Genomic DNA, 72,089 nt, shown 5'->3' on the forward strand with positions numbered 1-72,089 from the left:
GCTGGTCACTGTTCTTCGGCCGTTTTGACTTCCGGATCACCTACCGTCCCGGGACCAAAAACCAAAGATCGGATGCCTTGTCCCGGGTACACGAAGATGAGGTCAAAATGGAGCCGTCGGATCCCCCGGAACCCATCATCCCGGAGTCCGCTATCGTGGCCGCCCTCACCTGGGACGTGGAGAAAACCGTCCGGGAGGCCCTGACACGAGACCCGGACCCCGGAACCGGACCGAAGAACAAACTCTACGTCCCACCAGAAGCCAGGGCTGCAGTTCTGGACTTCTGTCACGGTTCTAAGCTCTCCTGTCACCCTGGGGTGCGAAGAACCGTGGCAGTCGTCCGGCAGCGCTTCTGGTGGGCGTCCCTGGAGGCCGACGTCCGGGGTTACATCCAGGCCTGTACCACCTGTGCCAGGGGCAAGGCGGATCACCGTAAGACACCGGGATTGCTACAGCTGCTGCCCGTGCCTCATCGCCCCTGGTCCCACATCGGCCTGGATTTTGTCACGGGTCTCCCGCCGTCCCAGGGAAACACCGTCGTCCTCACGATAGTGGACCGATTCTCCAAGGCGGCCCACTTCGTGGCCCTCCCGAAGCTCCCAACGGCCCAGGAGACAGCGGACCTCCTAGTCCACCACGTCGTCCGTCTGCATGGGATACCATCAGACATCGTCTCCGATCGCGGTCCCCAGTTCTCCTCGCAGGTTTGGAGGAGCTTTTGCCGGGAACTGGGGGCCACGGTCAGTCTCTCGTCCGGGTACCACCCACAGACCAACGGACAAGCAGAACGGGCAAACCAGGAGATGGAGCAAACGTTGCGCTGTGTGACAGCCGCGCACCCGACGGCCTGGAGTACCCACCTGGCCTGGATCGAGTACGCACACAACAGTCAAGTGTCGTCCACCACCGGCCTCTCCCCCTTTGAGGTGTGTTTGGGGTATCAACCCCCGTTGTTTCCGGTGGTTGAGGGGGAGGTCGGTGTGCCCTCGGTCCAGGCCCACCTACGGAAGTGCCGTCGGGTGTGGCGTGCCACCCGTTCTGCTTTGTTGAAGGCCCGGACGAGGGCGAAGAACCATGCAGACCGGCGGCGGGCCCCGGCTCCCACGTATCGTCCAGGGCAGGAGGTCTGGTTGTCCACCAAAGACATTCCCCTTCAAGTGGACTCCCCGAAACTGCAAGAACGATACATCGGCCCCTACAAAATACTCAAGGTCATCAATCCCGCCGCAGTGAGGCTCCGGCTTCCGGCCTCACTGCGGATTCACCCGGTATTCCATGTGTCAAGGATTAAACCCCATCACACCTCACCCCTCTGCACTCCGGGTCCGGCGCCACCTCCTGCCCGGATCATCGACGGAGAGCCGGCTTGGACCGTGCGCCGGCTCCTCGACGTCCGACGAATGGGCCGGGGTTTTCAGTATCTGGTGGACTGGGAGGGGTACGGCCCCGAAGAACGCTCCTGGGTGAAGAAGGGCTTCATCCTGGACCCGGCCCTCCTGGCCGACTTCTACCGTCGCCACCCTGACAAACCCGGTCGTGCGCCAGGAGGCGCCCGTTGAGGGGGGGGGTCCTGTTGTGTGGGCCGCTGAAGAGGTGGTACTGCTGGCCCACCACCACTAGAGGGCGCCCTGCCTGGAGTGCGGGCTCCAGGCACCGGAGGGCGCTGCCGCCTTACAGGAGCAGCCAGGATGACAGCTGTCACCCATCACCGGAGACAGCTGATCCCAATCACTACGGAGGTATATCAGCAGGACGGCATCTCCACCTCATTTGCCGAGATATCGTTTCTACCAGAGAGGTAACGTATCAAAGCAAATAGAGTGCATCTTTTGGATTGAGCTAGTTTTTTGGATTACTGTTCCAACGAGAGGTGGAGGTACCTTTCCTGCTGTTCAGAGTCCTGGGTGCATACGCGCCCCCATCTAACTGTTCTTTGCTCCTCGCCAGCAGTACCAGGTCTGACACGCGGAGGCAGTGGCCACCTGGGAGTTCGGGACTTGGCGGCTCCAGTATTCCCAGGGTCCTGTGACGGAGGAAGCCGTGTGGTTCCGGTCTTACCTTGGAGAGGCGTCTCCTATCTTCGAGCCTGCCCACACGACACTTTTGTGAATTGACTGTTGTCCATTGCTGTGATTGGTTGTATTCGTTGTGCACATTCACAACAGTAAAGCGTTGTTATTTTGACTTACTCCATTGTCCGTTCATTTGCGCCCCCTGTTGTGGGTCCGTGTTCCTACACTTTCCCAACACCCCCCAGAGGAATAAATGAGCATTATGTTATGAGGGACTTTACACCTTTCATCCACTACTGAGTGTTTCTTGACATTTATGCACAGAGAGAAGGCATCTAACTGGAAATGATGAGTGAATTTATTTTCATTTATTTACATTAATAAACATTTTTTGTTCATACGTTACACAGCTTTTGTGAAGCCATTCCTAGCACCAAACCAGCTCATCCACATCAATAAAGGTGCATTTTCAATATAGACTGGAATAATTTTCTGAAAATGCTTTTAGTGTTTTTCAGATTTACAGTCTCAATATTTCTACATACAATGTTATTGAAGCTGTGATTATTGTGAACATGTTGATATGCAACATATGGGGGTTATACTAAACGTACTTAAATGAGAATTACTGAGAGTATGGTACAATCAAGAAAATACCCCATGAACCCCAAAGGGGGTTAAAGATCAATTGCAAAGGTCCATAAATATATACTTTCCTTGCAGGTTGTTCAATATAAAGTCAGAACTGTGTGTGTATTTTTCCCAAATCAATCAATTTATTTTGTGATACACGGTTCCTGAATTATTCCTGCTGGTGAGAGCAAGTGCTGCTGTGAGACGTCATGGCAGGGTCAGCCTGCTATCAAATGCTTTCATTCACAATGGCAGAGGAGACAAACGGTGCTTTGGAAAGGTTTTTGTCTGATATTTCTCTGAATGATGAAATGAACCAAACTGAGTAGATTTTTACAGAAGAGAACCCAGGTGGTGTCCAGCCTTACCGGTTTGAGCCAGAGCGGTCAGAAGCAGAAAATTCAGATGAAAAATTACAACAAAACAGCAACAATGACAGCGAGTGTGGCAGGGACACCAGGCACTTAGAAGATCAGTAAGGTGAGTAATCTGGTTGTCATCCTAATCACAGTTTTTAAATGGGTAACACTGTGCACCCCAGGGCCTTTTAAGTTTCATGCTGAAATAGCCGTATGATTACATGAAGCCTCTGACAACACTGTATGAACAATATGTGCCCAAAAAGATTTCACTGCATCATATGGAGTGTAAACTTAAAAAAAAAAGTCTTCTGGATTTACATGATTTAAATATATACATTGTTGCATGTGATCAATTGTGTCCAGTACATTTGGGGTAAATGCTACAGGGTTAGGCATCTGTCTAGAACTAGAGGAGCCCATCATCGGACTGCAGCTTGCTTATGTCAGTGAAATACAAGCTACACAGTGTATTTTATTTTATTTTATTATTTTTTTTGTGGAACCATCCCAGTCGTTTCATCCTTTCATGTATAATGAAGACATATCTTCATTATACTTTCCTTTTATTTGGGGAGTTATAAGATCTTAGTGTTTAATGTTTTAGGGTCTTGTCTTCACACATGGGCTAGGATGGTCAAACTCACTAACTCACTCATTCATTGATGTTGTTCAAGACCTGCTAGAACAGTAAGTAGGTTCTCTGCTTGTTAACCAGGTCCGGGTGGCTTTGTCATCAGACCAAGCCACTCATCCCGCACTTCTCTATCATCAGCCAAGTCCCGTAACTCTTCCCCAGGGGATCCAGAGGGGTTCTCAAATCAGCTGAGAAGTATAATCCCTCCAGCCTGTCCTCAGTCTTCCCCAGGGTCTCCTCCCAGTTGAACATGCCTGGAAGACCTCTCTAGGGAGACAAACAGGGAGCATCCTGGCCAGAAACCTGAACCTCCTCAGCTGGATCCTTTCAATGTGAAGAAGCAGCGGCTCTACTCCAAGTTCCTCCCGGATAATTGAGCCTCTCACCCTGTCCAGGAGTGTAAGCCCAGATACTCAGAGGAATCTCATTTCCACCACGTGTATCTGTGACCTTCTTTTTTAGTCATTACCCAAAGTTCATGACCATAGGTGAGGATAGGAATGGAATACTCAGCTCCTTCTTCACCATGATGGTCTTTTACAACATCCCTAAAACATCAGATGCTACCTAAGAAAGTGACCTTTACCTTCAGTAAAACTGGAACCTGAAGCCCAACATGTCAACATCCCGCTGTGCATGAGCAGTCTCTTTTTTCCCATTTAAACTTTAGAACACAAATACTGCTGTGGAAATAACAGCAGTAAGGCACTGACATGGAGTTGATCTTCTAGTTCACTCTGTTAACCCTCTGGGGTCCGAGGGCATTTTTGGACAGCTGACTCGCCTGGCATAAATGTTTTATTACTGCTGTTAAAAGCTCACCCTGCATCCCACAATCAAGTGGTATATCTCTTTTTACAGTACACCCTGTATTTTCAGAATATATATGCCATAGTAATGTTTTATGTGTAATAAAGGTTTACAATCAGAAATAAGAAAAGAAAAAAAATAAAGTGAAAAATTATTTTCACACATAATTATTCAAAACTCAAGCACTGAGAGAGTGCAAACCTCCGCCAAGGCCATGGGGTCACTGACACCATAACATCTACACACCGTGGAATCATTTAACCTAAAAAAGTCTAACAATGATGTTTGCTCAGTAGTAAAAAAAAGTTTCATCTGCTGTGACTGGATAGCATGTATCCTAAGCGCTTGGCTTCACAGTTTATTGCAACTTGCACCTTTCCATCTGAGCACTGATATTGATGTTGCATGTGCTTATAGACAAAAACAAATAAGAGACAAAATTCAATTATTCAACAAAACTGCAAATATATGAATTTTTTAACATTTATGAAACACTTCTCTAAACAAGGCCATAGGGTCACTGACCCTAAAGAGATTCCCTCCTTGGCACAGTGATCTATTTCTTTTGTTTCTTTATCTAAAATTGTATATAATAATCATTAGATTATTAATATATAAACAAAAATAAATTTAAGAAATATTACAAATGGAAAACAAATGCACCCGAATGTGATGACAGCTGCAACTGCTTAATGCTAACTTTTAACATTGAAAATGCCATAGACATGCTAATGTGTTAGCATCGGGATCCAGATCACCACTAAAATTTAATCACTTGTTCCTCTTGTCATTTCCAACCACTCCACAAAATTCTATAAACAAAAATAAATTTAAGAAATATTACAATTTGAAAACAAATGCACCCGAACATGTTGACAGCTGCAACTGCTTAATGCTAACTTTTAACATTTAAAATGCCATAGACATGCTAACGCATTAGCATTGGGATCCGGATCGTGATCCTGATCACCACTAAAATTTAATCACTTGTTCCTCTTGTCATTTCCAACCACTCCATAAAATGTCATCAAAATCCGTTCAAAACTTTTTGAGTTATCCTGCTGACAAACAGACAGACAGACAAACGAACAAACAAACAAACGCGACCGAAAACATAACCTCCTTGACGGAGGTAACAACTATTTTGACACTTTATAAAGGTAAGTTGGGGTCTTGTACAAAGAATGTACAAAAATAAACATTCTAAAATAAACTCAAATGCACATTTTGAACAATATGTACAAAATGGTCTATGCGTTTTGTCTTTATGCCACATCTCAAAGCAATTTCTGTCTGGTATTACACAAAGCTTACAACACAAACTTTTTACCTAAATGGAGTTTGACTCTCTTGAAATGTGTTTCAGCATGTAAACAACCTCTCTTCACAGTATGAGGCCCTGTTAACACCACGCGCCCCTCCTTTCATTCAAATGCGTAATTGGCACTTTACGAGTGAGAGCGAGAGAGAGCCTTAAGCCTCGGTCCCACCGAGTGAAGGAGTGAAGAAGGAGCCACGCACCCTGTTTTTTTTGTTTCGTGAGCTATCGTGGCATTATAGTGGCTCAGAGTGGCTCTTAGAGGCATTATCTTCAGTTAACGAGGCTCCTCTCTGACCGTGGTGCTAATTTCAAGATGTTCAAAATTTTGCAACAACAGCGTGGCGCAGTTTGTGTTCGAGTTACTGCGATGGCTTAGAGGCATTTGCGTGGTGCTTACGAGTCTGCAAAAAGTCCATTATCCATGCGCCTGGCACCTTCGCAGGACCTGAGAGGATATTTTTGGAGCAGCTCCTCCTCTTGCGCACACAATTGCACCTGCTCTGTGCACTGGACTCTATATATTTTGTAGTGGATTAATCATTTTCTGCCAAACCTTGGATGTTTCATCTGGACACTTTTTTTCCTCTCTTTCCTGCTCCATGTGGGATGTATTTTGAACAGCTTAAGGTAATTATTTTTAATGTTTTTTATAGCTTGATAAAACAGTTCCTAGCTGTAAAAGTATGTCTGTATGTTGATGTCTGTTGTATGTAAAAGTATGTTGATTTAATATCTTGTTAATGGATCACTGTGTGTGCGCACTGAGGCAGGACCTGAGAGGCTATTTTTGGAGCGGCTCTCCTCTTTGCGCACCAAATTCCACCTGCTCTGTGCGCTGGACTCTATATAAAATAATTATTTTGTAGCGGATTAATCATTTTCTGTCAAACCTTGGATGCCGAAAATACCTGTAATCACTTGTGGAATTAATGTATCACATGAGCTCCGCTGTGTGTGCGCACTGACGCACTGAGGCAGTGACTCATCATCATGCTTCAAACGAGCATTTAGGCAGAACGCCAGCTCACAAAAGAGTGATATTTCAGTCAATATTGGACAAACACAAAGTTAAAATTTGGGTGACTGCGTGAACGTGGATGTGTGTTTAAAGCCATGGAAGATAATAACTCCAGTGGAGCAGCTAAGAGCAGGAGCTGTGTGGCAACACAGGTGGAGAGCGCGCAAAAGACCGATTTTGAAGACATAACACAAAGTTAAAAGTTGTATCATGGTGACTTGTAAGCTGCGGAAGAAATAAAGAAATATATATATTGAAAATGATCCACGTGTTTATAATAAAACGACCACCTCATTCTGTATGCAGAACAACACCGCGCGCAAAAGAGCGCTTTTGCAGAAATAAACAGACGAACACAAAGTCAAAAGTGGAATCACATTGTAAAAATGATTGTGCTTAAAGCCAGGGAAAAAATTAAGCCAGCAAGCCATGGATGGAACGGAAGCCATAAAGAGCAGAGAGGCGGCTGTCCATGAAAGGACAACACCCTTACAAAAAAATCTATAGGAAATCTATAGGAAATTCTATAGGCATGGCCTATAGGTTGCTATAGGCTAGTCTATAGAATTTCCATAGACAAGCCTATTGAGCAACCTATAGGCTTCTACAGAAAAACCTATAAGCGCCTATAGGCAATTGGGACGTTTCACCTATAGGATCCCATAGGCCGTCCTATAGGGCCAGCTATAAGAACCTATAGGCCAACCCATAGGATCTCTATAGGAACCTATAGGCCAACCCATAGCATTTCTATTGGATCCCGTAGGGCCCCCATAAGAACCCATAGGCCAACCTATAGGAATTCTATAAGAACCTATACACCAACCCATAGAATTTCTATCAAAACCTATAGAACAACCTATAGGGCCCCTATAAGAACCTATACAATAACCTATAGGATTTCTATCTAAACCTATAGATCAAGCTATAGGAGCTTATACGATAGCCTATAGGATTTCTATGTAACCTATAGATTAACCTATAGGCTCTCTATAAGAACCTACAAGTCATTATGCCATAAAATATACAAAGGATAATAGGAACAATTAAACATTTAAATATAACATTTATTTCACAAATAAACAATACACAAACAGTGACAATTTAACTTTGTATTGGATGAAATATTGAACATTACGGGAAGGCTTTAATCAGTGGTATCACACTTCTTCAGTAAGCGTTTGCTTTCCGTGTTCAACAGGTGAGTGATGGTCGTTTTGCATCAGGAGACCGGGTCTGTTCTTTGATATAATCTGCATATGAAAAATAAATAAATAAATTAATTAAATCTGTGAATTGTGGATGCAGCATACAGATAAAACAAAACCAACCAGCATAGGGTTTAACAGCAATTAAAACGGTTATTTAAAAATAATTCTCCAAGAAATATTACTTAAAAATGATACCACCAGTTCCCAAAGCAGGGGAAAAACATTACCGTATTTCCTCTATTAGAAGCGCATGGGCTTATGTAAATAATGTTTTTTTTTTTTAATGGTCAAAATGTTTCTGTTTCGAAAGAATTTAATTTTTGGTCTAGATGTGCCTCTATTGGACGTGTGCTTCTCATAGAGGAAATATGTTATATGTAAGGCATTGCATTAATATTGTTATTGTTCTGCCAGTTAACTTACCAGTTGCGAACTCTACACCAGGCAGCTTCTTTTTGGCACTCATATCTTTAAAAGCGTTGCTTTTCTTCCCAGTGAGGGAAGATGACTGTAGTAATTCTGGTGTGTGAATCATCCGCAGCAGGGTGTTTGTGTATTCTTTAACATTTGTTTTTTTGGCATTTAGTAATCTCTTTTGCCAAACTGTTATGGCCACCCCTGGCCACAAAGTTACCTGAAATTAAAAGACACTAGGTTAGGCACAAAATAAAGCTTGAGATGATGTACAACAGTAAGAAAAGTTTCCTACAACAAACAGTATACAAAGCATTGTCTAGAATAAGAAAAACATTTTTTTTTTCCACCATGGAGGCTTGATGTGCACAAATGGAAGAAAAAATATCATTGCCTGGGTTTAATTTTGAATATTCCATTATTATTGCACCTACCATGTCCTCGCCACTTGTGTCTTCGGAATGAGCTGGTGAACAAGCAGCAGAAGATGAAGTGGACGCATGTGCAGGATGGGCATGCTGTGAAGAGCATGGTGCAGCTTTTAACTTTTTTACCACATCCAGTAAATCAGGCAAGTCTAAAAGAAAGACAGATGTGTGAGGATTAAAAATTCAAGCTAAACTACAAAAATCGCCAAAAGTTCATGACAACTGAAGATGGCCTGCTACTGCTTGTGGTAAGATTTATATATACAACTGTCATCATTTCTGTTCAAATGTGAAAATTTGTTTGTATACACAAATTATAGAAATAATTTATGGAAAATAAATGTCTACACTTCAACAAGTAATATTTGTCATCCACTTAATACTGGGGCTTAGTAAATCACTTTCTAGACTGATTCACTGTGGCCCGGTTACATGTGACACACACAAGTCATGCTATGAAATAGCTGATAGACTGGAGAAGACATAACACATGCTCATCAGTTGGACGGGGTAGTCTTCTAATAATTTTTTTGGGCCACCTTTCCTCTGTTGTGAGAAATAAATGCAAAGACACTGACATCCACGAAATTTACTTTTGATAGGAAAAAACTGACTTCACTTGCCACTTACTTTTACCCTTAATGCATCCAAAAACAAAACACAAATTTATAAGGGTAATGTCTTTATGTATAAAAATATGGCATACCTGCTGTAAATATATTTGTAGTTTTGCAGATATAGCTACTGATTCATTGTGCCCCAGTTTCCCCTATGACCAAAACTGTTAGATATCTGATTTTTTTTTTTTTTAATCTCCACGTGTGGTCTCTCAAGTTTCAGGCATACTATTGTTATTTCTACCTGGTTCTTTTTATGTAAAATTCTGCCCCTTACCAAAAACCAAACCATTGTATTCCTCATTTTGAGTTTATTCAAGGTCACGTTAGAAACCAGGCCTGGGACCCTCACAGACAGTGTCCATCTTGTGAAAGGCCCCTAAAATGAGTCATACAACACTTTTTATACCTTGTGGGTGTTAACGTAGGTGTGGTTTAGTCTAACATTTCTAATGTTACTGGCTTTCACCAACAGGGGGAGCTCTCCCTGTGTCTGAAACTTGGACAGATAGAGTAAAACTTAACATATTTCTCCGAACGTCCAAACAAATAACACAAATACTTAATAGCTAACATAAAAAAATAATTAGCATATATATATATATATATATATATATATATATATATATATATATATATATATATATATATATATATATATACATACAAAAAACTTCCATTTTGTGTGATAGAATTTAAGATCTACAGTGAAGTTTTAGGCTACAAGGTAGGCATAGTGGTTGAAGTCAGTTTGAAAAACAAGTTGTCTTTCATTTTAATTTCTCACCTAAAAAACGAACTGAACTTTGAACTAATTCAAAATTGAAATGGTGATCTATGAATGTTAACAGTTCACTTTGAACATGTGTGAACTGACCTTTGAACTAGTTCATGAAAAGTGTGAACTTGCACAACACTGATCAAGACTACACATGGACATTTTATACTTACTTCTCAGATTCTCAGGGGCCAAATGCAGCCGCTTTCAGCTGTAAATAAATGCAGATTGTTCAATAATTATACAAAGTCAAAATGATTGACACTATTGCCACTGGGTGTTTTATATGAGTTAAAAAGGACAATGGGGTGCTCACCAATGCAATCTCCATGCCCTTGTCCATTACTTCATCATCATCATCTTCACTCTGTAACAGAATAATAATCATGATTAATTTAACCCTACTGAAATTAAACAAAGAGTTGCGATTACAAATAAAGCAAGCAAAGAACAATAAGAATTGTAGATGTAGCTTACCTCAGGACTCAAAATACATTCTTCTTCTTGTGAAGCCGCTGTGGTCTGTACATGTGTGGTAAAAAGAACAGTTTAATATGATGTGTATGTAAAGCATGCCAGTTAATGTAATTTATCTCTATATACTATTATACGATTCCTTGGAAATAATCATAATGTTACTTTATACATACCTTCTCTTTCATTTCCTTCTCTATAGCTCTTGCCAGTTCTTCTTCATCATTGTTCTTTGAAACCACTTTCTTTTTCTTATTAATCTACAGAGACAAAATTATATTGCAGCATTAACAAAGTGAAATCCACACATGACAAGGACATACACAGACACTATCATAGTGCATTCATGAAGAAAACAATCCCTCAACTGCCATTAAGAGAGCAATGTTACTGGATGGCATACGCTGTCAAAATCACCATCAAATTCCAGAAGAAGTATTTCTTTTACAAAAACTGCACAAATGCTGTGAACTTATTTTCAGTTTCTCAATCGAGATAATGGTGAAATTTGCAGGACATGAAAGCATGTAAATTTAAATACCATGTTGATAAATTGCCTCAAATAGGCACAAGTATTGTTTGTTTTGTGTCAGATACAATGAGGATGTCTATTTCAGGGAGGAAATTTACAGATCACTGATGATTCAAGAAGCAAATATAGAAAACAGTACCTGCAATAATGGACGATCATCTTCATCTTCTGAGGATGAATCAAACCTTGGGTTTTTCACTCGCACCCTTTTCTGGTTTGGTGTCTGCAAACATACATTTGTATTCTTTGCATACTTATTTGTTGCTTGGCGCAAGCTTGGAAGATCATCTGAAATAGAAGGTACATGAATGTTAATTCTGTAAGGTATTAGGATGTGATATTTAATTATTTTCACCAGATGTATTATTTTGCATGTTTAAAATCTAAATATATACCTCTCAAGGGTATTTCACACTGGACACTTCATAAGCTTCAGGTAACGCCTACCAACGCTTTAACGCTTCGGAAGCGGCAAAGGGGTGGAGATTGCTACATCACACTTTGGCTGTTTCCACAACCTGAAAAAAGTTCAGCGATCACCATGTTTCTTCAGAAAACTGCTCTATAACTGAGCAGTCCTGTGACACGTTTCTGTTTTGTACAGATCAGTGGTTTCTGCGCCGATCTCTTATGTAGAGATCAGCGGTTTCTAACACTAGTCTTCCGTGTTTTGGCTATGTCACAGCTCAGTGTCAAAAAGTTGGACTGGGTTGAACTTTGACCGCGTCCGCCTGTCGACAAGCGGCAATGTGCACTCCTGTCAGAAGCGTCGCTTTAGCTTTTGGCGTGACGCTTCTTACGTCTCTAAAAAGCAACGCGTCTCATTGACAATAATGCTTTTTAGACCGATTCGTGATGCCTCTGACGTGTCCAGTGTGAAAGGCCCATTACTTCTGTGAAAATTTCAACCTAAGTGTAACATACTGAGTTGAAAATGTCAAAAATGATTCATTTTTTCAGACCAATTTGCATACTATTTGCATAAGCAATCTTTCAGGTGTGTAAATATATCTAATAGTTTACCATAATCAAAACATACACATAGCCATTTAAACATCTAAGATACACTGATTCTATATAATATGGGCATTTAAACTTGCAATAATAGTAATAAGGTCAATGACCTTGTTGATATGCAAATTAGCAATTATCTCAGTTTGACCATTTCAATTGCTCAATGGATTTGGATGGATTTTGTAGCAAAAAGATCCCTGTGTAAATGGCTTCAAAATGGTGTCTCAGAATTTCTAAGTTCGGCTTAGATAACAGTATTTTCTAATTTATAGGATAAAAATCATGATTTTTATTAATTAAAAAATAAATGTTAGCAGTCTATTTTTTAATTTTGTAATTATTTGATTTAATAGAAGAGTATTTAAGCTTTATAAAAATATATGGTTGTTGGGGGTTACTGCAGCTTTGTCATTACTGTATTATTATTTATTTTCTGTTACCATTTATTCCTGGAGCATGTTATCCCTAAATAAGGCCAAAAAGAATATGATGCCCCCTAAATAATACATAAGCTTGTAAGGAAACTAGAACCACCCATTGTGGTCATATATTGTGAAAATACTTAACTCACTGCCAGTTTTCAAAATGTATGCGCAGCAGTTTTTTGCCTGGTAACTCTTCAAGTGGATCTCTTCTTTGTCACGTTTCTTCATCAAATTCTTGTTTAAAGGCCATTTAACAATAACCTGAGGAAAAAGAAACACAATGTGACAAAATATTACATATATAATTTGGGGCATTTTAAATTAATTTATTGCTGAGGTCTGTGTAGTCACACATTGTACCTTAGGGGTAACATAATGCAATTATATTTTGTAATGGAACTCATAGGAAAGTAGAAATGAACACTATGGAATTTAATTATGCTGTAGATAAAAAGTGCCTGGTTATTACAAAACATGAATTTCATCTTTTGTGCTGTTAGCAAACAACCAATCAACAGGACAAATGAACTTGTACATGACACAATGGAGGGAGGGTGTCCTTGCATAAATAGGGCGAGCATTGCAAACAAATTGAGCATGTTTTATTCAATGGTAAAATGAGTTTCCTAGTCCAGAACTAGTGCTGAAGCAGGTCTTAGATTCACCTTCAAAATGCTGGTCGAAATAAGCGAGATTGGAGTTCCGAGTGTGCATGTGCGAGTTGAACATCTGGTAGGCAGCTCGGTATAAACAAACGCTGTTCGTCAATCATGAAGCATTGTTGAATTGATTTAAAACTGAAATCGAATATTTACACAAAAAGTATTTACGAGATGAAATGGGCAGAACACAGCAGGACCGGACTTGGGAGTCCATTGTTTCCTTTTGTTGATACTCCCATCGGTGTTTACAGCCCCCCTGACGATTGCAGCGAGCCATTTCTCACTCCTGTATTTCTCAGATGGTATAATATAGAACTGCCGTTCAGGATAACTCCTGGTTGGCTGGTACAACCCGGAGCCCAAGCGCGCACTCGGAACTCCATTCTCTTATTGTGTGATGTCCGAGGCGATCACACGTAACACACAATCCATACCTCTGTTTTACTTCCAATCGTAGACTCTGCAATCTGTTCGTGGCCAACAATCCACTTGAATTCGCCTACTTCAACGGCATCTTCCTCAAAAAACTCAAAAAGGGCGTATTTCACCATTATACAAGCGTAAATGTGAAATAAAGGAAACAGACAAAAGTGACGCGGTCTTTCTCCAAGATCGGCCTCGTTTTGAAATGGCGCAATCCTATGAGCGCGTGGCATCATGGGATATAACGACCTATGACCCGGAGACAGATTCATGACTTATACGTGTTTATTTGTTCACATTGATCTAAGTTTAGATGTTTTTATGAAGAAAACTGAAAAGTTAATTCTATTTTAAATTTTTGTTTCATTTATTTAAAAAAAATGTATGCATTTTGAATCATTGCGGGCGCTGCTCTGTTGTACGCATGCGCACCTAACCTGATGGCCCCTCCTGACCAACAGAGAGAAGAAGAAGCAGAAGAAGAAAAACACCAACAACCCGACGGCCATATTTCGGTTGACATGCTTCGACAACGTTACAGACAATATGGGATTAATCCCGATATCTCTCTTCCGAGACAAACAAAATGTAATCGACGAAAGAGAAGAAGAATTGTAGGTGGTGAAACCATTGATCTCAACTCTTCACAGTCGGTTGCTCCCGTAAGTACAAAAGAGACCCGTTGTCTTATGTTTAGACTGGGGGGGTCACTAACAATCGGGCGGGGGGATTTAAAAAAAAAAAAAAAAACGAGGCATGCGAAAATATTAAGATTTCTTTCATGAAGAAAAACACATGTAACATAATGCCACACCATTCTAATCATTGTCCACTTGATTCAAATCAAATCAAATCAATTTAATTTATATAGCGCCAAATCACAACAAACAGTTGCCCCAAGGCGCTTCATATTGCAAGGCAAAAGCCATACAATAATCACAGAAAAACCCCAACGGTCAAAACGACCCCCTATGAGCAAGCACTTGGCGACAGTGGGAAGGAAAAACTCCCTTGATTGACAATGAATTTGGCATGTATATGGTTAATTTGTAGATTCTTGAATGTTGGCTATATTATGATCTACAGCATGTATAGAATAACCAGTTGAAATTGAAACTAAATTAGTATGGCTGTTTTCACTATTTGAATTGTTTCCATTTGAACAATATTTCTGTTTGCTTGAAGATAATTTGTATACTGACTTTTTCCTTTTATTAATTTTATGAGAAATTGTAAATTTTGATAAACATCAATCAAGATTAAAAATATGAAATGCCACTTCTCTGCATACTTGAAATTCATGTTGCTAAAGGTGCATGTATCCTATATTTTTTTCCTAGGAGCATTCAAAGACTGACGAAGGGATTGATTGTAACCACTGTGGCACTGATGTTGAACAACCTGAAACTGACTTACCAATGAATGATCGAATGGACATCAGAAATAGAGCTGTGTTTCAACATAGTAGTTCTCAAGAAGGTGGGGTGGTTTTAGAACAGGATGATCTAGTGGACAATGGAAGCAAGGATGATGTTCTCAATGAAGTAGACCAAGCAGATTCAGCAGACATGTGGTATGGTGATGTTGGATGTGATCATAATGTTGAAGATAACACTTGGCATATTGATGGCAACAAGGAAGGCGAGGATGATTTGGGGCAAGACATGGGTGGAGACTCAGTACAAAATGAAGAAATGGATCAGGGGGATGATGAGGACTGGCATGACAATGGAGTTGACTCTGGAGGAGATGATGAAGATGATGATTTTCAGCATGGTGATGGGGAGGAAGGAAATGAACCAGATGATAATTACCAGGTAAATAAGCATCATGACTGATACCAATTTATGTACCATATTTCCTCTATTATAGAAATAAATAGAAGCACACCTAAACCAAACATTGCATTTATTGCATATAGAAATGTTAACATATGACTTATTTTGAACATAAAATTGCTTCTGTCATTTAAGCACATGCCATTCTAATAGAACAAATATGGTGTTTGGTTTTTCTATGCACTGTAACCGTATGAATTAGGGCATTGTCTATGACCTTAACCTTAACAAAAGAAAAACAAATTAAAATATTTTCTTACTTCAAACACACATGTACCATATTTCCTCTATTAGAAGTGCATCTTGGGCCAAAAATTTCATTCTTTTTGTATACAGGAATTTTAAATTATTTATACTTATTTTATTTTAACCATATACAAGATAAATGGCATAGGTAACCTAATTATGCAGTTCAAACAATATACTTTAGGTGTTTTAAATAAATACTGTCATTATTGATTTAGAGTAATTATATTTTATTAATACTAAATACATAAAGCTGAGGATTATGCATTTCAAATAAATAGGAATTATTACAGTAATGAATATGAATCATGTAAGGTCTATTTGGTAGGTTTGTATTAAAACTATCTAAAAAAAAAAAGTAAATGGGAATTAGTCATGTAATAAAATTCTGTGAGTGTAATAGTGTCGCAATTAATGTTTGTATAATAAAAAATTAAGGCTCAACCAACTATAAACAGTCCATGTCTGATGAGTGCAGCCACGTTTATCTAAGGCTCTTTCTGATATCAGCCCCGTGACTAATGTTACACCTTTCTGATGCTCACTGTTTTGTTTTGTTTTTTTGGGGGTTTTTTTTGCCTTTTTTAGGGATTCAGCCTTGAAGATGGAAATCTTCCAATTTATCCAGATGCACCCATCACCAAGTCACAGAGTCTACTGCTGATAGTGTCCTATGTCTTGTGGGATGGTCTTTCTGATAGTGCTTTGGATGATCTTCTTTCTTTGATGAATATACACTGTCCAAACAGTGTTCCTACATCAAAGTATTTGCTGTACAAGAGTGTTGAATATTCAGTGTACGAGGTATGTTTATTTTTTATTAAATCATCATCTGTACTGACCAATGTGTTTCATATAAAGGGAGTTATGCTGCATTTACACATAGGCAGAATGCATTACGAACATCATATTTGCTTCATTCTTGGCACATTCCTGACATTCTTAACATGATCAGCGGCCAAGAATGTATACTTTGTGGCATTCATTTCTTGTCATTGTTATGTGTAAATGCAGCATTAGTCTGTGCTGTTATCATTTGCCATGGTATGCTAGTAAATCATGTTCTTGTTGGTGTATGGTGTTTTTTTGTTGCTATACAGATTGCTTATCATTGATAATCAATATGCTCAAGCTTCTGTTGTGCATTAAAAAACGACCATGCTCTCGCAGGTTTCAATGTTCTTATATTCATACCATTCTTCTATTTCAATTTCAGGTTCACTATTATTGCATGGCGTGCACTGCATATCTTGGCCCCGAGAAACTGACAAGGAATTGTACAAACTGCGGCAATGAATTCAGTGCAGACATCTCAACTGCAGAGGGTAGTTTTTTTTCTCAGGATGCCCGTCAAAACACAGCTGCAAAGAATGATGAAAGTACCAGAAGTGGCAGCTGCCCTTGAAAATCGAAATATTGATGAAATCTTGAGAGAAACTAACATAAATGACATTGTTCATGGTAAACTTTATAAAAACCTTCTTCATGATGGCATAATAGGTCCCAATGACTTGTCATTATTGTTCAATACTGATGGAGTTTCTATTTTTAAATCCTCCAATTTTTCTGTTTGGCCTTTGTTTGCCACAGTAAATGAAATTCCACCACATATGCACAGGAAACATATGATTATGGCAGGCTTGTGGTTTGGAGAATGTAAACCCAAAATGAATACTTTCTTAAAACCATTTGTGGATGAACTTAGAGATTTGGGTGCAGATGGTTTGCACTCACCTCTTGGCCAAACCAGGATTTTTGCTCTTTGCCTGTCAGCGGATGCACCTGCCAGGTCTTTAGTGAGGAATTCCAAACAGTTCAATGGGAAGTATGGATGCGACTGGTGTAAGCAGGAAGGCACACCAATACCAAATGGAAATTTGTCCTCCCATTCGTACTTACCCATACAGTGGTGAAGCACTCCCAAGAACTGACGATGATCAGAGGAGATTGTCAATAGAGTCACAGAGAACAGGGATGTGTCAGCAAGGTGTGAAGGGGCCTTCAGTTGTCATGCAGTTACCACATTATGACTCTGTGAAAGGCATTTGTTCTGAATCACAACACACAGCTTTCTTAGGAGTTACTAGACATTTTGTGGGGACTCTTGGCTGGATTCAGCAAACAGAGCAGAGGCATATTACATTGGGGACCAAGTGAAGAAATTAGATGAGAGACTGCAGGATATAGCACCTCCAAGTGAAATAACCAGATGCCCCAGGTCTCTCAAAACGCGGAAGTATTGGAAGGCATCTGAATGGCGAGCTCTCCTGTTCTATTCTTTGGTGGTATTTCAGGGAATTTGACCTGCTGTGTATATGAAACACTGGTTCCTATTTGTATTTGGTATTTATTACCTCATGAGTGAGAGTGTTTCTGAAAGAAAGGTTCGTGAGAGCAATGCTTGCCTCAGGATGTTTGTTCTGATGACTGAGCGTTTATATGGAATAAGACATTGCACTTTCAATGTCCACTCATTGATTCATTTTGTCCAGTCAGTTATCAACACTGGCCCTTTATGGGCAACTTCCACCTTTGTTTTTGAGGGTTACAACAGGACTTTGATTAGGTGTTTCCACGGTACCCAGAAAGTTGGTTTTCAGATTTGTGAGACATTCTCTCTCATGAAGGTGATGACAAGAGTTAGCAGTTAGTTGCATGGAGGAGAACACTGATGTGTCTGTCCTGTATACCTCATTGGCCAGCAGACACACTAAATCAAAATGTACAAACGTACTTTCAAATAATTTGTGTGCTCTTGGCAAAGGAGAGCAAGTTATTCTGCCTCCATCAAAGTTACTGGCTGCAAGCAGACTGACAGGGAACCAAGTGCACACTTCCGCCATTGTACATAAGAGATTTATTTTTCACCACCAGCTGTATGCCAGCAGTGACTATTTTCAATCTGCTCGGCATTGCAACTGCTATGTTGCATTTACTCATGGTGTGTATAAATATGGAAGAATTGAAACTTTTCTCTGTGTTAAATTGGGACCAGACTGCATGAATGATAATGGTTTTTGTTTGTGTGATAAAGCAAATATCATACTAGTAAAGCCATTCAGCATTACACGAAGACCATTATTTGTTGATGCAAGGCTCGGCTGTTCATCTGACTTTCTTGTAAATATTGACCAACATGCAGATAACCCAAATATTTGTATTTATCCAGGAGACATCCTGCAAAAATGTATTTTTATGAAAACTGATGTTTCATCTTACCTGTGCCCACTGCCTTCTCGGTTTTACTGGGATTAAGTTGTGAATTGATGGTTACACATGAATGTTTTACATGTTAGCAGAACTTGGCCCTCTATAGAATTCTATAGGGCAGCCTATAGAATTCTCTCAAAGTCCCCGTCAAGTCACTCTCAAGTCATGAATCGGCCACCAATTGTTTGCAAGCTCACTTGAGATTTGACTTGAGACTTGCCGATTCATGACTTGAGAATGATTTGACAGTAACTTAGTCCCACCTCTGGCATAGGATATAGACGGTCCTACAGGATTGTATACACTGGCGTATGGGTTGAACTGATATAACATATGCATGTGTAGTTTCAGTTACAGATGTTATAGTAACCATTTGAAGCAAACTGTCTGCATTAATGCTGACCTGTTTGGATGTTTACATCTATACTTGTGTTTGATGATACTGCAGTTTCCAAGTTCCATGGTTCGACAAAGAAAATGATATATGTGATTATGTATATACGTGTAATAATTTTTAACTTGTAATAAAAGATATTGTTGAATTTGTAATGTTGTGTAACTTTTTTATACTTTGCCTTTATCTGCTTGTGTATAATAAGCGTGATGTGTATATACACACTTCTCAAATATATTATAGTTACAAGTGAACAAAAATTAATATCTCCTTGCTAGTACAGTGGCAACGTTATCTTGCATAAAAATATGCAGACAAAATAAAACAATCTGTTTTTTCATCCAAATTCCACATTTTTTTCTATCAGATAATTTATCGGCTACATTTGAGCCAGAATTGATTAATATGGTGTTTCTATATACTGGCATGTCTATAGAAACCTATAGGTTTCTATACGCAATGGCGCCTATAGGTCCTTATGTCTGTAGAATGCTATCGGTCTCTATAGGCCAAGACCCCTGTAGGTCGCGTGTCTATAGGTGTTCTATAGAAAGCTATATGACCTCTATAGAATCCTATAGAAACCTATTGAACTTTTTCGTAAGGGCCGCAGCGATTTTGCAGAAATAAATGGACAAACATAAAGTTTTGTGTGTTTAAAGCCGCAAAAAAAAAAAAACAGAGCCACGGAGCCAGCGAGGAGCACAGAGGCGGCTCTCCAGGAACCCGTGGTTTGGGTCTAGCTGGTCTGGTGCATTACAGGTGGACTGCAGCCTGGCGCACAGCGCACAACTGCGGAACTGTGATGGAGTGTCTATTTTTGGACTGCATTAAAAAAAAAACAAAAAAAAGAAGGGACATCTTTAAATGCTGCTGTGAATCTGTGAATTGAAGACCCACACTTTAAAGGGACCAGGTGTGGGAGGGCTGGAGGTTTGGACCAAACTCATGCCTAAACGTGTGCCAACATGGAGTTATCATGGCGCTATCATGGCACTACGTGGCTTAGTGTGGCTGATGCGAGCCATTCGAGGCTGTAATGACAGGTTGGTTGTGGCTCACTAGAGGCTGCTACACGGCACATGCGGGGTACAGAGAGGCACATAGTGGCACCTTCATAGTGGATACGTGTTAAAATGAAAACGTGGGTCATTCTTCAAATAATCACCCCACACCCATGCGTGGCTCCTTCTTCAGCCTTCATTATTCGGTGGGACCGAGGCTTTATTCAACAATATTCCCTGGCCAACTAAGTGAATCATTTCTCTCAGTGACAATCTTCGTTCGACCACGTGATGTTGTAAGAGACCCTCTTACGCTGATCTCCTTCATTCATATGTGCAACGCTGCACTTTTACGCATGGAGCCAGCAGCCAGGGGGTATTCAGACAGCATTCACATGCTACAGAGTAAAGCCCTGTTTACACATAGACGGTAAACTCTCCCGGAAGCGTCCCGGCAGAGATTTTGCCCCCTCCGGCCCATTTTAGGGATCAAACGCCGTAGTTAACGCCGGCACATGGGGGCGTGGTTTGGTTCCGGCTTCACCGGGAATCGTCGGAAAAATTATTCAATATGTCAAATAATTCCGGGAGCGCTCCCAGAGAAGTGGCGTGACGACGGAGACAACGCGAACAACAGCGTTTGATACTTTTAATCACCGTGTCATCCCGCCCCTTCCTGTAGTGCCGCAGTTTACACCACCGTAATTGGAGGCCAGCATTGTATCCCTAATCAACGGCGTGTAAAACGGTGATAGAGCCCACATCGGCATCCTCAAAGGCATTTTAACCGGCGACAGAGGCAGACAAAACGGTGGCGCTAGCGGACAGTACGCTGTTCTAAATGCCACCTCCCGGTTAACGGTGTTCCAAATGGCCGATAGGCGGCAGTCAGTATAAAAACGCTAGTGCGCTGCATGCAGGTCTCTCACTCGCGGCCAGCTCCAGATATTTTTGCAGAGAAGCTTCATTATGCCTCCTAAAATAAAATTGGCAGCGGCAAGGACTTACCAAGAGGTCTGGTTCAGAAGCAGAGGGTAGCCCTGTGGTGGAGACGGAGCAACACGTTGAGGAGGGGAAAAGGAGAGAAAAGAAAAGGCTGAGAGATGAGCTCCCTCCCCCTGCACTGACAGCTGCTTCAGCCTATTATACTCTGGGGGCGGTGCCTATATGCAAAAGTTCCTGGAGTAATGCAGGATTTGCCTGGATAAATCCAGCGGTACACAGGGCATTATCGGCGGCAGCAGAACACCGCCGTTCTCACGCGCGTCTTAACCTGCGATTGTAAAGGATAGAACTGGGTATTAACCCCCGTTGCCTGACATGTGCCGGTTGCTACGGCGTCAAAACTCTGCTTTATTCAGTGGATTTAGCGGCGTTTTATCCGCGTATTTGCGGCTAGTACGGCGCTCAAAATGCGAAATGCTCTGCCCCTTTCCACCGCGAAAACAGCCGGAACTACTGCGAACTTCGTTCTACGTACTACCCGCCGACAAAACCGTCTATGTGTAACCTGGGTTTAACACATTACACCTAGAAATGATCTTTGGGATACCATGTGAGACTGTTCTGCCCTACAATTGGATATTGGAAAACCACGTGACGGTGAACCAATTCTGATTGGACACTCACATTGCGCATGTCATCACACAGCTTCTATGAGGAGTACAAAGATGGTGGATGGCTGGATGAAAGTCCACGGAGTTAACTTTTCAGCAAAAAAAAAGTAAGTTTCTATCTTATATCATTAAAAAGTTCGAAGCGAAACGTCCTCGCGTCAAGCAACCCAGTCCAGTCAAAGATTCAAGCTTCTCTACCTCCACACTTTAGCTGTTTGTACTTCCTGTGAGGACATCAGAACAATCCAGCAGCCACTCAGGGGGACTGTAGTATTTCTACATTACTGTACCACCAGCAGCTTCACGGTATTACAGATACAAGAAGAAGTACACCTCGCCAGCAGCACTCGGCTTTATGCTGCAACCTCCAGACACAGCCTGAGGCAAAAAAACAAAACAAAACACAGAGCCAAAGGCAGCAAACCCACTCCTGTCATATTTCAGGTTAGAACGCTGAAGCACATAAGGAGCACGACTGGACACCAAAACCAGAGTCAAACTTCAACACAAAGTCACTGAAAATAAGAGGTCTGAAATAATGGAAATAACAACAAAGAAACATCTTATTTCAGACAGCACTGCTTCCATCAAGACCACTGATGTTACTGAAGAAAACATCACAGACAAAACAACAAACTACAAAGCGAGGTGACACTCAACCATCTGAACTGAAAATACTCTGGAAGGTCACCATCAGAATGTTTCAGAAAGAGCTAGCTAGCTGAAGTTCTGCTGATTAATTAGCTTTACGTAAGATGTCCTTCCTCCACATTCCATGGAGAAGGGGCACGGGCAACCTGTGCATTCTCTCTGACACAATATGACATCATGAAATTTTAAAGCAAGTAGGAATATATTCAGGTGTGGACTGTGTGTGTAAACTGCCAAATGTAGTGTCGGTTAGCGGTTAGCATACAAGACCACGGATTTAAGTGGTGGAAGTGAGATTCCTCCGTCGGGTATCTGGGTTTCCACTCCTGGACAGAGTGAGGAGCTCGACTTTCTGTGATTGGAGTTGCTGCTTCTTCACATTGAAAGGATCCAGATGAGATGGTTTGGGTATCTTGTGAGGATGCACCCTGGTCATCTCCTTTGACCAGGGTGAGCCAGGACCTCCTGAAGGAATTCTATTTCTCAGCTGGCTTGGGAACACCTCCCAGAGGAACAATTAGAAGACTTGGCCAAGGGCAGGGAAGTGTAAGATCGCAACGACAAGCTTAATTGATTATTAACAAAGTTCACATTCACACTTATGTTACCTCAAACAACCAGCACAATTAGCTTCTGGCCTTCTGTGGATTGAAGTCTCAGGAAATCCACCAGTTTAATGGCATCATCCAGGATCTTTATCCTGGATCAAGTAGCAGATCAATTTGATTCTGTTTGTTTTGGTCCAGATGAGTTTGTGACCTGCCTCCTGCACACAGCTGCAGGCTGCAGCACATAAACACTTTTATCGACTGTTAGCTTGATTTAACTGTTGCAGCACTCTGCTCATGTGCTGCTGTGATATAATACTGCAGTTATCTTACTGGTGATTAAATCCCATTGAAAATAAAGCAGTATGAAGTCCAGTGTGATGGCACTGCATCACTGAGGTGGTTGATGTTTAGGTGCTGACTGTTGTACTAGATAATTCTTCTATGGACAAATACATCAGTATCATGAACAGCCAAAAAAAAACCCATAAGACCAATAGTAGTATTGAGGGGTTACCAGGCACTGTGGCAGGCAGGTAACCATCAACATCATCATCATCAACCACTCTGCATTTAATCATTAGTGATTGAACTCTGCTCCCCTCCACAGCATGTCTTTTTCCTGGTTCTCTCCCTCAGCCCCAACCAGTCCCAGCAGAAGACTGCCCCTCCCTGAGCCTGGTTCTGCTGGAGGTTTCTTCCTGTTAAAAGGGAGTTTTTCCTTCCCACTGTAGCCAAGTGCTTGCTCACAGGGGGTCGTTTTGACCGTTGGGGTTTTACATAATTATTGTATGGCCTTGCCTTACAATATAAAGCGCCTTGGGGCAACTGTTTGTTGTGATTTGGCGCTATATATAAAAAAATTGATTGATTGATTGATTGATCTCCTTGGCCATTCACACATACGAGGATGACATTCCCTCACAAAGAACGTAATACTTTTTATTTTAGGCTCCCGTAGACACCATTCTTTGGACACAAAGTCCTTCCAGCAGTGTCCAAGGATTCTCCAAAGAGACCTTATACCACATACATCTAGTTACCACCTCAGATCACTGGTTAGTGTCCAAATAGAAATGTCCCACAACACCTCTATATACACCATTGGTCTGATAGAAGAAAGTCGCTGAGGGAACAGAGGCGGGACTTCTCATCTTTTGGTGAACTGAATCCTCATGCTGATGATAAAGTAAATTCAAGTTCAGGAGGTTGAAGAAAAAAATCCACCATCACTCTGCTGCTCACATTATCTCCTGAATAAATACAAATTTGACTTCTGAAGTATTTTATTACAACATGTGCACAACCATTCAGCCCAGTTTTAATGAATGAAAAAAAGGTGTCGATTACCAATCGATTTACGCTCCTCTTCTCACATACGATCATGAACTTTGGGTAATGAACCAAAAAAAACAAGTTCATGGATGCAAGTGGTGGAAATGAGAATCCTCTGTCTGGTATCTGGGCTTGCACTCTGGGACACGATGAGAAGATTAAACATCCGGGAGGAACTTGGAATCCAGCAGCTGTTTCTTCACATCAAAAGAAGTCAGTGGAGGTGAATCAGGCGATCAGGATCAGGTGAGGATGCCCCTTGGTTGTCGAGTATGGGGGGTCTTCCAGGCATGATTGAATGGGAGGAGGCCCCAAGGAACACCCAGGACACTCTAGAGAGACTATATTTCTCAGATGGCTTGGGAAAGTCTCAGAATCCACCAAGAAGGGCTGAGATGCTTGGCCTCAGGTCATTCATTTTCTATACCCCCTTATTCCAGTTACGGGTTGAGGGGGTGGGGCCTATCTCAGCAGTCATAAGGTGAGAAGCAGGGTTCACCCTGGACAGGACACTAGACTATTGCAGAGCTCCACACAGACAGAGAAATTCGTTCACACACCTACGGTCAACATTTCCATTTCATGTCATGTGCTTGTCTTTGTAAGTGAGATGAAGCCGGAGCACCTGGACAACATGCAAAGTCCACACAGGAAGGACAAAATGATCCCTGAACCTTTTCACTGTGAGACAACAGTACTACCCACTAATCCACCGTGGAGAAAAAAAATGTAAACATTTTTTGAGATTTCTTCAAGTTTTCTTTTCCTATTTTGTGGTCTGTGCTATTTTCAATTTGGTCAAATACTGTTCATCATTTTATCTTCTTTTTTCACCTTCAGGTATACTTTGCCAGATTTTGTACAGTGATTATGTTCTTACATCCCTAAAGGTGTTGGTGCTGAGTCATGGTCCAGCTGTTCTGAGCACTGCGCCACTTAATGCCCCGTGATTTCCACACGGCTCCCCGGCACTGATTAGAGCTTCCAGCACAGCTCACGCCAGAAGCAGCTTTGAAGGGTCTGAGCCAGCTCGCTGAGAATGTGTGCGTGAACATGAAGGAAGACTGACAGCGAGAAACAAATGAGATGGTGGAAAAGAGAAGCAGCTGTCTGGCTGAGAGTAATGAAGGAGAACCGGTGGAGTCTGATTGGAGTGTGTATTGTGTGCGAGCAAGTCTCTCTCTATTGATTTCACAGTGTAATTGTGGAGGCACGACACCTGTATTGCTACAAAGTGAAGCTCTGAATTTCCAAATTTAAACCACCACAGCTAATAACGTGAAAGAGCAGCAGGCTAGCGGCTTATATGCTGGGTCTTCTATGGTTTATCAGGCCGATATTATCGGAAGCATGTGATGACAAAAGCTTAGAAATGAGAAACATTACAAATCAGCAGCAAATTTTTGATTGGTAAATTATTTGTCATTGATCAGATGTGGGCAGCACAGTGGCTTAATGGTTAGCACTGTTCCCTCACAGCGAGAAGGTCATGGGTTCAATTCCCACCTGTGGCCTTTCTGTGTGGAGTTTGCATGTTCCCCCTGTGTGTGCATGGATTTCCTCCTCCGGTTTCCTCCCACAATCAAAGACATGCGGGTTCGGTGGATTGGGATCTTTAAATTGTCCGTAGGTGTGCGAGAATGTGTTTATTTGTCTGTTTGTGGCCCTGTGACAGACTGGTGACCTGTCCAGGGTGTACCCCTCGCACTCTATGACTGCTGAGATAGGCTCCAGACCTCCGCGACCCTTAATTGGACTAAGCGGTGGAAGATGAGCTTGTGTGTGTGTGTGTGTGTGTGATCAGATGTGATGCTTGTAGGAGTGCAGGAGAGCTTTGAGTCTGCAGTGAACTCAGTGGGTGAAACAAGGCGATGCAGTTTGATGCATTGATTAGTGGTCCAAACTCGAACCACATCCAAAACTGGTTGAACGTAATAATTTTTAACTCATATTAATGGCTGTTCAAACCTTTCACCCTCTGGGGTCTAAGGGCATTTTCTCTATTTTAGCCTACCTTTATTAACTACCCATTAAAGGGACTTTCTTTTACTATAACACCTATATGTTGCACATCAAAATCTTCAGAACAGTCTCAGCTTTCTGACATATTAATATATTATAACTGATTTACCAAAGTCTTCAGGTCAGAAAAAGTTTAATGTTTAAACATTATATGAAATCAAAGAACAATAAAAATTCTAAAATATGTGTGGTGCAGTGCAACAGTGCAACCTGCTGGAAACTATACGGCAGAGCTCTGGAACATTCCAAAAGAATGAATTTGAAAACAATTTCACTTACTTATCTCCTGCATGTTAAATAATTCCTTTTTTGGATTAATCAAATCCATTACTGAAAACTGAGGATAAATTTGCTACATTGTTCCTAGAGGGAAAAAAAATCTTTCCATGTATTTTTCCATAACAATTTTCTTTGACTATGACTAATTCAAAATAAAAAATGTGTCTTCAAGCTGACAGGACCATTCTCACAGAGTTTATGAGTGTCTGGTGGCCGATTTCAATGAGAATCTCCAATTAAAGGTCCTGTCACACCTTGAGGATTTAGCCAGTGTATGCCAAGCATATTAAAACACGCTGGCATAAGTTCAATAAGTTAAGGGTACGTTTTTTATAAGTTAAAAGGAAGTTGAAGCACGTTAAAAAACACTTGTTGATGTACATTCCTGATAAGCTGAGCTCCTGAAAAACTTTTGGACATGCTGAAAATTTTCAGCATGTGCCAGCGTGTGACTCATATGTCCTATACATGCAGGGCATAAGTTGTAGGTAAGTTATGTGATTGTTGGCACACGTGTCTTGTAATTTACTCATAAGACGGTTCACTCGCCTGACATAAATGTTTTATTATTGCTGTTAAAAGCTCACCCTGCATCTCACCATCAAGTATGTCTCTTTTTTTCAGGACAACGTGTACTTTCAGAATATATATGCTATAGAGGTGTTTTATAAACAATTATGTTGACACTTTATAAAGGCAGTTTGGGATCTTGCACAAAGGAATGTACAACATAAAGGTTCTAACAATAAACACAAATGCACATTTTGAACAATATATACAAAATGGTTTATGCATTTTGTTGGTCTTCATGCCACATTTCAAAGCAATTTCTGTCTGCTATTATACAAAGGGCCACATCACAAACTTTGTACTTCCATGGAGTTGACTGTTCTTTTTGGAATGTTTCCGTGCACTGAAAATTATGTCTCCTCACAGCCCCCCCCCCCCCCCATTCATATGCGTAAATAGTACTTTACGCATCAATTGCTGGAGTGAGAGAGCTTGGCATAGCCTTATTCAATAACATTCACAGGCCAAGTAGTGAAGCATCCCTTATACGCACGCTCTTTGGCGCACCACGTGAGATTGTATGAGGGCCTGTTACTCTGATCACTTGCTTTACGCGTTGGAGCGAGAGAGGCTTATTTCAACAACATTCACGGCCCAACTAGTAACACATCTCTTCTACTGACACTCTTTTGTGCACCAAGTGAGATTGCTTTGCCCTACGACTGGATATTGGACAACCATGTGATGTGAACCAATTCCTAATTGGACACTCACATTGCGCATGTCATCACAGAGCTTCTGTGAGAACTACAAGCATGGTGGAGGGCTGCTTCGAAAGTCTGCAGAGTGTATTTTTCTGCAAAAAAATTAATTTTCTATCTAACATCATTAGAAAGCTGTGTATCATTAAATAAAACTTGTATTCCACCGTCATACCTCGGAAAATCCTTTAATTTACGGCTGGAAATGCAATGTTTTAAAACATGTCCCTTGTTTTTCCTGTCCCAAGTGTGTTTCTTATGCTGGTGCTGCACTCTGATCAAACAGAAGTGCTGTGGTGATTTAAATTTTTAAAGTGCCATCGCTGATCATCAGATGACCTGATCATTGATCAGGGGAATCACGCCAGATTAACGTGCTGTTGAAACATTTAGCATTGTCGCTGTCTGTGATCATCACACTGACAGATCAAAAAGTTTAAATCATCACAGCGTTTCATTATTCAGGTCTGTGATGACATGATGAGAGGATCATCAGACCTGATCGTCCGCTGATCAGGAAGCAGCTGGCGCTTTCAACATTTAAAGAGACAGTCCTCCATTCATTCACGGCAGCATTTCCCACAGCCAGTGCACTCATCAGCATTCTGTACACAATGAAAATGGTCCACTAAGATAAAAAATTTAAATAAAAAAAACAAAAATAATTGTTGTGTGGGCCGCTGAAGAGGAGGTACTGCTGGCCCACCACCACCAGAGGGCGCCCTGCCTGGAGTGCGGGCTCCAGGCACCAGAGGGCGCTGCCGCATCATGGGAGTAATCTGGGTGACAGCTGTCACCCATCACCAAACACAGCTGTTTCCACTCAGCACCGAGGTATATCAGGAGGACGGCGTCTCCACCTCAGTGCCGAGATATCACCTAAGACCAAGGTAGTATTCTCTGCAGGTATACTTTGCATTATTCACTAAGACTGTCAAAACCGTTTTTCAGGACTGGTGACTACTAAGAACCTTATTCCTTGGATAAGTACTCACCTTCCTGCTGAACTTTGTCAAGAGGTGGAGGCGGCTTCTCCCCTCTCTGTAACTGGGTGCGTTCATCCACTCCTGTGTGTTGTTGCTCTCTCCTGCCAGCAGTACCGGATCCGACGAGCGGAGGCAGTGGCCACCTGGGAAGTCGGGACTTGGCGGTTCCAGTATTTCCAGGGTTCGGTGGCAGAGGAGATCTGGGTGGTTCCGGTTCGACTGAGACGGACGTCTCCTACCTTCGAGCCTGCCCACACGACACCAGCGGATTCGACCCTAAATTGTGTTTGTTATATTACTCTTGCTTGTTCAGTAGTAAATCTGTTATTTACTTTCTCCATTGTCCGTTCATTGCGCCCCCTGTTGTGGGTCCGTGTTCCAACACTTTCACAACAGGATATCTCGGCCAGCGTCATGGACCCCGAGGGGCGTCAACCGGCTGTTGAACGGCCAATGGAAGACCAAGACGCGGCGGAGGCTTCGGGAGGGGTAATCGGCGAGTTGCAGCGGATCCTCACCGCTTTCACCTCTCGGATCGATTCAATGACCGAGCAATACGTTCTCCTAAACCGCAGGGTGGAGGCTCTCGCCGCACAAGTGGAGGCGCGCCCTTCGGGCGCCGCTGCGGCTCTCCCTCCCGAGGACCCTGCGCGTGAAAGTGACGTTCCACTGGTCGTTCAACGGTCCCTTCCTCCGTCCCCAGAAGCATACATAAGCCCTCCAGAACCGTACGGAGGCTGTGTGGAGACGTGCGCGGATTTTCTGATGCAGTGTTCGCTCGTCTTCGCACAGCGTCCCGTAATGTACGCGACTGATGCTAGCAAAGTAGCTTATGTAATAAATCTGCTTCGCGGGGAGGCACGCGCTTGGGCTACAGCGCTCTGGGAGCAGAACTCACGGCTCCTTCATACGTACGTTGGGTTTGTACGGGAGCTCAGAACGGTGTTCGACCATCCCAACAGAGGAGAGTCCGCTTCAACCGCGCTACTGTCAATGAGACAGGGGCGTCGGAGCGCAGCTGCCTATGCAGTCGCCTTCCGCATCGCGGCGGCGAGATCCGGCTGGAATAGCACTGCCCTCCGCGCCGCCTTTGTAAACGGACTGTCATTGGTCCTAAAAGAGCATCTGGTGGCGAAGGACGAACCGCGGGACTTAGACGGGCTCATCGATCTAGTCATACGACTCGACAACCGGTTAGAAGAACGCCGTCGGGAACGAGGCGAAGGGCGTGGCCAGGCACGCGTCGTCCCTCTCCCTTCCGGTTCCGATCGAGCACCGCCTTCCCCACGCTCCACAGCCCCTGCGCTCCGTGGGGTCACAGCTCCCCCTACTGACGAAGCTAGGGACACGAGTAGGGCAACATTTAGGGCACCAGATGCACAGAGGAGATGGACCCACGGAGCGTGTCTTGTTTGTGGTTCAATAGAGCACCATGTGAGAGACTGTCCCGAGCGGTCAAACGCCAAATGCCCGCCCCTAGAGACTGGGCCAGGGGTGGGTCAAAACATTCACGTGGGACACACCCACATTGCTACACGACTCCCAGTCACGATCCTGTTTGAGGATTCAACCCTGAAGGCCCCAGCACTGGTGGACACGGGCTCTGAGGGGAATCTGCTTGACAGTAGATGGGCCAGGGAGATAGGGCTCCCTCTGGTGGCTCTTACCTCGCCTGTGCAGGTTCGGGCACTAGATGGCTCCCTACTCCCACCAATTACGCACAAGACACCTCCAGTAACTCTGGTGGTGTCAGGTAACCACCGGGAGGTGATCGAGTTCTTCGTGACTAAGGCCACCTCCCGTGTGGTTTTAGGGTTTCCATGGATGCTTAAACACAATCCCCGGATTGATTGGCCGTCCGGGGTAGTGGTTCAGTGGAGCGAAACCTGCCATCGGGAGTGTCTCGGTTCCTCGGTTCCTCCCGGCTCCCAAGCTAAAGAGGTGGTCCGAGTCCCGCCCAATCTGAAGGCGGTGCCAGCGGAGTACCATGACCTCGCTGACGTGTTCAGCAAGGATCTGGCTCTCACGCTTCCTCCCCACCGCCCGTATGATTGTGCCATCGATTTGGTTCCAGGCAGTGAGTTCCCGTCCAGTAGGCTGTACAACCTCTCACGGCCGGAACGCGAATCAATGGAGACCTACATCCGGGACTCATTAGCTGCCGGATTGATCCGGAATTCCACCTCACCGATGGGCGCAGGTTTCTTTTTTGTGGGTAAAAAAGATGGCGGGCTTCGTCCATGCATTGATTACAGGGGGTTGAACGAGATCACGGTTCGCAACCGATACCCGTTGCCCTTGTTGGATTCAGTGTTCACTCCCTTGCATGGAGCCAAAATGTTCACCAAGCTGGATCTTAGGAATGCGTATCATTTGGTTCGGATTCGGAAGGGAGACGAATGGAAGACGGCATTTAACACCCCCTTAGGTCATTTTGAGTACCTGGTCATGCCGTTCGGTCTCACTAACGCTCCCGCGACTTTCCAAGCGTTGGTAAACGATGTCTTGCGGGACTTCCTGCACCGGTTCGTCTTCGTATATCTGGACGATATACTCATCTTTTCCCCGGATCCTGAGACTCATGTCCGGCATGTCCGTCAGGTTCTGCAGCGGTTGTTGGAGAACCGGCTGTTTGTGAAGGGCGAGAAGTGTGAGTTCCACCGCACTTCTTTGTCCTTCCTGGGGTTTATCATCTCCTCTAACTCCGTCGCCCCGGACCCGGCCAAGGTTGCGGCGGTGAGAGATTGGCCCCAACCTACAAGCCGTAGGAAGCTGCAACAGTTCCTCGGCTTTGCAAATTTCTACAGGAGGTTTATTAAGGGCTACAGTCAGGTAGTTAGCCCCCTGACAGCCCTGACCTCTCCAAAAGTTCCCTTCACCTGGTCGGACCGGTGCGAGGCCGCGTTCAAGGAGTTGAAACGGCGCTTCTCGTCTGCACCAGTTCTGGTGCAGCCCGATCCTAGCCGCCAGTTGGTGGTTGAAGTGGATGCCTCGGACTCAGGGATAGGAGCGGTGCTCTCCCAGAGCGGGAAGACCGATAAGGTCCTTCACCCGTGTGCCTATTTTTCTCGCAGGTTGACCCCCGCTGAGCGGAATTATGACGTCGGCAATCGGGAACTCCTTGCTGTGAAAGAGGCCCTCGAAGAGTGGAGACATCTGTTGGAGGGAACAGCCGTGCCATTCACGGTTTTCACTGACCATCGGAACCTGGAGTACATCAGAACCGCCAAGCGTCTGAACCCCAGGCAAGCCCGCTGGTCACTGTTCTTTGGCCGTTTTGACTTCCGGATTACCTACCGCCCCGGGACCAAGAATCAGAGATCGGATGCATTGTCCCGGGTGCACGAAGATGAGGTCAAAACGGAACCGTCGGATCCCCCGGATCCCATCATCCCGGAGTCCGCTATCGTGGCCGCCCTCACCTGGGACGTGGAGAAGACCGTCCGGGAGGCCCTGACCCGTGTCCCGGACCCCGGAAACGGACCAAAAAACAGACTATACGTCCCACCAGAAGCTAGGGCTGCAGTCCTGGACTTCTGTCACGGTTCTAAGCTCTCCTGTCACCCAGGGGTGCGAAGGACCGTGGCAGTCGTCCGGCAACGCTTCTGGTGGGCATCCCTGGAGACCGACGTCCGGGACTACATCCAGGCCTGTACCACCTGTGCCAGGGGCAAGGCAGATCATAGAAAAACCTCAGGGCAACTACAGCCATTGCCCGTGCCTCATCGCCCCTGGTCCCACATCAGCCTGGACTTCGTCACGGGTCTCCCGCCGTCCCAGGGAAACACTGTCATCTTCACGATAGTGGACCGTTTCTCCAAGGCGGCCCACTTCGTGGCCCTCCCGAAGCTCCCTACGGCCCAGGAGACAGCGGACCTCCTGGTCCACCACGTCGTCCGTCTGCATGGCATACCATCAGACATCGTCTCCGATCGCGGTCCCCAGTTCACCTCACATGTCTGGAGGAGTTTCTGCCGGGAACTGGGGGCCACGGTCAGCCTCTCGTCTGGGTACCACCCCCAGACCAACGGGCAGGCAGAGCGGGCGAATCAAGAACTGGAGCAGACACTTCGCTGTGTGACAGCCGCGCACCCGACGGCCTGGAGTACCCATCTGGCCTGGATCGAGTACGCCCACAACAGCCAAGTGTCATCAGCCACCGGCCTCTCCCCGTTTGAGGCGTGCTTGGGGTATCAGCCCCCCTTGTTTCCGGTGGTTGAGGGAGAGGTCGGTGTGCCCTCGGTCCAGGCCCACCTACGGAAGTGCCGTCGGGTGTGGCGGGCCGCCCGCTCTGCTTTGTTGCAGGCCCAGACGTGGGCGAAGAAACATGCAGACCGGCGACGGGCCCCGGCTCCCAAGTATCGTCCTGGGCAGGAGGTCTGGTTATCCACCAAGGACATTCCCCTACAGGTTACCTCTCCTAAACTGCAAGAACGATACATCGGACCATATAAAATCCTCAAAGTCATCAACCCCGCCGCAGTGAGGCTCCAGCTTCCGGCCTCACTGCGGATCCATCCAGTTTTCCATGTTTCCCGGATCAAGCCTCTTCGCACCTCACCCCTCTGCACCCCGGGTCCGGCACCGCCTCCTGCCCGGATCATCGACGGAGCACCGGCTTGGACTGTCCGCCGGCTCCTTGACGTCCGTCGAATGGGCCGGGGTTTTCAGTATCTGGTGGACTGGGAGGGGTACGGCCCCGAGGAGCGCTCCTGGATGAAGAAGGGCTTCATCCTGGACCCGGCCCTCCTGGCCGACTTCTACCGTCGCCATCCGGATAAGCCCGGTTGTGCGCCAGGAGGCGCCCGTTGAGGGGGGGGTCCTGTTGTGTGGGCCGCTGAAGAGGAGGTACTGCTGGCCCACCACCACCAGAGGGCGCCCTGCCTGGAGTGCGGGCTCCAGGCACCAGAGGGCGCTGCCGCATCATGGGAGTAATCTGGGTGACAGCTGTCACCCATCACCAAACACAGCTGTTTCCACTCAGCACCGAGGTATATCAGGAGGACGGCGTCTCCACCTCAGTGCCGAGATATCACCTAAGACCAAGGTAGTATTCTCTGCAGGTATACTTTGCATTATTCACTAAGACTGTCAAAACCGTTTTTTCAGGACTGGTGACTACTAAGAACCTTATTCCTTGGATAAGTACTCACCTTCCTGCTGAACTTTGTCAAGAGGTGGAGGCGGCTTCTCCCCTCTCTGTAACTGGGTGCGTTCATCCACTCCTGTGTGTTGTTGCTCTCTCCTGCCAGCAGTACCGGATCCGACGAGCGGAGGCAGTGGCCACCTGGGAAGTCGGGACTTGGCGGTTCCAGTATTTCCAGGGTTCGGTGGCAGAGGAGATCTGGGTGGTTCCGGTTCGACTGAGACGGACGTCTCCTACCTTCGAGCCTGCCCACACGACACCAGCGGATTCGACCCTAAATTGTGTTTGTTATATTACTCTTGCTTGTTCAGTAGTAAATCTTGTTATTTACTTTCTCCATTGTCCGTTCATTGCGCCCCCTGTTGTGGGTCCGTGTTCCAACACTTTCACAACAATAATGTTAAATTACTCTGTTTCTGACGTGCACCACACGGTGCAGTACCGACCAGAACCACTGGGTGGAAATGGGGCTGTTGGCATACGCTGGTTAATTGTCAAGGTGTGACAGCTGCATTAATTTATTAGACGTACGACAGTGTGTGCCATTGTTTTTAATATGGCCTGCATATGCAGGCTAAATTGTCACGGTGTGACAGGGCCTTAAGAGATGCTGCAGCCTCTTGCAAGGACAGAGAGGAGACATACCCATGTGACCTTCCCGAGCTTCCAGGATTGCTGTGAGTCAAAGAGGAGAGATGAATTTTACAGCTGAGACTTTGTAGTTTCAGAAAGTGAAATATGATGAAAAGCACACTTAAATATGAAAGCACATCAATGGAGCCCAGAAGGAGGTGAACCAGTTGTGCCTGAACACAAACCATACTGATGTTCTCCACCTAGGGTTATGAGTCTTGGATGCTCAGCAGTGACCGAAGGTGAATATTGGATGTCGCAGGTACCAGGTCTCTTTGGAGCATCCTGGAGAGGGTAGGGATGTTCCTGAGTAAAAATGCCAATGGGCCAAAGGTCCACTCATCACAAACACAATGGGCCTTTTCCACCAGCGCATGGGCCAACAGTGTATGCACAGTGAGTCTGTCACAAATAATGACTGATTACAATATTTGTCTATTATTGTTTTTAATAAGGTGTAATTTCTGTTTTCAAGTGCATGCCTCTGCTGTATAGCTACCAGCTGAATAAGAAGAAATAAAAATATATCTCCACCATAATTACTCAATTTTTACATTTCTAGGGTGAACAAAAAATCACTGAAAACCAAAATCACCATGGTTCAAAATACACTAATTAAGTATTGCAACTACAAAGTCAAAGACTCACAATAACTACTATGGTCAACATTCTACAAAAATAAATCAAATTTATCAACCATGCAGAATGCAGATTATTTCTTAATATTAGCAAAAAACAAATTGGTTTTAAAAGGTCTTGAAAGCGCATGTTTGTATATGTTTGTTCATGTTCTGAGGGGATTGGATGGGAGGACATTCAAAACCTCAACCATCCAACTCTGCGCCTGCCAGTCTGTGACAGCAGAAGGACAACATGGGGAGAAAACGGCTGTGCCAGCTGTTTTTAATTGCAGGCATGGGCGTCGTGCTGTGTGTTCAAGTGCTTTCAAAACAGGTGCAGTGTTCTGTGCTCCACCAGCAGCAAATACAGGCCGCGCACTTGCAAATGAAGCAAGATGTGGACTGGTCTGTGTGAATAAAATTGACATTGTACATTTAAAGCAAAGCAGTGTGTAAATGCACATTCTAATCCAATTACATTTTTCCACTAATTTGACTGGTTAAAGCGTGTGAGATTTCACACCATATAATATCGGGGTAACATCTGAATGTTTCACATTCAGATGTATTATTCCGCGCCCTGACTGGTGTTCTGACAAGATGTCATTCCTGTTGAATGTCATTCCTGTCCTCCGCGCAACTGTGCATGCGCACACATGCACAATATTGTTGGGACTCGGAACTGTCGATTTATGTGACGAGACGCACAATTCAACAGAACACTGGCTGCGCGTACTTCTAGCTGTTAGCACTGTTAGTTGAGAGCGAAAGAAAGTCGCATACTGCCGCTGCCGCCGAAATGGTTGAATTTAAGCTGCGTAAAGTATTGATGTGGATTCTGATACAGAATTACCGTTTCACATTTGATGTATTTTCACATTTGATGGATTACTTCGCGCCCTGACCGCTGTTGGAGCGATGCTGTCTCACGGTAAGCCTCGCCTACAGAATTACCTACAGACAAATAAACGTTGCAAACGATGGAATTAAATTAGAATGGGAAGAACCTCTTTGTGTCTGATGATTTGCTGATGTTCATGCTGTTATACGGTTGCAAATATCCATTTTACTGGCTCTGCCAACGCGTCGCCGTAAAACTCCTTTTAGCTCAAAGCTCAATTTGCGACCGTATAACCAGCATGAACGTCCGCAAATCATCAGACACAACAGGGTTATTCCCTGATTATAACGTTGTGCACTCTGTGCTGACCTCTCAGTCTGACACTTCACAAACAAAACCAATGGAAACGATTTTCTTCTTTTTATCGTGGGTCAGGTTTAATGTGTCCCACAATGACCAACCAAACAATGCGTTTATCGGGCTGATTATGAAGACATTTGATCAGAACGGGACATCCTGAGTTTAATTATATGCCCAATTCTGATCTACACAGGAAATTGTGCTGAGTAAAATTTACTCTGCTGGGATAACATTTGGTTTCAGCCTAAACAGAGTAAAATATACTCTACCACAGGGCTAAATCAACTCAACATACTGTAAAATCAACTCTTAATGCACTGACGAGACAGTGTCGCAGCTTGAACGGTCGGCCGTAGCACTCAACCCGCCCTGCATTCACTGTGTATCCATCATCAGCTGCGGTTCACCGATTATTATCACCTTGTTTCTGCTTCAAACTGCCTCCAGTCATCATCTGTCTCAGTGACAGATATCTGAAGCTTTTGTACAACAATCATTTCCACATAAATTCAGCATTGTTTAATTTAATTAAATTAAACTAATTAATTAAGCGAAGTCAAATACCGGTAGGCTGAATACAGGGCAAAACAAGGCAAGGACAGGAGAGCTGTAAAGTGAAAACATTCAACAATCAAGCGACTGGTGATGTAATTAGTGCAACAAGACACAGGTGTCAGTGAAGGTTCTGGAAGGGGGTGTGACAAGGGAAGACAAGGGTAAGTGCAAGAGAATGAAGGCAGGAAGACACAGAGTGAAGTGATGAAAGAAACAAAGACACGTGAGCAAGTGCAAGAGCGGGAATGAATGAAAATACAAAGCAGACAAAGTGTGAGATAAGACACAATAGCTGGTGCAGTGATATGGAGTGGGAACATACTTGGGCAGGTGTGAAGGACACATAGAACAGTGAACAGAGCTAAAAACAGAATCATATATAAACCAGACCTGACAGAACTAAGTAGATGAAACAAAGAAATCAATGATCTTAAACAAAACTATAACTGGAGTGAGATGGATAAAGATCTAAAAGTGAATGCAATAACCAGTGATGAGATGACAGCATGAACTAAGACTAAATAATGAACAGAATGACAACAACCAGTGACTACAGAATCGTGCAATAAATAAAAGGACTTAACTGATAAACAATAAATAACAAACGGAACATAATCAGAGGAGACACTTGAAGATAAATAATGACCAATACCTGTGACAAAAGCATAATACCAAAAATGTGATAAACCAAACTAAGCAAAGAATATAAGATGTTCAAAAGAAAAGCAAACTGTTGACCAAAGCATAACACAAGAAATGAACTGAACAGAATCAAACCAAGACTGGAGTGACTAAGTGAACATGAATGACAAATACAAGGATAACAGGAACAAGACTAATGATAACAAGAACATGACCAGACATGGATAAAAACACAGAAAGGCACAGAATACGGACAAAGATACGAGGCATAATAATAACAGATAACCCTAAAGGGCCGGATCGTGACAAAGAGGATGGAAGGCTGAAGAAAGCTTTTGCTTTAAACACAACCTGAGGCCTCAGTTACAAAGTAAAGGTATCAGATGACTGATGCACAACCTGCACACGCCGCACAATGGTATAAATGCACAAGTAACAATGTGTTTGTCTGTAGTGGTGTTTTGACAATGTACGACTTCATGATATGACCTCAGAGTGTCTTCATATGTCCTGTTTGAACACCAGGGGGGAGCTGTAAAGCAGTCGTCTTAATATGGTAGCCCTGAGACCTCAGAGATCAGCAGACAGTCATAAGAGGGAGGACAGCTCCAGAGGTAATACAAACCAGAGTCTAAAAAATCAAAATCCAAAATCCCCACAAAAAAAAAGAATGAAGGAGGGTCCAAAAGTCCACTTTCAATAATTATTCTTCTTTGTCTCAGGAAAACTCAATTACACACAAAGCATGAGGTGTAAAAACTAAGGAAGACGAGCAGCAGGATAACTATTCTTTCACAATAATAACTGCAGCAAAAAGAAACAAAAAGAAACAAAAAAAAAAAAACAGACTTTGGACTTAAATAATAACTCAATAACTCTGACTGGAGAAAGCAGGCCGGTTTTCACAAGAACAAAGACTACATAGAGCAAAGTCACAGCTTGAGAAAAATAACAGGAAGACTAATCATCAGTAATGCAAAAGTCATTGAGAATAACAACAAATGATAAAACAGTAAACTTTGAATGGAAGAATAATCACAAAAATGACAGGGGAAAACACACCACCCAGATGATAGAGTCAGGAGAGTCACCTGACTGAAGCACACAAGGAACCTGACATGAAGCACCAGGAATGAAGGAGACACAAGAAATGTGGAAATCACAAGCAGTATCGTCTGACAAGACTTCAGCAAGAGGTGTGAATTAATGTGCATCTTTGTACATTAATGAGGGTGCTGGAAAATCATGAGGGTGCTGAGAAGTCAGTGCCAGTGTGCACAAAGAAACTGTGGAACCAGAAGAGAAGGCAAACAATACAACCAGAAAGGAACCCAAAATAACAATAAATGGGCAGTGACTGCAATTACATGAGCAACTCATGGAGTCAGCCGGATAAAAAACAAATTTTTATTTTATTTTTTTACATAAGAATACAATAAAATTTAATATGTGCCATGCACTGCAGCAGCACCATCCACTGAGAACTACACAGTAAAGATCTCCACGTGTTTTCCACAATGACTTCCTTTACCTGGAAAACAAAATTCCAGTGTTCTTTTTTTTTCTACTTTAGCAGTGACTGCAAATACAAAAAAAATATATGAGCAATGCATAGAGTCAACCCAGTGGTGGATGCAGAGATTTTTTTTTTTTCTGCAGGTGCAATGGGGGAGCTTGGCATTTTTATCAGGGTGCTATGAAATAATGACTCATGTGTCACGATGACTTTCTGCTACACCTCCGCCACGTTCATGGGTCTGTGCACACATAGCCACATTCTCATCTGCGACAGTCACTGACAACATGCAGAATGAACAAAATCACACACAAAACTAGGCTAATATCCACAGACCAACAGATGTAGCCGACAGTCCTGGGAAAAAATACCAGTAGCAGGCAGAGGAGAAAATGTTTGATTTTTGGTAATCAGAGAGAGTGATGATGTGAAAATGACCACTGATGGAGTTATTATTGAAAGAGTAAATAAAGTTAAGTTTCTTGTTGTTTTGAAGCAAATATAATTTGAAAGCCCATGTAGATTATATAAAAGGAGCGTAGGTAAAAGTATTAGCATTTTATTTCAAGTAAAAGATTTCTTTGACTGTAACTCGTTGTGTATGCTGCACTGCCCAATGATTCTCCCATACTTCGGTTATTGTACTGAAATCTGTGGTACCACATAGCAGTACTACTAAGTGCTTGTAGCTGTTACAAAAAGAGCCAATGGAATTATCAATAGAAAAACTTACAGAGAGCATACCAATAATTTATTGCTTTGTGAAAAATGCCAAAGAAATAGATCATATAGGGAAAGTTCAGTTTCAGTTTGGACAAGGCCTTAAAAACATGGAATGAAATTACAGTATGAGGGTGATTCTTAGACTACGGGCACTTATTATGTCGTTTGACCATATTGTATAAAAACAGAAAAAAGGGGAAATTTCACACTTTTATAGTTGTCTTTACAATGATTACAAGTGTGTTAAGAAATTTGTTCTAGTAGTCTATGATGACTTTTTCACCTTTTTTCAGCATCATTATATGCAAATATTGCCGTTTTGTGCTTGTCCCACACCCAGACTTTTGATCTTCAATGATAAAAATGAATGGTAAAGAAACGTTTTTTCTAATGTTTTAAAATATCTCTGAATAAAATATCAGTAAAATAATCAAAACATAATTGGGGTATTCAATGTCATACAACTGTTGTGATTTTTTTAAACAAAATGTAGTTGTCCCACACTATTGCCGTAATTTCCACCACAACACTGTAATGTCCCTAAACAGTTTGTATGAAAGATTGTTTGGGTAGTTTCTATGGAGATAAACAGTGACATCAGAGCACATGTATATAGCGCCAAATCACAACAAACAGTTGCCACAAGGCGCTTTATATTGTAAGGCAATGGTGTGGTGGAAATTACATTTACAAGGTCAATAGTGCCCGTAGTTAAAGAATCACCCATGAGTGTTTAGGGGTATACTGCAGTGAGAATCTCCCATTACACCAGAGTGCAGCCTCTCACAGGGACAGAGACATACCCATATGACCTTCTTGAACCTCTAGGACTGGCTGTGATTGAAAGATCGTCTACATGAGAGAGCCATTTTACAGCTGATAATTTGTAGCTTCAAGAAGTAGTTAAATGACGTCTCTGATAATCTCCTGCTGATTGATTAATAGAAACATGAAGTAAAGTGCACTTAGTCATGCCAGTGTGTTCCTGGACCCCAGACGGTTCTGGTGCTGTTAGATCTTAGTGCTGAGTTTGATACCATGAATCATCATATTCTACTCAATAGGCTGGAAAATCATTTTGGGATTACTGGGAGTGCCTTTGCATGGTTGAGATCATTCCTGACCAGTCATTCTCACTGTGTTTTGTACAGTAACACTAACTATAACCTTAGTGACATGACATTTGGTGTTCCACAGGGGTCCGTCTTAGGTGCCCTGCTTTTCTCCCTTTATATAGCACCCCTTGGGCACATATTGCAGTGTTTTAGGATTACCTTTCATTGCTATGCTGATAATACTCAGTTATACATGCCGATCACTGCTAGTAATCTCATCCACATGAAATCCTTAGAAGATTGCCTTGCATCAGTGAGAAGCTGGATATACAGCAATTTCCTACTTTTAAACTCTGATAAGACTGAAATGATGGTTCTTGGTCCAGTGAGACATTGGCATCAAGCATCAATTTGACCAGCTAAGGTCCAGGACCAGCTTAGCCTAGGCTCATGTGTCATACATCACACTGACAAACTGACGAAACTTTGGGTAAGTTTGATCTTGCATCGTCCTTTGACCTCCACATTAGAGATATTACGAGGACTGCTTTCTGCCACCAATATAGCGAAGATTCGTCCCATGCTGTCTATGGCTGATGCTGAGACCCTGATTCATGCTTTTGTCTCTTCTAGATTGGACTACTGCAATGTTCTATTTTCTGATTTACCGCAGTTCAGCATTAGGTGTCACCAGTTGGTTCAAACTGCTGCTGCCAGACTTTTGACAGAAAGCAGAAAGTTGGACCACATTACACCAATTTTGATGTCTCTTCACTGCCTTCTTGTCCCATTCTGTTACTAACCTATAAAACTGTTCATGGACTGGCACCTCCCTACTTAGCTGGCTGAATGAAACACTACGTACTGGCCTGGGCTCTGCATTTTCAGGGTGCAGGACTACTTTGTGTCCCTAAGGGTGAATTAAAAAGTCTGGGGGTCACAGAGCATTCTCTTATTGTGCCCCTGTTCTATGGAATGATCTCCCTGCATCAGTAAAACAGTCAGATTCTGTAGAGACCTTCAAGTCCAGACTTAAGATCCACTTTTTTCCCTTTTGTATGGCTAGCATACTGGCATAGTATGTTACTATGCTTTTTACCCTTTTAATTTCATTTTATTAGTAAATGGATTGGGCAGCGGCCTCAACTTTAATTAAATTCTGGGTCTTTCAGTGTAGCTTATGGTTAGTGGCTGGCGATCACCTTAGTATTTCTTCTGTTTTTCTTGTTGTTTAATGTTGACAAATTATACTGTATTTGTTGTCTTTCTGATGCTTTATTGTGTTTTTTTCTCTCTCTCTCTATTTGAGATGCGACTCCATCTAGAGATGGGAGTGGTGTCGACTTCTGCAACCCTCCCATCCTGTACACCGGCAAATTTAACTGTATATTCCTTTTGTAAATTGTTTTGTAAATTGTGTCGGTAGCATGGCCCAAGCAGAGGGTCACCCCTTTGAGTCTGGTCTGCTAGAGGTTTCTTCCTCAAAATATCAGAGGGGATTTTTCCTTACCACTGTCGCCTGTGTGCTTGCTCGAGGGCAGGGATGGGCAACTTGTTCCAGAAAGTGCCAAGAGGGTGCAAGTTTTGTTTGCAGCCACTGACTCCACCAGGTGATTTCACTGATTAACTGATTCCATCTGCGCAAAGTGATATTAATCAGTGAAATCACCTGGTGGAGTCAGTGGCTGCAAACAAAACCTGCACCCTCTTGGCCCTTTCTGGAACAAGTTGCCTACCCCTTCGGGTTGGTAAGGTTAGACCTTACTTGTGTGAAGCGCCTTTGAGGCAACTTTGCTGTGATTTGGTGCTATATAAATGAAAATAAATTAAATTAAATTAAATTGGAAAAAACAAGAAATCAAGAATCACTTCAAACTGTCAACAATGTATTGCAGCAAAAATGCAAATTAACATATGGAGAACAGTTTCAGACTGAATGCTCATGTAGTACCCCCCCCAAAAAATAAAAAAGTTTTCTTTTTTTTTTTAGGGGGTTATCTTTTGTTTCAACACAGATTGTAGGTTGACATTATGACTGTGATGTCTCTTATCAAGCACTGTGGAGTTGTAGCTGCCAGAATGATTTAAATAAGTACCTTTATTAACACATGGGTATACAGTATGTTACCATATTTACTGTCATATTTACACTTCCTAAATATAAAATTATTTTCTTCAGACATTTCTCAGTAACAGTTCTTTGAAAAATGTTGCATTATCGTCATTAATATGCAAATATTGATATGTAAATATGCAATCCAAAAAACACATTGACTTCTCAGGAGATAACAAAGGTGTAAGTGTGAAACACCAACTGTGTACTGTTAATTAACTATTGTGTTCACAAACAGATGAATCACAGAAAGACAACAGGACAGAATCAAACAATCTGTGGGGATTGCGGCCTCAAATTTAAACTTCCGTAGGTATAAGCTTGTTATTGACTATCTGCCAAAAATAAAGGAACAAACATAGCTGGAGTGAAAACCGTGTTTCAGAATAAACTCAAAGCTGACAATAATCAACAATCCTTTCAACCTATTTGTCTTTCAAAAGCATTTTAAACAGCATTCTGATCAAGGATTGTCGGCAGCGTGTGCGATACACAAGCAGCTGATTCCACTGATTACATTCCAAACAGACAAGAGGTAAAAGTAATCAGTGAAATAAGCCTCTGTGGCTTTTGGCTGGAATGAAAATCAGCAGAGCGTGAGTGGCCATCATGTTCTGCATGACTGATGAGGGAACAACTGGAGGTATCAGAGTTTACAGCATCACAAACCCATGCAACAGGAACGCTGTGTCAATGTACTGTTGGAATTATGCAGGTTATCCACATAACCCATGTGGAAGCGTGTACACTTGGGACATGCAAGATGAACATGTGTTTGTGTGTGTGTGTGTTGATATGCAGCAGGTAAAATAAATATTGAACACACCTTGATTTTTTGGAATAAATATTTCTAAATATGACCTTGACATGAAATTTTTCACCAGACGCCACCAACAACTCAAGTAGTCCAAACATACAAAGAAACAAAAAAAAAAAAAAAAAAGAAGTACAGAAATTAAGTTATGTGTAATAAATTGGAATGACAGGGAAAAAATATTGAACATGTGGGGAGGTGATGGTCCAGTGATTAAAGTGTTGGGCTTGAGACCAGAGGATCCTCGGTTCAAATCCCAGCCTGACCAGAAAATCACTAAGGGCCCTTGGGCAAGATCCTTAATCCCCTAGTTGTTCCCGGTGTGTAGTGAGTACCTTGTATGGCAACACCCTCACATTGGGGTGAATGTGAGGCATTATTGCAAAGCGCTTTGAGCGTCTGATGCATATGGAAAAGCACTATAAAAATGCAGTCCATTTACCATTCTTTTTAACATGTACTGAAATTTATTTAATACTTTCTACTAGGGTTGAGCCGGATACTCATTTCAGAGAAGTATCCGGTACAGATAACGCATTTTTGACAAGCTGTGCTTGTGGTGAAGGAAAATCCTGATTGGCTAACTGACTGCCTTCACACTCTGTGATTGGCCAATCACACACAGCGCCTGCCCCTCCCTACACAGACACGTCTCTGCAGCTTCTTGCACACACACAGATATAATAGGATCTGCTCTCTCTCCCTGTGCTTGGCTTGACTCTACCTCACGTTGCTGTGTCAGTACTCTAATTCTTTCTTAGGGCGCCTCTATTTTGGTTTGTATGGTATTTAAAGTTACTTGCTGAACTTGTTTTGGAATGTATGAGGTGCATTTGACAAGACAGAGCTGAAAACAGCTCACGTTGTGTCGGTCACTGCCTCCACTCTGGTCTTTGTTTTTTTTTTAACCGTTTGTTTGCTGGCTGGTGATATAAAGTCAGTTGGAAAACTTTGCTCGTACTGAACACGGTGCTTTTGAGAAGAATACAGTGAACAAGGCTGACATATTATTTCTCTGTTTGCCATCACTGGATGTTTGCATGAATCACCAAGTTCACACAGATCGTTAAAAAATAAACAGTCTTACAACAACCTCTCTCTCTCCCTCTCACTCAGTCACACACACATGTACACACAAACACACCTTAATCAAAATGGCAAGAACGTTAGGTAGTAAAAAATAAATAAATAATTGAAAAAAAAATCACAGTTTGCTCATAAAATTCAAAAAAATTATAATAAAAAAGAAAGTTATGTTGAGTATGACAAATCTTGTTCATGCATACTCAGTAGTTCATAATTTCCTACTACATTGAATGTCAATTATGAGGTTGTTCTGTAACTCATTCATACACGTAAGAATATTCCTTTTCTGAGTTTATAAAAAACTTGTTCTGTCAAATAGGTTCCTTTTACTATTGTGATCAAAAACACTGAATCTCAATTCTGAGGCTGCTCTGTAAATATTCATTCATACACAAGAAAATTCATGTTCTGAGTTCATAAAAAACTTGTTCTGTCAATAGTTCTCTTACTTTTGTGATCAAATTCATTGATTTAAATCTGAATTTTGAGGCTGTTCTGTAAATAATTTTCAAATAAACAATATATATAGCAACTTCTGATCAATCCATATCAATTTCAGACTTAAAATAATGTACAGATATAAGCCCCATCAATTTCCGGTTAAACCATGCCCACTTCTGGTTTACGCCCCGCCAACTCCAAGTACAGATACACAGATGGTTAAACAAATACAGATACAGATAGTGGTGTATTTGCTCATCCCTACATTCTACAAACGCCTTTGTTGGTAATGAAGCTTCAAGGATTTAAGTATGCCTCCTATATGGAGAAACTAGTCTAATGCAAGGCTCAGGTGTGATTTTGCTTCATTCTTCCACACAAACAGTCTTCAAATCTTGAAGGTTCTGTGGACCTCTTCTATTTACTTGGATCTTTAGTTTTTCCACAGATTTTCTGTTGGATTCCAGTTAGCTGATTGGCTGGACCATTCTAGCAGCTTTATTTGATTCTCTGAAACCAACTGAGAGTTTTCTTAGCTGTGTGTTTGCAATGGTGGGCACAGCGAACCAAAAAGTTAGCTTTGATAACGGCTAATCAGCTAACTGAAAAGTTATCTTTTACAACCCCAATTTCAATGAAGTTGGGACATTGTGTAAAATGCAAATAAAAAGAGAATACAATGATTTGCAAATCCTTTTCAACCTATATTCAATTGAATACACCACAATGACAAGATATTTAACGTTCAAACTGATAAACATGATTGTTTTTGTGTAAATATTTGCTCATTTTGAAATGGGTGCCTGCAACACATTTCAAAAAAGTTGGCACGGGGCAACAAAAGACTGGGAAAGTTGATGAATGTTCAAAGAAAATCTAATTGAAAACAGGTGAGTGTCATGATTTGGTATAAAATCAGCATCCCCTAAAGTCTCAGCCATTCACAAGCAAAGATGGGGTGAGGATCACCACTTTGTGAACAACTGCGTGAAAAAATACTCCAACAGTTTAAGAAGGATGTTTCTCAGCGTTCAACTGCAAGGAATATAGGGATTCCATCATCTACAGTCCATAATATCAGAAGATTCAGAGAATCTGGAGAACTTTCTACACATAAGCGGCAAGGCTGGAAACCAACAATGAATGCACATGACCTTTGATCCCTCAGATGGCACTGCATTAAAAACCAACATCATTGTGTAAAGGATCTTACTACGTCGGCTCAGGAACACTTCAGAAAACCATTGTCAGTTAACACAGTTCGTCGCTACATCTACAAGTGCAAGTTAAAACTCCACCATGCAAAGCAAAAGACATACATCAACAACATCCAGAAACACCACCGCCATCTCTGGGTCAGAGCTCATTTGAAATGGACAGATGCAAAGTGGTTAAAAAAGTGTCGGGACAAAAGAAGAAAAAGACGATCCAGATTATTACCAGCGCAAAGTTCAAAAGCCAGCATCTGTGATGGTTTGGGGGTGTGTTAAGTGCCCATAGCATGGGCAGCTTACACATCTGTGATGGCACCATCCATGCTGAAAGGTACATCCACGATTTGGAGCAACACATGCTGCCATCCAACCAATGTGTTTTTCAGGGACATCAAGGTTCAATTTATTTTCATTTATATAGCGCCAAATCACAACAGAGTTGCCTCAAGGCGCTTCACACAAGTAAGGTCTAACCTTACTAACCCCCAGAGCAGCAGTGGTAAGGAAAAACTCCCTCTGAGGAAGAAACCTCAAGCAGACCAGACTCAAAGAGGTGACCCTCTGCTTGGGCCATGCTACAGACATAAATTACAGAACAATTCACAAAATGAATATATAGGAAATGCTGTTGGTGCACAGCACAAGAGGGTCTCCAGCACAAATACCCCACCCATCTCTGGATGGAGCTGCACCTTAAACAGAGAAAAAAACAGAATCAAGCATCAGAAAGACAAGAAATACAGTATAATTTGCCAGCATTAAACAACAAGAAAAACAGGAAATACTAAGGTGAGCACCAGCCACTAGCCCTAAGCTTCACTAAAAGACCCAGAATTTAGGTAAAGTTGAGGGTGTGGCACGCTCCGTTTTCTAATAAAAGGAATTAAAATTGGCATGATAAGAGAAAGCTCTATTACCTGCAGACTTCTTATTCACCCTAGGGACACAAAGTCGTCCTGCACCCTGAGAATGCAACGCCCGGGCCGGTACGTAAGGTTTAATTAGATCTGCTCGATAAGGGGGTGCCAGTCCGTGAACAATTTTATAGACGAGTAGCAGAACCTTAAAATCTGATCTCACTGGGATAGGAAGCCAGTGAAGGGATGCCAAAATGGGTGCAATGTGTCGAACTTTCTGATTCGTGTCAAAAGTTTGGCTGCAGCATTTTGAACCAATTGGAGAGCCCTAATGCTGTACTACAAGAAAATAATACACAAAAAAGTAATACTAAAGCAAACTGAGAACAAAAACAAACCAAAAACCCAGCAACCAGCAGATAAACCATCAGACCTGACAGTACCGACGCCCAGGAGAGGTAGGGTGAGCAGCATGAAAGTCCCGAAAGAGACCTGGGTCCAAAATAAACCAGGAGGGAATCCACGACTGCTCCTCAGGGCAATAACCCTCCCAATCAACCAGATATTGGATCCTGCGCCCGCAACGGCCAGATACCAAGAGCCGGCGCACAGCAAAAACAGGACCACCATCCACATGCTTGGCGGGAGGCGGGGTAATGGCAGGAAGGCACAACGTACTAGAGCGGACAGGTTTGACCTGACTGACATGAAAAGTGGTGTGGACACGCATGGAATGGGGGAGGCGGAGATGGGCGGAAACAGGATTAATGATCTTGGACACCAGAAAGGGACCAACGAACCATGGAGTCAGTTTCCTAGGAACCCCCCGAAGGGTCAGGTGATGCATGGACAGCCAGACCTTCTGCCCGAGGGCGTACTGTGGTGCGGCCGATCTCCTACAATCCGTGGCAGTTTTATAAACTGCGGACGAGCATAACAAAGTGCGCCTAGCCCACTCCCAGGTTCATTGCAATGGAGGATGAGACTGAGGGCCAAGGGAACAGACGAGTTATTGGTAACCAATGGAAAAACTGAAGGCTGGTGACCAAAAACAACATGGAAAGGGGAGTAATCGGAGGACGCCGAAGGCAAACTATTGTGAGCGAATTCTATCCAGGGGAGTTGTGAAGACCATGATGCCGGATGCTGGGTACGAGGATTCGGAGACCTTTTTTCCAATTCCTGGTTAAATCGTTCCATCTGCCCATTGGCCTGTGAATGGTAGCCCGAGGTTAGACTTGACATGACAAAAGGAGATGGCAGAACTCCCTCGAAAAATGGGACACAAACTGTGGACCTTGGTCGGACACAACATCCTGTGGTAACCCATGTAGCTTGAAAATATGAGACAGCATGACCTCCGCCGTCTCCTTAGCAGAAGGGAGGTGCTGGCAAAGGGATAAACTGCACCATCTTAGACAAGCAATCGACAACAGATAAAATGACAGTGTGACCCTTACAAGATGGAAGATCAGTAACAAAAGTCTATGATAATGTGCGACCATGGACGAGTACAAACTGGGAGCAGTAACATGGCTCCCACAGGTGGGCAGTTGGTTGACCTCTGCATTGTGCATACTTGACAGGCATTGACATATTCTGCCACATCCTTAGTAAGCCCCGGTCACCAATATCGCTGTCGTATCATTGATATTGTTTTCTTGATTCCCAGATGGCAGAACAGACAGCTGTCATGGCACCATTGAATTGCATCCCCCCGAGCATTTTGGGGACGTAAAGGTGTGATCATTAGTGACAAATTTCTAAATGCTGATGGTAAACATAAAGGTGAGAATATGTTGTTGTAAATAAACACACACATCTCATGAATATTTATATTGTATACTGTGAGAATGTTCAGTTTTGTAAAAAAGTGGTGCAGAAGCTTCTGTTGATTAGGGAGAAGGACAGAAATACCAAAGTACTTTACAGTAAAAAAGACTGCTTTCACAGATGGATAGATGAACATAAACTCATGTCAGCTTGCGCTGCTCAAACTCTATACTAGAGTTTCAATTGAGGGAAATTTAATTTATCCCATGTATCGCATGACAAATTTTTAGGCATTGTAGTGGATGAGAATCTGAACAAGAAACAACACGTTAGTTTTATCCACAAAACAAACAAACAAAAAAGCAGTTAGATCATTTGGATTCATCTGCAAACTCAGACATTTTGTAGATAAGGCTTGTCCATTGACCCTGTATTATTCTTTGATTTATCCATATTGATTTACTGCAATATAATTGAGCAAACACATACCTGGCCAACCTCCTTAAAATTGACACACTTTTTTTTTAAGACTGGCAACTTTTTCTAATTCAACAGAAGCTTCTGCACCACTTTGTAAAAAACTGAACTTTCTCACAGGCTCAAACTGCTGGTTACTCTGGTACTGCCACATTTCTGATCTAATGGCGCACTTACATAAGAAAAGGTGGCCAAATGAGCTGCAAATTATCCCAGGAGTGCAATTTGGCACCACCTTGGTCATGAAAGGAAGAAGTGCCATTTGGCACCACACTGGTAGTTCTAGGGAATGCTAGGATATGTTTAACCTAATGTATTCTATTTTCTTCTCAAAGTAATTCAGGAAATCTTGTGCTGTAAAAGGAGAGCAACTTACAGGTGAATGTCCATGAATAAGTGTTGCCACCATGTCAAACAAGAACTTTGGGTTATGCTTGTTTTTGCTGATCAAATCAGAGTAATTGGTCCGCTTTGTAGCCAGTAATGCATGTTTATTGTCTAAGGTAGCATCACACCACACAAGGTGAAAATACTTCTAATTTTGAACTATGCCATTTCCATTCTAGACCTCGAGTGCGTTTTAACACGTGGTGCAATCATGTCGAGTGGAGTTTTGAGCACTGAGATTAAACTATCCACAAGAGTGTTTACTGAGTGGGTATTTGCCAAATGTGAAGCTAAGACATCAGGCAGTCTAGGTTCGAGTTTAGTCTCAGTTGAGGAGTTGATGCATCATCATAGTGATATATAAGGTTGTTGTTTCACTAAACATGGCAGTGAAACTGTAAACTTAATAACTGAGTGATCGGAGACCACTGATGTAAGAGGCATGATGTCAATATTCGTGACAGCAATACACCTGCGAGAACCAAAATCCAGGGTATTTCGACTAATGTGCGTAGAATCCCGAATGCATTGCCGAAATCCTAATGCATCCACAATTTCCATAAATGATTTGCATAGGGGATCAGAAGGCTTATTTATCTGAATGTTAAAGTCACTAATGATCAGAATGTTATCTGCACTAGTTGACAAGTTAGAGATGAACACACCAAATTCATCTAAGAATTCAGAATATGGGCCAGGAGGCCTATATACAGTGACAAAGGAATACAGCTGATTTTTATTCTTCTGACCTTGGCAATATGTAATATCCTGAGCAGAGCGGAGAATCAGATGCTCAAATGAGTTATATTTGTGACCCCCAACAGCTAATAAGCTAAACCTAGATTTATAAATACGAGCAACACCTCCGCCTTGCTTTCCATCACGAGGGACATGACTAAATGTATATGCTGGTGGGCAGGTCTCATTTAAGGGGAGGACAGCTGTAGGTTTAAGCCAGGTTTTACATAATCCAGTCATATCTAAATGATGATCACTAATTAGATCATTAATCAACAGTGATTTTGAAGATAGCGATCTTATGTGAATGAGACCCAGACTAAGGACTTCAATGGGGTTGACAGTTGAACTGTTTGGGTTTAGGGGTGGTTCCAGAGTAGCATATATAAGATGCCTAGAAGTAGGTTTAGGTTTGAGACATTCCACGTGCGTTGTAGGTGCACCATAGGAACAACTATTGAGCCATCCTCAATTTCAACATCATCCAATGTAGTAATGGGTATTAAGCTTGCAAAGCATATCCCTCTATGATTTTTATGGACACATCTGTGGACAGCAGGCCACAGAATTTCCCTCCCTGGCAGATCAACTGCACTGTCACCAGAGTGAATTTTCTGCACTAATTTCCACGCTAAGTTAATGGATTCCACACCCACATTTGTCATAAGCCTTGCAGGGTCTCTAATCACCTGCTCCGTGGCCTGCTGTTAATTCCTAATGTTACCCTCCCTGTTACATCCCTGCTTATTTCAGCAACACAATGCCAAGCCACAATTCTCCACGTGTTACAACAGTGTGGCTTCATAGTAAAAGAGACCAGACCTGTCGTCCACTGAAAATGTGTGGTGCATTATGAATTGCAAAATACGACAACGGAGACCCCAAACTGTTGAACAACTGAAGTCGTACATCAAGCAAGAATGGGAAAGAATTCCACTTACAAAGCTTCAACAATTAGTGTCCTCAGTTCCCAAACACTTACTGAGTGTCATTAGAAGGAAAGGTGATGTAACACAGAGGTAAACATACCACTATCCCAGCTTTTTTGAAAAGTGCCACAGGCATCCATTTCAAAATGAGCAAATATTTGCACAAAAACAATAAAGTTTATCAGTTTGAACATTAAATATCTTGTCTTTGTGGTGTATTCATTTGAATATAGGTTGAACAGGATTTGCATATCATTGTATTCTGTTTTTATTTACATTTAACACAACGTCCCAACTTCATTGGAAATGGAGTTGCATAACGCTTAACCGATAAACCACCAAAAGATTATAGGAAGCTTCAGCTAACTGCTAACTTTCAGTGTTGTCTCCAGTACACTCTCAGATTACTGACAAGGCGATTTTGAGTTTAAACACCGCAGATGCTTCTGATAGAATCAAAGGCGATCACAAACCCAAACGTAGCCAATCAGTCAGCACTTTTGTCTTTGTGCGCCCTGGCCACTGCTGTTGGGAAGCGTCATTTACCTTGACAGGATACAGTGGTCCAGCCGTGAGGCAGAGGTCTTGAAAAGGAAAGTAGATTTTACTTATGGTTTTGATTTATAAACCAAATTAATTTGGACAGTTTAACTACATTAATGCCAAGTCTGTAATTTGTACAAAGTGAAAATGTAACACAACATCATTAAATTTTAAAATAATACACTATTCTGAAGTTTTGAACATATTAACACACAGATGCCAAATGCATTATGGGTAAACTACGCCTTAATTTCAATTCCATTTATTCGCTTTATATTGTGCCATACACAACAGAGTCACCTCAAGGCGCTTCACACAAAAACAATTCAGAAATTGTTGACTACGGCCAATGCCAGGCCAGGCCCTTCTGCTTGGGAGAGTTGAGCTCAGATCCTCTTAAGTGCCTCACTGCTGCAAATACATAGCAGACAGGAGCCAATATGTTTTAAATGTTTTCACCATTACTCACTATGTAAAAGTGTTAGCGGTTGTACAAAGTATCTGAACTAAATTTAGCAGAAGCTAATTGGTCCACTGATGGTTTTTTGAAGTGAGCTGAAAAAGCTAATCCATGAACAAAAAAGTTAGCTTTGATATTAGCGGTTAGCAGATTAGTGAAACTGTGCCCATCACTGTGTGTTTGGGATCATTGTCTTACTGAAATGTCCACCCTTGTTTCATCTTCATCATCCGGTACATTTTTAATAATTATGTCTTGGTATTTTTTTTTCAATTCATCCTTCCTTCAATTATGTGAAGTCTGTCGTACTGATGGCTTAAAACAGCCCACACCTTCATGTTCCACCTCCAAACTTACTGTTGTTATGTTGGAGTGTATTTTAGGTATGTAGCTTTAACATCTGTTATGAAATGCTTAGAAAATATATTGTGTCTATTTAAAGTCAGAGATAAATTCAGATCTAGATCCTCTGCAGTTTGCTTATAGGATGAGGGTGGGGCACAGACGATGCCATTAATGGCATCACTCACCTGTCACTAAACACCTTGAAGACCCAAAGGCTGATGCCTCTTTGATTTCGTGATTTTAGTTCTGCTTTTAACACATTACAGGCCTCATTTACTGATCCAAAAACTAATTCACCTGTCAGTAAACCCTGTAATTACAAAATGGTTCTATTCTTTTTTAACAGACATAATTCAAAATGTCAGAGTTAATAATACTATCTCTGATCCAAAAAACATCAGTACTGGCGTACCTCGGCTGTGTTCAGTTTGCCTGTGCTTTTACTCTTTATACTAATAATGCATTAGCCATTTTCATGGAAATCATGTTTTTACGTTTTTTGATGATACTGCCATGCTCAGTCTGCTTTACAAAGACTAGATCCATCACTGTACTTTAATGAGTGCAGTCTTTTGTCCACTGGTGTGAAGCTAACTTCTTACCATAAAGGTAAAGAAACTGAGTAGATGATTATTGGCCCTCGTTCTATGGTGATCATACCCTCTGGTAATCCATGATGAAGAAATCAATCAAGTCAGCTTTTACAGGTATCTTGGCATTTACATAGATAAGCAATTTAGCTGGGAAATACATGTCAATAATTTATGCTCCTGTTTACAGCAGAGGTTATATTTTCTGCGCAGACTCAGAAAACATGCAGTCCATGTATGAACAGTCTGTTTTCAAACAAGCACAGCGAGCTTTGTCGGGTCCTTCCCACATCCTCTATCCTCAGTATGAACTCCTCCTGTCTGGTAGGTGATACAGAGTCCCTCAGTGCAGACTGAAACACTTTAAAAACTCATTCATGCCCAGCTCAATTAGTCTTAAATAATGGTTCCTGGGATAGGTAGTAGGATTGTGCATTAATGACAATGACGGCCATTGCTATTCCGTGTTATTTATTCACTGTCAGCATTTTCCTTTTAACTATATGTGTGAGACTGCTGTGCAATAGGGGTATGGGCAATTTGGATATGTGTATTGGGGATATGTGCAATATGTATGAGCCACCTGTGCAAAACGGGTATGTGCAATATTGGTGTGTGTATCAAGTTATGTGCAATATGCACGAGTTATGTAATTATGTCATGGCAGTTTTATTTGTGCAGCTCTTGGAGTCCAAGACAAATTTCCCGTAAGGGACAATAAAGTGTATCGTATCGTATCGTATTCTGGCACCCAAAGACTTCAGTTTTGGTCTCATCTGACTCCACTATATTCTCCCAGTATTTTACAGGGTTGTCTAAATGTTGTGCAGCAAACTTTAAAGGAGCTTCAACATGATTTTTCTTCAGCAGTGGAGTCTTGTGTGGTGAGCCTGAATACAGGCCATGGTGGTTGAGTGTATTACTTATTGTTTTCTTTGAAACAATTGTAACAATTGTTTCAAAGCAATTGCACTAGCAATTGTTTTCTTTGAAACACTTGCTAGTGCCAGGTCTTTCTGAAACTCTCCACAAGTGGTCATTGGTTCTTGGAGAACTCTTCTGATAATTCCTTTCACTCCTTTCACTTTTACCCATCATGAGATGTTTTTTTGTGTGACACCTTGGCAATGACACACCTTTCATAGGCACCAGAATGATGGAGTCCCCCACTGGAGCCCCATAAAGGACTTCATTCAGGAGCAGACTGAATGAAGCCGAATACTCCAAAATGCTGTTTGGTGCATATGCACAACAACAGTCAGAGTTTTTCCTCGCCACCGGCAGGCGCAGGGAGGCGGGCCTCTCGTCGACTGGGGTAAACTCCAACGTAGCGGTGCTCAGCCGGGGACTCGTGAGTATTCCCACACCCGCCCGGCGCCTTATCCCCTGGGCAAGTCCAGAGAAGAATAAGGTCCAACCCCTATCAAGGAGAGTGGTTCTGGAGCCGAGGCTGTACGTGGAGGCAAGGCCCACCAGATCTAACTGGTATCGCTCCACCTCCTGCACCAGCTTCCACCAAAGTGAGGTGACATTCCACACCCCCAGAGCCAGCCCCTGCCGCCTGGGTCTGGTCCGTTGACACCCTCGACTTTCACTGCCACCCATGGGACAGTGCACCGACACCAGCAGTTCCCCCTGCGGGTGGTGAGCCCACAGGGTGGAGGTGGAAGGTCTATGTTGCCTTTTTGGGCTGTGCCCGACTGAGCTCCGTGGCAAGCCCAGCCACCAGGCGCTCACTGACGGGCCTTACATCAAGGCCTGGGCCTGGGTCACATTTCCTCGACCTTGTTTTGTCATGGTGTCTTGTGAACCATTCTTAGTCTGGCCTCTCATCTGACACCAATTTGCTGTGGGAGACCCTACCAGGAGCACAAAGGCTCCAGACAACATAGCTCTCAGGTTCATAGCGGCACACAAACTTCTCCACCACAATAAGGTGATGGTTCCCGGAGAACCTGTTGTGTGGGCCGCTGAAGAGGAGGTACTGCTGGCCCACCACCACCAGATGGCGCCCTGCGTGGAGTGCGGGCTTCAAGCACGAGAGGGCGTCGGAGCAACGGAGAGTGATGCTGTCATTCATCATCTGCAACAGCTGTCACTCATTTTCCACATCACCATAAAAGCTGGACTACAACTCCACCTCCCCGCCGAGAAATCAGCAACCAAGAGGTAATCTTCTCTGCGGCAATTTCTCTGCTAACTGAACTCTTCTTTGCAGCCGTTTGCCCTGTGGTTCCTTATCAGAGCTGGAGTACAGGGCGTGACCGCGACGACTTCGCATCACGCTCCATATCAGCTAAGTGGTTACACAGGAGCTGCACGATTGTGTGATTGGAGGTGGAGGTTGCTCCCTCCTTGGAGAACATTGACTGTGAGTGGACTACTGAGTGTGCGGATTCACACTCACCTGGATTTTCCCTCTGTTCTCTGCCAGCAGTACCAGGTTCGAAAGCCGAAGGGCAGAGGCCACCTGGGGACTCGGGACTTGGCGGCTCCAGTGTTCTTCAGGGCCCGTTGGTGGTGGAAGCTGTTGTGGGAATCACTCTTCTCTCGCCAGAGGTCGTCTATCGTCGACCTGCCCACACGTCACCTGGTGTATAATTGGCAATCCATATTTCTGTCTGTATTCCGTTGTGTGTTTCCACAACATTAAATTGTTACTCGTGGCTTATCCATTGTCCGTTCCTTAGCGCCCCCTGTTGTGGGTCCGTGGTCACAGACACCTTCCCAACAGAACCTTTAGAATATATTTACTGAGAAATATGGTGACATGTTTAATTATTATTATTATTATTATTTATTTATTTATTTTTTTACCCGCTGTACATCTATATAGTTGATATATCAAATCACTGTTTATTGTCACATCATGTTACTAGTATATGTCACAGTCCACAACAAAACTGCCACAGAAACTGGTTGACAATGAAATTAATTAAACAAAAATATCAAAACTCTGTATAAGACACCAAATACATTCACAACTGCAAATTGTGCTTGTCAGGAGAAATTCCATTCTTCCATACACCAACTATCGAAACTCAAACCTCAAGAACCATAAAACCTCTCAAAATCAAAATTTTTCTAGATTAATATTATGAGGTCAAAGCTCTGCATGTCAAAAAAATCATGCATTTCTGTGATTTCTAATGCCTTTTTTTTCCTGAATTTTAGGTTTCAATCAGCAAATGTACCAGAAGCCCTGACATTTTCACATCACCCAGTAGATGGAGATAAAAGCTGCCCATATGTGTGGAAAGGCCTCAGCCTTTCATTAATCAGAGAAGTTAACTTTTTGGTGAAAATAAGATGTGATGGCAGCCAAAAATCATCTTACAATTTACTACTTACTACAACATATAACAGGTGCCCTGGTGGGCAACTTACTTGTTATCATCACTCAGAACACTATGGCTTTATTCCCTTTGTGTTGCAATGTTTTACTAAAAAAATGTGTAAAGCCTGTTTCAACTGAGATATATTATTAAATTTATGGCGTTGATACTCAAAAATAAATAAATAACACACAATGTCAGGGAGGTTAAACACTAAAATTGTTATATGGCTGGGGGGGGCCTGGCTGCCGGTTGTTTGTCTTTTTGTTTTCCTCCCAGGTGGCGTGCATTTGGGACTGAGTGGCTGTGTTGCTGAGGCTGTTCATGACCCCCACCCTGATCACCTGCGACTCGTCAGGACTCCCAGCTGAGGTGCATCTGGATGGATTGGAGCATGTTGGCATTTAAGACTGGAGTGCACAGTGTGTATTTGCCCAGAGACTCGACCTTGTGACCAGACGGTGAGATCGTCGTCTTGGGAGCCATCTCATCAGCAGCGGACGCTGAGAATGTCCAGGTTTGATGCACAGTCTGTGAAAGAGGAGGGGGTGAGTCTCACGCTCGTCAGCACACTTCCTGAGGTACGTTGGATTTTGTGACTAACGTTTATACAGTCAGTAATGTGGTGTCCCTCACACCTTATTGTATTGAGCTGTTTGTTAGTCATGTATCAGCTTCCACTGCGGTGGAGTTTTGTGAACGGGATGTTCCATGCCTGCAGGTTGGGAAGCTGATCAGTAATCAAGCCAGGAAGTGTTTGCTGTTTGTACACCTTTAAGTGTTCTGTGTGTAGAGTGTGGACTCACATAATGGTTCCTTCTTTCACAGACTCGGTTGTTGCGGCCACCTGGGGGGTGTCGGCGGGGTCCTTGGGTCCGAAACAGCTTCTGGCTCCGGACCGTTAGCGCTGCTGGGAGCGCACCACGCCAGGCCGCACCCTTTCTGTTATTGCATTTTCACTGTTATGTATTAAATTCAGTTAGCCTTTGTACCGTGCTCTGCTTATTTCATACTGGGTCCTTCAAACGCTGGTCGGTTCTCCGAGCTGCGTCCGACACATAACAAAAATGCTAGCTCACTGTAACCACCTTCTGGTGGTGGTCTGTTCATTGACCCAATAAATGCAAAAAAAAAAAAAAAACTGAACACATAACTATGAATACACAGATAAATGAGCCCTCCCTTCCTGGATCATATTTATTTGACATATGAAAGGTTCTGCTTCTGTGGTCTGACAGACAAGGACTCTGTGATCTAATTATGTCTCCTAATGAGTGTGGGTATTGACAGATTTTAGGAGTGGAACAGGTGTGGATGAACTCATAGCTGTGAGCAGGTGTGAAACTGCAAAGATTGTGCATGTTGTCTATATTAAACTTTTGGAACTCAGGGAACTTGCCATCCTGGATGATAGGGCATCTTGGGGAGGGTTGAGATGGGCTGGTGGGGAAATAACCGGCCCCAAGAGTGTCCAGAACCATCCTCACTGAATTACTGATACAGTCTGTTCCTCTGGAGCTCCATTTTCACCTGGTTGTTTCTTTCCTCACATTCGTCATTCTGACCACTGGACTACATGAATTTAATTTAATTTAACCTTATTTAACCAGGTTAGTCCCATTGAGATCGAGATCTCGTTTACAAGGGAGACCTGGGTAATGGATAAAGTTATCAATCACCCAACACCATGTATTTAAATGTGGGAGGAACCAGAGCACCTGGAGGAAACCCACGCAAACACGGGGAGAACATGCAAACTCCACACAGAAAGGCCACAGTGGGAATCGTACCAATGACCTTCTTGCTGGTAAGGCAACATTGCTAACCACTAAGCCACTGTGCTGCCAGTATATTGGTGTTTTAGCTGTAACATTTTGCTACTTTATGTTTTGGCAATCTCGTCTTACACTTTTGGTTGTCTTGTAAAAAAAACAAAAAAATTAATAATTCAAAAATGAAAACAAAGTATCTTGTATTATTTTGACAAGAAACAGGGATCAGAGAGGAAACTCTTTCATCAAACTTCACTCAGAGTGAAAGGACCTGAGCAATTAAGTCAGTCTTCATGGAGTACAGAAACCAATATTTACTGATTTTGATACCGTCTCACTTGAATAAGTTGTCTAAAAATTGTGGAGGATGAAAACAGCACAATTTGATCCACAGCCAGCTCATATGCAAGGACTTGTGGTGGTAAATACAAGCACGCTTTTAAACCTGTTCTTCAGAAACTCAGGCTGTTCTTCACGGTTATCTAACTGAAATGAAATCCAAACACTCAAAATGATTAAATAAGGTACTGCCAAACATAATTTGAAATAGCATGTTGACTAACTTAAATATACACTCAACAAAATATAAATGCAAACACTTTTGGTTTGCTCCCATTTTGTATAGATGAAATCAAAGATATAAAACTTTTTCCACATACACAATATCACCATTTCCCTCAAATATTGTTCACAAACCAGTCTAAATCTGTGATAGTGAGCACTTCTCCTTGCTGAGATAATCCATCCCACCTCACAGTGTGCCATATCAAGATGCTGATTAGACACCATAATTAGTGCACAGTGGTGCCTTAGACTGCCCACAATAAAGGCCACTCTGAAAGGTGCAGTTTTATCACACAGCACAATGCCACAGATGTCACAAGATTTGAGGGAGCGGGTAATTGGGCATGCTGATAGCAGGAATTTCAACCAGAGCTGTTGCTCGTGTATTGGAATGTTCATTTCTCTACCATAAGCCGTCTCCAAAGGCGTTTCAAAGAATTGGCAGTACATCCAACCAGCCTCACAACCGCAGACCACGTGTAACCACACCAGCCCAGGACCTCCACATCCAGCATGATCACCTCCAAGATCGTCTGAGACCAGCCACTCGGACAGCTGCTGAAACAATCGGTTTGCATAACCAAAGAATTTCTGCACAAACTGCCAGAAACCGTCTCAGGGAAGCTCATCTGCATGCTCGTCGTCCTCATCGGGGTCTCAGCCTGACTCCAGTTGTCGTTGCAACTTCGCACAGCCATTGAAGAGGAGTGGACCAACATTCCACAGGCCACAATTGACAACCTGATCAACTCTATGCGAAGGAGATGTGTTGCACTGCATGAGGCCAAATGGTGGTCACACCAGATACTGACTGGTATCCCCCCCAGTAAAACAAACTGCACCTTTCAGAGTGGCCTTTTATTGTGGGCAGTCTAAGGCACACCTGTGCACTAATCATGGTGTCCTAATCAGCATCTTGGTATGGCACACCTGTGAGGTGGATGGATTATCTCAGCAAAGAGAAGTGCTCACTATCACAGATTTAGACTGGTTTGTGAACCATATTTGAGGGAAATGGTGATATTGTGTATGTGGAAAAGGGTTTAGATCTTTGAGTTCATCTCATACAAAATGGGAGCAAAACCAAAAGTTTTGCGTTTATATTTTTGTTAGTATATTATGGTTACCTGTGATCCTCTGCACAAAAACGTTTATCAGTTTGAACATTAAAGATCTTGTCTTTGTGGTGTATTCATTGAATATAGGTTGAAGAGGATTTGCAGATCATTGTATTCTGTTTTTATTTTCATTTCACACAACGTCCCAACTTCATTGGAATTGGGTTGTAGGACCCAAGTGTGTACAACCCATGGAAATGTAACAAAACCAGAGTTTCACTTTTTTTTAATGTTGGGGTCCCTTTAGGAAAAGTCATAAAAAGTTTCAAGTTGAATAAAGAGTGTTATAGGACTTTTTTGCAGCTAAACAGTGGTGGGGGTCATTTTGACTGCAGAGACAACATGGGGGTTAAGTATGTGTTTCACCACAGCCCTTTCCATCCTTTTTGCAAAATGAACTACCATCTGTCCATCCACATTCATCACCCTGACACCAAATCTACTCATATCTTACTCATCACCTCTGTTCCCTTTACCAACATGCCCACCGAAGTCCGCTCTTATCACCACTTTTGGGGTTCACTCTCCACCACCTCATCACCACTCTAGCAGTCTTCTTTTCTTCCTTTAGCTTTATCTCAACCTACCTCCAACCACTCTTACATCTCTTCCCTCAATATGACCCCAGCACCACTTTCTCCTCCCATCCACACATGACACAACAAGTTCAACCCACCACCGATGCTCCTGCTCTTCTTCCACTCAGTCTCTTGCACACACAATATGTATACCTTTCTCTCTCCATCACATCAGTCAGCTCTGTCCCTTTACCAGTCATACTGCCAACATTCAAAGTCTTGACTCACTTCCACCCTTCTAGGTTTGCTCATTTACCACTGTACCTGGACATGTTCCAGGTACTCCTCTTCTTTGCCCAGCAGTAGCCTGATTTCCAAAGGCACCCCGTTGGGCAACATCATGGAGGTGGTCATTGTTAAAATAAAATAAATTAAACTGAAATTGAATTGAAATAAATTGAAGTCAACTATCTGTGACAGACAATAGAATAGTCCAACTGCCCAACTGCATGAAGAAATGTATCTATTTCAGCTACAAAAAAACAAACAAACAAAAAAAACAGTTAACACAAAATTTTGGTATGAATGCAGTGCTTCTATTGATTTTGGCGTGGGGAATGATGGCGCCAGCTACCAGGTGTCTGTTTGCACAAGCTGTGCAGTAAATAATTTCTATTAATGTCAAAAAATGTGATCATGTAACCAAAGTAAGAATTGTGCAGTGATTTCCGTTGGATTATACAATGAAACAATTCTTTGAGCACTCCACCCATCCTTCAATCAAACATGCACTGTAACATCAGCGGAGTATTGCTGGGTGTGTCATCCAAGAGTTGTGAATTTCAGAGTAAAAACAGTCATGTTCATTGTCTATGCATTTCATTGACATCATTAAATTGCTGATGCAATTTTGTAGACAGCAAGGTTTTAGTTTTATTGATAACTGGCCTTTGTTTTGGGGCCGCCATGGCTTACAGATGCCAGATGGCCTTCACCCTACTGGGGAAGGCACCGCCATCTTGTCTGCGAACACAGATAGAGCTCTCCAAGGAGGGTAGCGTTAGATCTATACAGCAGGCCACGGAGCAGGTGATTAGAGACCCTGCAATGCTTATGACAAATATGGGTGTGGAATCCATTAGTAAGTTAGTGTAGAAAATCCACTATGGTGATAGCGCAGTTTATGTGGCAGGGAGGGAAATTCCTCCAGTTGAGACTGTGGCCTATTTCTGTAGACATGTCCATAATAATCATAGAGTGATATGTTTTGCAAACTTAATACCTATTAATACATTCGATGGCATTGAAATTGAGGATGGCCCAGTGGCTGTTCTAGCAATATGAAATACTTTGTGTCTGTGTATAATAAATGTTATTGTGCTGTTTTGCACCTGTCTTAACGTAACCCTGAGAATGTATTTGTTGTTTAATTTTGTTTTAGCACTCTGGGGTCAGTCTGAACTGGGAGCGAAGAGCTGGATGTACTTGTTATTATTACACTGATAGCACGCTTTTGTTTTCGTAGCCACTAACGACTGGGAGTGGAAGGCATGCTGGGATCATTCTGAACTGGGAGGTGAAGAACTGCTTTTATTATAATCTTGAAATAACTTTCAGATGCCTGTTGATTAAGAAATTATGGCGCCAGGGAGGTTGAGTTGGCCACTCACCCTCCCTTCGCAGGACACACTAGAAAAGAGGGAGTAGAACCATGCTTCAACAGAGTCTGCTGCGGGTTAACGTAACGAACGCCCAGCCGGTTGACAGGCGCACTCTGCTGAAGGTGTTGGCTCTCCACCTTAAAGGCGTCACGGTAAGAGAGAAAATGCGCTGCAACCACTTGTGTGTTGATGTAACTGCTTTTTGGGGAATAAATATATGCCTTTTATTCTAGCAAAATGCAGTCTGTGTGATCAGTTCTGTGTGCCGATTCTGACCGAACCTTGTGTTTCAAAACATTTTTTGGCGTTGTCCGTCAGGATACGGTTTACGCTCAGACTACACACAGAAATGTCATTGCTTTAGATTGGGAAAGAGAGATGCGGAGGTGGGCATCTCAGCAGGAAGAAGTTGGTCCCGGGGGTGGGATTGGATCACTGTTTAAGGAAATAGGCCAGATTCTACGGCGACGTGGGGGGACGCCCTGGGCCGTGGACTGGAGCGATTCCCACCGTGGACTCCGCCAATTTTATGTGAAATGTTAAAACGGGTGGAGTTAAAGAGAAAGCTCCGTTGGGAGGTATTCATGAAATGATTTGGATTTGTGCAGAAGCCTGGAAAGAGCGGGTTTTAACTTTAGATACAGTCCGCTCATCAGAATGTGTTAAGTCACAAAAAGTGACAAAATTGGAGCAACAAGTAAAGCATTGGAAATTCAGGTTAAAGAATTGGGAGGATCATCTAACAACTGCTAAACAGTTGTTAGGACAATCAGTGACTATATATCAAAAGCTACCAGAGCTAGGAGAAAATAAGCAGCCACGTAATGTAAATACCAAACAGGTATGTTCATATGTAGCCGGGATGCCCCAGGATTGGGATCCTGATTGCTGGGATGGTGATATTTGGGGGGATGAGGGAGAAAATGAAGGCGGGTGGTATGATGGGGGCATAAGACCTGACCCACCACCTGGTCCGCTTTATCCCTCATTAGAAAATTTGCAGATACAGCCAATCATGCGACGACGACAAGAACAACAGGTGGTGCCACCTGTATTAGGTCCTTTAATGGACAATCACGGACATGTTAGACTGGGAGCAGATGGGCAGCCCATTCAGGGACCCATACCGCAACCTCAACCCGCTCCCAGATTAACAAATGTAACAGAAGATTATTCACAAGATGAGATTTCTCATATTACAAGTAAATTGAGACAGAAATCTGGGGAGCCACTGGATGCCTGGCTTAATCGCCTGGCAGAGGAGGGAGGTGACGCAGTGACATTGGATAATGGAGATTACAACAGATTTTCAGGTTTAAGTGCAGACAGTCGAGTAAATGCGGAGTTTCGAGCTGTAGGGAGAGGAATGGGGGAAGTAGATGCATTCCCGTTGGTTGATATGTACGCGGTAGCAGCTCAGGGGGTGTTCCCCAATTTTCATGATTGGCCTGAAATTAAAGGGCAGTGGGTGACATTAAAGGACGCCGTTAATCGGCTAACCAGATTGTGTACTCGGGAGTCAGTTTCCCGAGCAGCTAATGTTAACATACATGATGGAGAAGTACCCAAAATCATACGGGATGCTATAATACGTGATGCGCCGCCCCATTATCGGGCTGCGGTATTGACAATACTGTTGGGAGCAGCAGAATTGACATTTATCGCTATTAGGACTCGTCTTTTGGAATTGGCAACGTTGGGAGACTGGACAGATGTAAGTCGTAATCAGGAGGGGGCTCGACCCAAACAATACAAGAGCGATGGACCTCCTCGACCTCGTGGTCAGCCTGGAGGGAGTAGTAGAAATGACATGTGGAAAGCACTGTTACGAGCGGGAGTTTCGGCTGAGGAGATTGATGGGCTTCCAACTTCAGTTTTGGCCGAGAAATGTAAACAAAAGGGGCTGAAAATAAATTGTGTGTCAGGGATGCGCCCTGATATGTTTGAATTGGCTTCATTGTTGAAAGAAATTGTGCAGGGAGAAAAGAAAGGAGTGAAACCTAGTGCCCCTCCCCTACAGGAGGAGGAGGAGGAGGACTTTGATGATGATCTGGTGCAAATAGCTGCAGTCCGGAAAGGAAAGAAAGACAAAAAGAAGGGGAAAAATAAAGAAAGGCGTTCTTGGAGCTTTGACCCTTGCGAGGAAGATTAGGATGATGGTCAAACTCTTGTGGCCCGCCGAGAATTAAAACAATGGTTCACAAGTGATATCAGACCTCATGTGCGATTGGAAATATTTTGGAAAAAATCAGTTCAAGTCACCTCGGCTTTAGTGGACACAGGAGCGGAGGCCTCACTAATTCACGGTAATCCAGAGAAAATGAAGGGACCGGTGGTTCCTTTAACTGGATTAGGTGGACAATTGGTGTATGGAAAAAATATATCGATACCGCTTAAAATTGGAAATATGCCAATTAAAGTGTACACTGTAATAGTGACTCCAATTAATGAATGGATAATTGGCATGGATATTTTAGCTGGAATGACTTTGCATTTAGAACAGGGTAAATTTCAATTTGGGATAGCAAACGTAAGAATGATTCTGGTGGGAAAAGTAAAATGAAACCTTTTCCCATTCCAGAGGCTACATGTGTGATTAATCAGAAACAATATCGTATTCCTGGAGGACAAGCAGAAATTACTGCAACCATAAAAGACTACTTGGAGGCAGGAGTTTTGAAACCAGTGACAACAAAATGGAATAATCCATTGTGGCCAGTCCGTAAATCGGATGGTACATGGAGAATGACTGTAGACTTTAGAGGTCTAAATAAACATACACCGGCTTTGACTTCAGCTGTACCTGATGCTGTGAGTATAATTGAACGAGTGCAACATCATAGTGGTACGTGGTATGCTGTTATAGATTTGGCCAATGCATTCTTTACCATACCAATCCCAGAGGATAGGATGGAACAGTTTGCATTTACGTGGGAAGGACGGCAATATACATTCACAAGATTGCCACAAGGATATTTACACAGTCCCACTATTTGTCATAGAGTGGTGGCGGAGCATTTGGAACAGTTCCAGGTTCCAATGAGAATGATGATCTCACATTACATTGATGACATTATGCTTCAAGGAGATACAGAAGCAGAAGTAGTGGAATATCTACCGAAATTAGTGACTCATATGAAATCATTTGGCTGGGAAATTAATCCAGCAAAGATTCAGGGACCAGCTCAAACAGTGAAATTCTTAGGAATAGTTTGGAATAAAGGAGAGAGGGAAATCACACAAAAAGCTAAAGAGAAAATAGCTAACTTTCCAGTACCTCACAGTAAGACAGATGCACAACGATATATTGGTTTATTTGGATTTTGGAGACATCATATTCCACATTTAGGACAGATTTTGCAGCCTTTATATCGATGCACTAGAAAAAAAGAAGAGTTTGGATGGAGAGTGGTTAGAACCAAAAACTAATACGACTTTTGATACCAAAATGTGTGACAAAACAGATAAAGGTATGGCCTGTGTGCTGCAAACGGGATATGCCAATCCATGTCTAACCGACTCAGAGGTTGTACTTTGTGACTGGACTAGGGAAACACCAAGAGAAATGTTGTGGCAGATCGGCCCACATACTCTGTGTGTTGCAACAATGAAAAATAATTCACAAGTACCTTCGGTTCCGTTTACTGGCTGCCTGAACAATGTGCACTTATGGCATTGGGGAGACCGGACGTATCGTTTGACTAATTATTCTGTATCAAGTCGGCTGACTTCGGTACAATGGGATGTATTGCATTCCCCATGGAGTCTTTCCCTGGAGCGTTTCAAATGCGCATTGGAACAATCTACGGAAATTCAGCAATTAATAGAGTCACATACGTCCAACATCTCCAGTCTCATGGTGTCTACATTGATAGCTAGTGACCGGGTAAAACATGTGGCAAAATTAGTACAGCAAGCATCAGCACATCATTGGTGGGATATTCTTTTCAGGGATGTCTGTCACTGCCAGGAGTACCTTAGTGCCACCTTTGATACTATTAATTAGAGCAATATGTGTGATGACTTTTTGTAACACTTTTACATGTATCTATGTTATAACGTTTAAGGCGAGAGGTGGAATGGGTAATATTTCAACGAATGCGATGAAACTGACACTGTTAATTCATGATCCTTTTGGAGTAAACCAATATAATGTTACATTAGACCCCACAACATCGGGTTTTGTATATGAGTATATTGTTTGGGACAGGTATAATCACGAGCTATATTACTCAAAAATTTTGTTGTGAATCACTAGAAGAAATGTGGGAAATGCTATGACAGACATAATCGTTGGAATAGCTGGAGCCCAGCTTACTGAATCTGTTGCTGGTTACATAAATTGACTGGTGCAAAACACCAAGAGTGGAATGTATAATAAATGTTATTGTGCTGTTTGCACCTGTCTTACGTAACCCTGAGAATGATTTGGTTGTTTAATTTTGTTTTAGCACTCTGGGGGTCAGTCTGAACTGGGAGCGAAGAGCTGGATGTACTTGTTATTATTACACTGATAGCACGACTTTGTTTTCGGTACCACTAACGACTGGAGTGAAGCATGCGGGGATCATTCTGAACTGGGAGTGAAGACTGCTTTTTATTATATCTTTGAAATAACTTTCAGATGCCTGTTTGATTAAAGAAATTATGTGCGCCAGGGAGGTTGAGTTGGCCACTCACCCTCCCTTCGCCGGACACACTAGAAAGAGGGAGTAGAACCATGCTTCAACAGAGTCTGCTGCGGGTTAACGTAAACGAACGCCCAGCCGGTTGACAGGCGCACTCTGCTGAAGGTGTTGCGCTCTCCACCTTAAAGGCGTCACGGTAAGAGAGAAAAATGCGCTGCAACCACTTGTGTTTGATGTAACTGCTTTTGTGGGGAATAAATATACGCCTTTTTATTCTAGCAAAATGCAGTCTGTGTGATCATTTCTGTGTGCCGATCTGACCGAACCTTGTGTTTCAAAACAGTCTGCTACCTAAAATCCAGGTGGAATGTCTCAAACCTAAATCTACTTCCAGGCATCTAACATATGCTACTCTGGAACCACCCCTAAATCCAAACAGTTCAACTTTCAATCCCACGGAGGTCCTTAGTCTGGGTCTCATTAACCCTCTGCATGGGGCCGACACCGTCATATACAACGGCTAAGACCAAGCTTTACTAAATTATAAATAACTTTTGAATGATATGAGATAGAAACTTACTTTTTTTTTTTGCTGAAAAGTTAACTCCGCGGACTTTCGAGCCAGCCATCGGCCATCTTTGTACTCCTCATAGTAGCTGTGTGATGATGTGCGCAATGTGAGTGTCTAATTGGAATTGGTTCACCGTCACATGGTTTTCCAAAATCCAATCATAGGGCAGCTTTACCTCACGTGAAAAGCCAAAGATCGTTTTCAGGAGTGATGTGTTACTCGTTGGCCCATTTGAATAGCCCCCTGGGTGCTCCAATGAGTGTATACTATTAGTACATACACAGTGTGCCCTGCGCCATTACGCACAGCGATCAGTGAAAGCAGGAGCAGATGGAGAGCCTCTGATGACAATCTCAGGTGCTCAAACAAAGAGTGTGTAACTATCAGGATTGCTCCACTAGTTTGCATGTAAATGTACTGGACAACAAAACGCATAGACCATTTTGTATATATTGTTCAAATGTGCATTTGTGTTATGTTTGAACCTTTTTGTTGTACAGACTTTCACACAAGACCTCAAATTACCTTGATAAAGTCTCAAAACAGTTGTTTATTATAGTTTGCTGTGTGTTTTGAATAAATGTGTGTGGAAAATTATTTTCTTTGTTTTGTTTTTGTCCTTGCCTATTTTTGATTGTAAACCTTTATTACCACTTATACAACACAACAAAACATATATATTTTGAAAGCACAAATTGTCCTGAAAAAAGAGACATAAAACGTGATTGTGGGATGCAGGGAGAGCTGTTAACAGCAATAATACAACATTTATACAAGGCGAGGTGAACGTTCCAGAAAATGCCCTTGTACCCCAAGGGGTTAACATAAGATCACTGTCCTCAAAATCATTGCTGATTAATGATCTAATTATGGATCATCACTTAGATATCACTTATATGATTGGGTTATGTGAAACCTGTCTTAAACCTACAGCTGTCCTCCCCTTAAATAAGGCCTGCCCACCGGCGTACACATTTAGTCACAGCCCTCGAAGTAAGGTACGTACAGGTGTTGTTCTTATTTATAAATCTATGTTTAGTTTATTATCTGTTGGGAGTCATAAATATAAGTCCTTTGAGCATCTGTTTCTGTGCTCTGCTCACGATGCTATGTATTGCCAAGGTCAGAAGAATAAAAATCAGGCATATTACGTTGTACTTTGTCACTGGATATATGCCCCCTGGCCCATACTTTGAATTCTTAGATGGATTTGGTGAATTCACCTCTAACTTGTCATCTAGTGCAGATAACATTCTGATGACTGAATGCTGATAACAGAATTCAGTCATCAGAATAACAGTGCAGATAACATTCTGATGTCTGGTGACTTCAACATTCATATAAATAAGCCTTCTTATTCCTTCTGCAAATAATTTATGGAAATTGTGGATGTAAATGGTAAATGAAATGGTAAATGGACTGCATTTACAGTATATAACGCTTTTCCATCTGAATTGGATGCTCAAAGCGCTTTACAATTATGCCTCACATTCACCCCGATGTCAGGGTGCTGCCATACAAGGTGCTCACTACACCACCGGGAGCAATAGGGGATTAAGGCCTTGCCCAAGGGCCCTTAGTGATTTCCAGTCAGGCGGGGATTTGAACCCATGATCTTCTGGACTCAAGCCCAACACCTTAACGACTAGACCATCACCTCCCCTATGTATTAGGATTCCACCAGTGCATTCAGGATTCGATGCACATTAGTGGAAATACCCTGGATTTGGTTCTCGCATGTGGTATTGCTGTCACAAACATTGAAATCATGCCTCTTACATCAGTGGTCTTTGATCTCTCACTTATTAGGTTTACAGTTTTGCTGCCATGTTTAGTGGAACAACAACCTTATTTATCACTGCAGCAACACATCAACTCCTCAACTATGATTGAACTCAAAGCTAGACTGCCTGCAATCTTAGCTTCATATTTGGGAAATCCCCAATCAGTAGGTAGCCTTGTGGATAGTTTAAACTCAGTGCTCAAAACTACACTCGACATGTTTGCGCCACATATATTAAAACCACACCCCCACAAAACACCGTCACCTTGGTTCATTGATTACTTGCATGACCTCAAGAACAAGGCTAGAGGTCTAGGACAGAAATGGTATACTTAAAAATTAGAGGTATTCCACCTTGCATGGCGTGATGCTATCTAAGATTATAAGCGTGCACTACTGGCTACAAAGCGGGCCTATTACTCTGATTTGATCAACCAAAACAAGCATAACTCAAAGTTTTTGTTTGACACGGTGGTGTCAACACTTATTTATGGACAACCACCTGTAAGTCACTCTCCTTTTACAGCACAAGAGTTTGTGGATTAATTCAAGAAGAAAATAGATGACATTGCGGGGAATAATCTTTTTGAGCCATGGCAGTTTGCATTTATAAAACATAATTCCACAGAGACAGCTCTCACAAAAGTGGTGAATGATCTTCTGCTTGCAATGGATTCGGATACCAGTACGGTTCTGGTGCTGTTAGATCTTACTGCTGTTTGATACCGTGGATCATCAATAGGCTGGAGAATCATTTAGGGATAAATGGGAGTGCCCTTGCATGGCTGACATCACTCCTGACCAGTCATTCTCACTGTGTTTTGTACACAGTAACACGACATTATAACCTTAGTGACATGAAATTTGGGGTTCCACAGGGGTCAGTCTTAGGCCCCCTGGTTTTCTCCCTTTATATAGCATCATTGCTATAAATGGGCTTTTCCATCTGCATCAGATGCTCAAAGCGCTTTACAATTAATGCCTCACATTCACCCTGATGTGAGGATGCCCCCATACAAGGCACTCACTACACACCGGGAGCAATAGAGGATTAAAGACCTTGCCCAAGGGCCCTTAGTGATTTTCCAGTCAGGCTGGGATTTAAACCGAGCATCTTCTAGTCTCAAGCCCAACGCCTTAACTACTTGACCATTACGTCTGCTATGCTGATGATACTCAGTTATACATGCCAATAACTCTCATCCACATAAAATACTTAGAAAATTGCCTTGCATCAGTAAGAAGCTGGATGTCTAGCAATTTCCTACTTTTAAACTCTGATAAGACTGAAATGATGGTTCTTGGTCCAGTGAGACATGGGCATGAATTTGACTACCTAACGCTTAGCTTAGGCTCGTGTGTCATAAGTCACACTGACAAAGTGAGGAACCCTGGGGTATTTTTTGATCCTACATTGTCCTTTGACCTCCACATTGGCGATATTACAAGGACGGCTTTCTTCCACTTGCAAAATATAGCAAAGATTCGTCCCATCCTGTGTATGGTGGATGCTGAGACACAGACTCATGTGTTTGTCTCTTCTAGATTAGACTACTGTAATGTTCTTTTTTCTGGTTTACCGCAGTCCAGCATTAGGGTTCTCTAACTGGTTCAAAATGTTGCTGCCAGACTTTTGACTGGAAGCAGAAAGGTTGACCACATTCCACCCATTTTGGTGTCTCTTCACTGGCTTCCTGTCCCTGTGAGATCAGATTTTAAGGTTCTGCTACTAACCTATAAAACTGTTCATGGACTGGCACCTCCCTACTTAGTTGACCTAATTAAACCCTATGTACCGGCCCGGGCTTTGCATTTTCAGCGTGCAGGACTATTTTGTTTTCCTAGGGTGAATAAAAGGTCTGCGGGTCACAGAGCTTTCTCTTATCGTGCCCCTGTTCTGTGGAATGATCTCCCTGCATCAAGTCCAGACTTAAGACACGCTTATTTTCCTTTTTGTATGGCTAGCATACTGGCATAGTATGTTACTACGCTTTTTACCCTTTTAAATTAATTTATTAGGAACGGAGCGGGCCGCGGCCTCACTTTATCTAACTCTTTCTGTTGCCTGATTCTGTTTTTGTCTCTGTTTGAGGTGCAGCTCCATCCAGAGATG

General features: G+C 42.7%; 1 protein-coding gene and 1 long non-coding RNA gene across 2 annotated transcripts in view; one reads left to right on the forward strand and one right to left on the reverse strand.

The window, feature by feature from the left end:
• The first annotated feature begins 14,344 nt into the window (after positions 1-14,344).
• LOC117507851 (U3 small nucleolar RNA-associated protein 25-like) lies at positions 14,345-34,995 on the forward strand. The gene is made up of 4 exons (XM_034167635.1): positions 14,345-14,430; positions 15,109-15,585; positions 16,441-16,656; positions 34,888-34,995. Exons 2-4 carry the CDS (start codon positions 15,187-15,189, stop codon positions 34,993-34,995), a joined length of 723 nt encoding a protein of 240 aa, XP_034023526.1. The 5' UTR covers positions 14,345-14,430; positions 15,109-15,186.
• A 26,626-nt stretch (positions 34,996-61,621) lies between these two features.
• Positions 61,622-72,089, reverse strand: part of LOC117507681 — a 12,500-nt gene continuing 2,032 nt past the window's right edge. The window contains exons 2-4 of the long non-coding RNA XR_004559832.1: positions 68,080-68,092; positions 67,691-67,693; positions 61,622-61,631 (exon numbers count right to left, since the gene is read on the reverse strand). This is a non-coding gene — a long non-coding RNA (uncharacterized LOC117507681). The remainder of the gene's footprint in view (positions 61,632-67,690; positions 67,694-68,079; positions 68,093-72,089) is intronic.

The sequence above is a fragment of the Thalassophryne amazonica genome, chromosome 3 (genome assembly GCF_902500255.1).
Source record: "Thalassophryne amazonica chromosome 3, fThaAma1.1, whole genome shotgun sequence".
In the NCBI taxonomy this organism is placed as follows: domain Eukaryota; kingdom Metazoa; phylum Chordata; class Actinopteri; order Batrachoidiformes; family Batrachoididae; genus Thalassophryne; species Thalassophryne amazonica.

Bases quoted from the DNA above. Each gene is read 5' to 3' on its own strand.
- LOC117507851 (XM_034167635.1), top strand. From the start codon at position 15,187: ATGAATGATCGAATGGACATCAGAAATAGAGCTGTGTTTCAACATAGT. The intron at 15,586-16,440 runs GTAAATAAGCAT...TGCCTTTTTTAG, and splicing joins AACCAGATGATAATTACCAG to GGATTCAGCCTTGAAGATGG. The intron at 16,657-34,887 runs GTATGTTTATTT...CTGCATATGCAG, and splicing joins TTGAATATTCAGTGTACGAG to GCTAAATTGTCACGGTGTGA.